The sequence below is a fragment of the Crassostrea angulata genome, chromosome 1, assembly GCF_025612915.1.
Source record: "Crassostrea angulata isolate pt1a10 chromosome 1, ASM2561291v2, whole genome shotgun sequence".
NCBI lineage: Eukaryota > Metazoa > Mollusca > Bivalvia > Ostreida > Ostreidae > Magallana > Magallana angulata.
In genome coordinates, this window is record NC_069111.1 from 1,880,544 (window position 1) to 1,952,632 (window position 72,089).

Below are 72,089 nucleotides of genomic sequence, written 5' to 3' on the forward strand. Positions count from 1 at the left end.
TGTAAGGAGTCCACGGTGGATGTAAGGGAGAAATAAAGTCTACCTCATCACATCAGCGAGGAATTCAGATAGTGAGTGAAGTAATTATCGAATTGTTGCAACCATATTTTGAACTTAAAGAAAACTATATATACCGGTTCATCTGTTTGTCAAACGGTTTTTTTATATTCATAGTATTTTTTTTATAAGTTTGTTAAAGTAGGGTTATTAATTACTGCAAATTGAATGAGTATGGGGTGTGAGCGAGTATGGGTGTGAAAGTGTTATTGTACATATATTTCATTTGTTCTTTTGTTAATAAATTTATTAACCTGAAGTTGTCTTAACTGTTATTTGGAGAACGCCTGGCTCATCCACGTTACAACATAACATGTTTAGATTAACGATGAATTAAAAATCCACTTGCAAACAGTTCAACCTCAAATTGTACATAAAGGGAAATATGTGTATTATGTGATCTCATTCTTTATGAAAATTATTAATTCTTAAAAAGTATCGGAAATTGCATGTGGCCTTGACAAAAACTGTTACAAGAGAGTGTTTTTAGGGACAAACACTTGGTGTAAATATTTCCGTGTAATGATAGCATATAGTTTACTTTTGTTATCATGATATCGTACGTAGTATTTGATATGCATGTTGTGCGATAAAATAACTCTCAGTGACAAGTGGATCACTGTTAAATGATCATATGCTTAATGCTATAAATAAATTAGATCGCAAAGGGAAGCCATGTTTAAAGTACGAAAAACGCCTTGTGCGTTAAATAAAACTGTATATGACGAAGATAAAGAATCCTTTAATTGTCAGAAGTCGGTCAGCAAGGTTTATCATTGTATCCAAGATGATGGAAAGAGATTGGGTGAGATATGTATACAGTACGTCTGGGTCCAACCAAGTATGTATTAATCAATATCACTATCAGCCATTTTACATTAATAAGTGTAATTGTATTTTGAAAATAAAACACAGTCAAACGTATATGTCTTGTGTTTTGTATTCAGAGCATGTTTTAAAACTCTAAATGCATGCTTTTAAATATTGTATTGCATTGTATTTTCTGGATACAACCAATATACATTAATCAAACGAGTGTACATGTACAAGCTATTATTTCCAGTTGTTGTAAAAAATACATTAGTCATTTTTTAGTCACCTGGCCTACCTATTGCAATAGGTTGTTCTCCGTCGTCGTGCGTCGTCGTCCGTCTTGTGTTATCAATTTAACATTTTTAACTTTTTAAAACTTACACAGCCATTTCTTCCAAAAGTGTAATGCATAGGGGCCTTAGGGGCAGGACAAAATTGTCAATTTTTCGAAAATCTTCTACTCTGCTCACACACATCTGTAAGAAAAACTGAATTCAGAATTAAGTAGACCAGAGAGTCCTCTACCAAAATTTTAATGTGCCCGGGGTAGAGGTTAAGGCTCTAGGGCGGGGCCAAAACGGTAATATAGTGTTAATGCATTTGATGTTTTAAAACCTCTAGTGTTTCTGGCTTAAGTGGAGACTGTTGTATATTATATAAAAATATCTTATTATTTTATTCTGCAATTGAATCTTAATGAAAGAAATAAGTAAATACTTAAAAAGAGAATAAATGAATCTGTAAATCAAATTTAAGGTATTATGAAAGCCTCTGGTGGGGATTGTTGGTGTTGTATAAGTTGATTAAGGAAACGCGTCCCTTTGTTTCTTTATAATCGATAATTAATAATTGTAAATTATGTAGTTAAAAAGTTGAATGATTAAAAGAATTTAACAATCATTTATATTATATACAACAAAACAGCAAAAAACCCAGAACAGTTTCTAAATAAACAGATAGACTTGTAAATAGTAAAGTAATAATTAGCTAGCCAAAATACTGACGTGTGGTAAATTGACATAGAGGAGAGTTTATGACCCCTGGGATTGAGAGGTGGGGTTGTTAAAAAAAATATGCGATCTTTATATGATCTATGATAACATATACACATAAAAGCTATCTTAAGTTAATAAATATAGGAAAATTATTTCCTATTAGAGTCTTGCACCTTTTCAAATCAGGTCATGCACTCTATTATGATCTAGTAAAGTCTGTTATAAAAATTACAGGTTTCATAGTCCTTTTTACATGTAATAATGTAGGGGAGGTGTCAGGCCAATACCATATTTTAATTATTATTTTTTCTCCGGAATGAAAATTAGTTCAATGCATATATGAGATTTCTCGACAGGCTCTGGTACTCAAGTGACTGTTAAGGCATGTTGGCATCCTGATTCATTACAAAACAATGATAGTATGCAGTATCGTAGGGTCAGAAATTGTTTTGATAAAAATGAACTTGACGTTTGAAGGACGTGTTGTTTATTAGTTTAATTGCTTTTATTTACTTATCACAATTTTTTAGATAATGACTAAACTTTACTTTAAAACAAATTTTGTTGACGTATGGCAGTTATTAACAATTAATTTAACATTTTTAGTTTACACCAGGGTTTAAATCTTGTTTATAGACTACTGTCCGGAATACAACACCGAGGCCAACGCTCTTAATGTAGTTCCTTGTAATGTATCCACGGGGTCATGTCCAAAGAAACAGTTTCAATCTAACGAGGTCTACAAGTGTAAGACCTTTTAGTATATATAGTTCTTGATTTTCATTAAATGTTTCAGATATGTAATAATGTTTCAAAAGTTGACAGGGATCTTGAAGTTTCTTTTAAATAAATAAATATGATAACAAACAAACAACCTATAACCTATTAAAATAACCTATTACCCGTTATTATGTAATGTTTCAAGATTTTACAAACCCTGTTTTTTGCATAAATCTATCAGGTAGAGGCAATATGTTATAAGGAAATAATTTACACTTTTTAATTAATAATCTATAGACTGAAAAGTTATATTTATCAGTTTTTTTTTACTTTCATTTAAGTTGTTCAAATCGTCGTAATTTCTAGCAAGTTTTTGTCTCACCTGAGCTGAAAGCTCAAGTGAGCTATTCTGATCACATTTTGTCCGTCGTCCGTCCGTCAGTCTGTCCGTCTGTAAACTTTTTTTTTACATCTAAAACCGTTTGGCCAATTTTAACCAAATTTGACACAAAGCATCTTTATGGTAAGGCGAATATAAATTGCAGAAATGAAAGACCGATCTTTATTAAAAGCGGAGAAAACCTCAAACTGTAGAAAAAGGGAGGTACATTTTTAAAAATATTCTTCTCAAGAACTACTGAGTCAAATTCTACGCAATTTTACATAAATAATCCTTATGGAAAGGAAATAATAAATTGCAAAAATTAAGGGCCAATCGATCTTTTTCCGAATTTGAGTTATTACGAAAATAATAATTGGAAGGGGTAGGCTTCGATCAGTTTATAACTTCGGGTTCGGGATTCCATATCTCAAAAACCTCTTTGAAGCGGCCATTTTGAACGATAAATGCGTCCATCTGACAAAGATGGATTAAGTTGTTGTGGAACAGTTCGCGTGCGAAAGGAATCTTTGAAACATGCAAGATACATTAATGCCGATTTTGTGAAGTAAATTGAAATTAAATATTCCAATGCGTTGACATTTTCACCTTTGACGGTGGTTTTTAGCTTGTTTTGATTTTCGTTTCGCTTTCATGAATTAAGGTTTGTAACTTGGGGGAACTATCGCCTGTATTTTGTAATTGTTACGTATTAATCAAACATATACATCGGTAACTAAGACAGCTGACTATTTACTTGCGGAAAATAAGAATCATTAACGGGTACGGTACATTAACAACTAATATACAAATTCTAATGGTAATACGGTATGATCTTTGCGTAATAGTTGAGTAAAGTGTTTAAGGCTAGTTGTCAGTATTTTCTCTAGTCTATTCAGTCTAAACGGAAATTAATTTTGCTGATGGAAATACCAAATGTATGCACATTTAGCAGAGACATAAATAATTGTTAGCTCACCTGGGGTGAAATATGCAGAGAAAAATCTTTAAAAATATTCCTCTCAAAAACCAATTGGCCAAAAAAGCTGTAACTTGTGTGGAAGCATACTCAGGTATATTATATTATATCGTATTACAAATATGCAAACATATATTGATATTTGTTGATTCTCAGTTGTTTAGACTGTGGTCCTGGATAATTCTTGGGCCACACAAGGAGTTCAAAGTTTGATGTAGGTTTATATTCATATGAACAGTTGTTTAACTAAAGATTTTTTTGAGAATGGTAATGCTCAATATGTGATATAACTATGAAATCATCTAGTTACAAAAGGGGCTCAACATAAGAGCATGGGTAGAAAATTTTGAAAGTCTTTTAATACAGGATCTGTTTTAATCATTCATTGTCCCAATATTTTGAATATGACTTCATGAAGCTTATCTTATTATGTATAATGTTGCTCAGGGGAGCGATGTGGCCCATGGGCCTCTTGTTATTATTTATATTCAGACATCCATTACAAATTTTCCTTAAGAGTTAAGGATTTTAGTAACAGAGTTTTAAATTGTCCCATTGTTTAAAAAAGTCCTGCAATTTAAAAAAAAAATGTATCATTGTTTCATGTCCTAAAAATATGGTTATTCGTTGAACTATAAATACCTGTACGTTAGTAGATCATTTTTAAATTACAGAACGTATTCTTACAATGCTTTTTCAATTCATATTCCAGATCCTGCGTGTCTAAACTCATCAATAGCAGGTGATGTAAAGTGAGTATTTCTGTCAACTTTAATCTTTCAAATATATATAACACGTATCCTAATAAATCAACAAAATTACAGAAAACTAGGCACTTATTTTAAAGGAATTAAATAATAAAAATTAGTTTTTAAAAACCCCATGAAATTTGTGAACTGCATGCTTACTTCATATACTGTTCAGGTTACAGTCACTCATAATATATTGTGTAATATTATTAGGCAAGATATCTTTTGGCATTGACAGTGTGATTGTTGATTGTGTTTTAAAAGATAAATTTCGACTCTTTAGTTAGATATTATATCGTTATCTTTATTGTGTTTATTCCGTCTAATCGTGTAATGTTTACTTTTTTCTGATTGGTATTACTTGTTCGTTACTAATTCTAGCTAATCATGACACGTAGAATATTGAAAACATTGTTATTTTCATTTTCAGTTCATTTTTATGTGCATGTTATACTTCATTGATAAGTGTAATGCCAAATACTATTCCGATGTATTATAATGTTATATATTGTTAGATTGACTCATCAGAATTCTACAGTATGTTACTAACAATTCATTGAAAAGTTGAAATTTTCTGAAGAAGTAACATAAAATATGAACAAAAGACTTTGCATCATAATACTTCGCAACAATAACATATAATGCTATGTTTTAATATCTTAATTACACTTTCTGAAATCAAATACTTGTTTTTGCGGGGTAATAATTTTTACTAATGTTTCATTAAAGATACAATTGAAAAGCAATATCTTGATGCAATTCTAATATTTAGAGAATAATTGAAGTGAGAGTTAAGAGTAATGTTTGTAATCAACATTCAAACAACCTACTTTAATGATTTTTGTGCGTTTTATTTAGTGTTTCTAAAGAAAATATAACCCCACTATCATGGATCTTTGTCGTAGCAGGAGCATCAGTTCTGATAAGTCTTCTCTTAGTGAGCTGTGTTTTGTATAAAATTTGGCCAAAAAGTAAGTCATTATTTGTCGTATGAATGATATTTTATAAACTTATCGCTATGCTACCCAAGTTTTTTTTGGTAAACTTTATTATTTATGATTTGGAAATGTGAAACTCTATATTTTTCTCATTTAATTATTACTAGTTAACACTGGTTCATTGTTGTTTAATAATTTAATTCACTACATGTTTTAGCTTTTAATCTGCTTGTTTTAGATTTGCAAACCCTTATTTTCTTAACAATATTATTTAGAACGAAATCAGAAGGAAGAGGAGGAGAGTTTACGACCACTGCTTCTACTAAATGGTATGAACATTCTTAAAATAAAAGAAACACTATTATGAAACGATTGTTTAGAAAACTTCTAATGTCGTAATAAATTATCTCGATTATTTCTATCAACCAGGTTTAAAGGAGCCTTTTTACGAATCTGCAGCATTTGACGAAGGAGTGAAGTTCATAAAAAGCGGTGGAAAACTACTTTGTTTGACAGGACTGTGGGGATCTGGAAAAACGGCAACAGCTAAACAAATATACAAGTCTGTCACCAATACACATCCAATCATTATGCAAATTCCTTTAAAATTCGATGTTGGTAATGAACCCATTATCTTTGATGGAGCGATTTTAAAGGAAATAACGAACGGTGAAAAGGATCAGTTAAGGGAAAAAATAAATACTTTATTTGAAAATATGTTACGCTCAGGGAAAAAACCGTTCATAATTATTACACTAGAGGAGAATATGGAACATTTGTATGGTTTTGTCAAATCTCTTATTCCATGCGAAGATGATGTCAGATTCATAAATCTTACAAAGAAATTAACAAAGGGAGATAGAATTCAAATTCTGGACTCACAATTTGAAGTTTTCAGTCCAAATGAAAATTTTAGTAAAGTTGAACAGCTAGCTTTAAAAGGTACAGGTCATTCATTGGGATACCCGGAAACATGTGCTTTGTTTTTAAGATGTAGTGCATTCCAAAAAATTGGTCCAGTGGTATTTTGTAATCGTCCTTTACGATATTTAAAGAGGCAATTAGAAGATATGCATTATTCCGAAGATAGTAAAAAGTTTCTGATGTTGGTTTATATGAGTCTGAATCAAATGGAGATAGATTTTGACACCACAAACGATATGCTTAATGAAATACTCAAGTCATGCCAATGTGGTATCAATAAAAATGACAAGAGCAAAACAACACAAATGAAATCTCTCGGTATTAAATTGAGAAATGTAGGCGATGAGCTGAATGACTCAATTTTCAAAAGCACGCTTGAAGAAAAGGATAGACACAAAAATTATTTGACATCCTTACTGTCGAAAGAGTTTGTGGTCAAGAACGCAGATACGTCAAACTACAGATTGCAACATGCCGTTATAAAAAGAATGGCTCTAATAGTTTTTGGAACCTATCATTTTGATAAACTGCTTGAATTTTCCAAACAAGAAGATTTAAAAGGGTGGGTTAAAGAAAAAAAAATTAATTGCAATCCATGTGAACGTTTACGAGATGTGAAACCTGTTTTGGAGATCAAACAAGACCAATGGAGGCAATTTCAAAAAAAATTAGGAAAAGCGTCGATTTAGGAATAAAAAATTCAAGCGTTTTGTTTTCCACTCATTAAACGTTACTGGCATAAACTACATGTTTGATTCATACGGAATAACGATAATATTAATTCATTTCGCAGAGATTAAATCAATTTTAATTAATTAAAAGGAACAAGCTTGGTTTTCCAGTGAGTAGTGCACCATAAAGTACTTACTGGTGGCGACGGGGGATAAACATAATGAAGAAGGATAGCACAACAGAAATTGTAATGGTTAACATATGTACAATGGACACCACTAATAATTCAAAAGGAGAGAAATGTGATATAATAAATACCAAGATAAGGGAAATACCGGATAAGTCAGTTTTTAAAGATGTTCATAGGCAACACATTTATAACTTTACAAAAGAGATGGGATCTAAAATAAATTAAAAAAAAGGTCTTAAAAACGAAACGGAGAAACGATACAATGTATATGATAACAGGTACTCAAGGATAGGTACAAAAATACGTGAATAGCGGGAGATTTTCGTTTCGTGGATACATAATCGATTTAGAATACTGTGTCAACATGCAGTTAAACTGAAAAAGAGATTTAAAATGAAGATCAATGGAAAATATTGTCATTCTCTGATATACATGTAGTAGAGAAAATGACAGAGAAAAGGGATCCTTAAAACTGTTGCTATGAGAAGCGACGACACCATACTTTTTCAATTCTTACCTCAAACGCAATTCAGCCATTCGATTGTTGACAATGATCACCATAGTTACAGGTACATAACCAACGCAATCCAAAACGTTCACTTGGTACGATGTCTAATCTTTGAATGTCCTATCTAAATACGCGCAACTGCGAATTTAGTCGACAATGGAGATGGAGGCTGTCTTGCTGCCACGGTGGTGAAATTAGTTCCCGCATATTAATTTACTTCTATAGAAAATGTAATTGATACGTGAGTACCATGATAAGCTTGTCTTGATATAAATAAAGGTCATTTTCATTGATATATTTTTGAAAAATATTTTTAAAAAATGGTATACAGTAGTCATTTTAGCATTGAGAGATAGTTTTCATTTCATTGTGGTCTGTAACGCCGATATTACAATTATATTATTGTCATTTAATAATTTACATATAGACGTTAATCTATAATAGTAATATAATGGTTAATCTGTTTATAAATGTTTTAATATTGAACTGTTGATCGCCGATGTCTTTTGTGAATGTAATTTAATGTAACTCTTTTGCTGCACTTGTTGATTTATGTACACCTAATTTTATATTCATAAGTTAGTTTTATCGCTTATTCGGTTACAATTTAAAATCTCCCAGCAATTACTTAATAAAATTATTTTATGATATGTAGCTTGTTTCAGAAATCGTTCGACAAACATTAAATGTTAAATGGAAAATTTTGAAGTAAAAAATCATTGTTTCATTGTATTTTGTTTTTAAGTTTCTCAAATTTCTCTTCCATTAGTAATCATGTCTTTTTACTTCATTTAAGGTATTCGATGTATAACGATCACATTGCACCTAATAAATAAATGGTCTGATATTCTTAATAATTATATCATTTGTGTAGAAATATTCCACCACAGGAATTTTCTATAAATTTGATTATTGTCTAATTAAATGCACCTTGAATTTTAAATTTAAGTCTTTGGACAACGCTTGTTCATTCAGATTGTAAAAGAGTAACTCGAAATTCACACAAATCTCTTGGTTTATATGTTACAAGGTTTATCACTGGAAACTTGTAGACTTCATAAGAGATTTATTGCAACTGCAGAAGAAAGATAATATATATCATAGCTCTAAAACACACAGATATACTTACACATACACATCAGTAGACAACACACTCATCTATTAAGTACAATAACTCCATTTCATAATTCAATCACATTTACTACTTTAATGAAATGGAAAATAGATAATAAAAATCTAATCAATTGTTCATATTTCACCCTTATAATTAAGAACTGTCGATATATAAATTTATCACACATATGAATAATTATGGCCTTTATATATTAATGTAAAACAATATTCAAAACACAAATAAGGCATTTTGAACCACATACGTTGATACGATTGTCGCACAAAACATAGATGTTACCAATTCTATTGTATCAGAACCTTATATGTAATTGACATCAGGTACAGTGCATACTAAGTCACTGAAGGATTGTAGGAATGACTTTACAAATCAACCGAATAAATAGTTAATTACTGATAGAATAATAATTTTGATAAACAGCATTATTACACTCTCCTACTTTAGGTGTAACTCCAAGACCTCAGTATAGAATCATACAAGTTTCCAAAAAGTTTCCAAAAAAAACAGAAAAAAAATTACTTTCCAAAATCCTGAAAATCTTAATCCGTGGAGGGGGGGGGGGGTTACCTTTAACTTCAATTTCACTGATTATTTCCTTATTTTTAATTCAGTTTCTTACATGGTCCCATAAAAGTGGGGGGGGGGATCTCCATGTTAATTCAATTATTTGTATGTAAATTTAAGAAAAGTCATTGCAGGCCCCCTGGCTCCCCTGATGCTACGTACCTGTCCTGCTTTTAACCACTAATTTGTACGTTGTATTACGCATATGTATAGCCCTGACTTTTTATCTCAGAATTTATAGGGTTCATACCTCTAAAACAATAATGATCTATATTTATGAAGATTGCATGCATAGTATCAGGCATTCGGCGAATTATACTATTTGCGCACACATTACACTTTGCACTACTTTGTTAACTTTGCAGTGACAGCTTTGTGTAAATAAATTTCATATTTTGATGCGTTTTTCTTGAGATTTAAACTTTTATACAGTGACATAATTATTCAATCTCCTCTTATATACAGTCACATAATTATTCAATCATACTTAAATGCTTGACAATTTTTAAACGGGAAGTACTCTTCCTCGCCTACTATAAAAGTAAAAATAAGCTACATGTGTATACGGAAAACAACAAAACATTGAAAATTATGCTAATTGACGCATGTTGCAGTTTTGGCATAATATTAACTTATTTCATAATACTGACAGTTCATATCACATGTCCATCATTTCTTTAAAAGGAATACTTTGTTTCTGCACTGATTACCGACAACTTTACAATTACAATGCCTTTGAACTTATATGTGCATATGCAATCCCGATCCCGATTCAGATAAACGTGTGCTAGTCTGGTTCCCTGAGCTACTGATTACACACAGAAACCAGGCTAGCTCAGCGCAGGCTGAATTTTCCCCATAACATCCGGTTTAACCTCGCTTATATATTTTCTGCGTGGACCTCATGATACATGACATAGAAAGTCCTTATCAGTAGTTACCGTATAATTGAATCAAACTCCCCAAATCACTCTACCTTCAAAAACTTTAACCTTTCACCTTCAAACCAACTAATCAGAATTTAGAATCACCAGACCATGAACAACACTCTGAATACTCTATGTGTATGGAAACCCATTATAGAGACTTTGCTAGATAAATAACTTAATAAACATGTACAGTATGGAAAATGGAAACATATTAGGAGCATTGATGAATTTATTCAAACAACCAAATTTAAGGTGGTATGTGACACCTTTATGTCGTGACGTACTATTTATCAAAATAAACACAATAAAATCAAGCGTTATCTTATAAATAGTTTCTTTCCCGTAATTGTCACAGCGCAGTGAGTTAAGGCCAAGATCTAGTTAATGATCCCAGAGTGGGTTTTTGGTGCTAGAACCATTCTGACGTTATAATTGATTTGTTAAATCTTTTCCCCGTACTGGTCACATACCACTATTTTTACCCCGTGCTCATTGACCACGCAATTAGTTCCATTCTAAAAATGTATGTATTATTTAAAAAATTCCTAGGGGTACTAAATGGTCGAATTTGGTTTCTTTTATGGCATGGATGGAAAGAAGAAGGTTTGAAAAAAATACAGGCAGGAAAAATGTTTGAAAAATTATCTTTACAGGCGCAGTAGAAAGGGTGTAAAGAGGCCAATGTTTACACAAATTCCAAAGTGAAAGTGAAATTTTAATGGTAGGGGTTATTTTAGGGGCCATATCTCAGTCCCCTCTCGATTGATTTTTCTGTAGTTTGGATATGTTGTTGGACTAGTTGTGTCATTCTATAGGTATGCTGTATTTGAACTCATTTGAGCCGGTGGAATTTTTTATATGATTTATAATAAAAATATAATTAAATTTTATGTACTAGTTCAGTACATGAACAGTACGTGTTTGATGTTTTAGGCCAGATAATTTTGGATGAAATTTGGCTCTCTCTCTCTCTCTCTCTCTCTCTCTCTCTCTCTCTCTCTCTCTCTCTCTCTCTCTCTCTCTCTCTCTCTCTCTCTCTCTCTCTCTCTCTGGTTATACCTCGATAACAAAGGTGAATGAATTATAATTATATTTTGTGTTATAACAAAATGCTCTCACGACTGGTTTTCATTTTTAGCATTTCTAAAACATTTGGATCCATTTACATGGACTATTATCTTATCAAATTTAAAAACAGAAAACCTTTTTGATAAATAAGAAACTGTGGCAATTTATCATATACTGTATGTAAAACATGTATGTAAAACCTTCAATAGTCTATGATAAAGAAAGATTACTCTTGCTTATTCAAGCAATTTTTGTTACAAACCTATACAACAAAGTGCTATTCTGAACTAAAAAGCAGCGCTTCATTATGTTTTGTAATATGAATTGGCAATGTATATAACTATACATTATTTTCATATACAGTTAATATTTTTAATTTTATGCTGCGATGGTAAAATTTTGCTTTTTCTATTCACTATGTCTAGTTTTCTTCATATCATGATTAGACACATTATCAATTTTTGAAAAATCTAGCAGCGCTTCATTACTTCAAATTTGTTTCATTTGAATCTATTGATATTGACTTTCATGAAAATCAATATGAATTTTTTTTAAAAATATATGGTAAAATTAATAGCAGAGGGATATTACACCCTAAAGGAGTTATGTAGAAATTACCTGACATTCTATATTGAATCATGGGAAAAGTAATAACGATACCTATATTTAATTTGACATCATTTTAAAGGGAAGGTTAAGAGCTTGTTTGGTGCCGTTTTTAGGGGACTATAGGCATTCTAAATTTATTTCATTAGTTAAACGTGGACCAAACTCCGATACTTTTTTTTACTTATATTCTTTATATTGCATAGAAATTAACGGTTACAAACATGATTTTTCATTGTGTTTACCAGAATATTAAGCCCTGGTAATCCTTTCAAGCAAAGCTATTGTTATGAAGCATCGTTGAAAGAATTTATATCCTTAATTTCATAAACCTGCAGGCATCTTACTGTTGACCTTAAAGGTTTCACTACAAATAAAAGATAAAAAAGAATGTTTCACTACGAATCTGTAAGCCCTGGGTTCGAATCCTGCTGAGGAGTTTAAAATTGTTACCTTTCAAAGATGTTTAAAACACATTTTGGTAAAATATTGTAAAATTTTAAAATTCTAAATTAGTGAAAGTATTTCAATGTACTTTAATCCTCATAAGTATTAACGGATGTCTTAACCACATTAGAATAACTTGCAACCTATTTCATTACATATATATGCATAAATGACTAGATTTGAGAGATCAAATAAATGTCACAAAGGATGACTGCACTTAAGGACATGCGATATTTGCGAAAAAATAAACTTTGAAAAGAAGAATTTTTCTTTCAATTCTAGAAATGGTCAACATCTAAACTGCAACTTTACGTAATTGCGTTAAATAAAAGTATGTCGTTTCCAAGTACGAATTTGTTTTCGTAGGCCGGGGTCATCACGATTTCTTAAATCTCCATGCGATAATGAGGACGCCACCTTTTATACTGACTTCATATATAGTCAGCGTATGTTTGTCTATTGTTCTCTGTTTAACAGTAGTTGTATTGGAATTTATCCCGAAGCAACCTTATCTCTAGTCGTCATCCTAATAAGGATCAGGTTAGCTTTAGCTTAACCATTGGGTATGGTGGCCGCAATTGATATCGGGTTCGGCATCCTTTTTTCAGCAACTTCTTCCATGATGCCGGATCATCAGACAAAATTACAGGTTGTAATTCCATTCTATCTGACAAATAGAGTAACCATCGATTGAAAATACATTGGTTAAGTATACGCTCAGTTACTGTAAGTATTGCCTTTTAACCCAATTTATTCCCACGTGCTTTTAAAATCCCTCAACATCAGTTGTGCAGTATATTCTTCGCTATTTAAGAATTAAATAAAAATTAAAAGTTATCATAATTTCCTCATGCTATTATACAAATATTTAATGTATGTATACTTCAATTACATACTGATCCTACAATTACTTATGTTATTATGTTACACTTGTAGCACAATCACAAAGATGGCGATGAGAACTAGTTTATTTTGGAACACGTGCAGCATCGTTACGACAAAGAAAGACAACTCTATTCAGTATCATAACAATTATTTGTAGCACAATCACAATGAAGACGGCGATGAGAATTTAATTTGGTAACGTGCAGCATCATCATGACAAAGAAAGACAACTCTATTAAGTATCATAACAATTTTTAAGAGTTATTGTTGTGAATATATGACAACACTTTTGTTCAAACTTATTATTTTCCATTTTAGAGCTATGCCATTCTGAAGATTTTGCAGCAAATGTGTTTTCTAACACCTTGACGTCTGTGTTAAATATATGATCAACTACTGTAAGTATTGACTTGCATCAATTTAATTAATAATCCAGTATTGACCACTTAAAAAATGATTATCAGGTAATGTCACACATTGATGCGGGTGACACTAAACCAAAATTTAAACAGTAATTTTTGTGATCAGACATATTTAGATTTAATATTTAAATTTTCATGATTCTAATCGTACACATTTGCTATAGAATTAACAATCAAGCTTTCATTAACACTTGGCTAAAACTTGTTATACAATATTGTAGAGTATTGCCACGGGTAAATGCTTCAGCATACATGCCGACGTTAACCATTAGAAGACTTGAAAGAATCGCTGATGTGATTGATTTATATTTATTGATTGAACAAATGATTGTTGATGTAATGATTGATTAATTTATTGTGCAGCCATATACCTGCTCACTAACTGAATGGCAGGTCGGTTGTTAAAATGCATATTCAATTTCAATAAATAAGCCACGACCAAAAACGCCAGTTGGTGTTCAGCTGTTGACTTTTATAAATTTGCATTATCAAAGTTATGTCAAAGGCAGCTTAATAGACAAGCATACGCTCATGGTTTAAATGAGAAAAAAAACTGCATTTTACTTTCGCTTTCCCTGTTGTAACCAAGGGTCGATGCATGTTGAATATTATAATCCACCACGTGATTTCTCACCTCGGGTTACTTTGTAATTATTAATTTCTATCACGTGACGTGTAAGGTAGCATGTTATGTACTGACTAGGACAATGTTTTCGAACATGTTAAGTTGTCATGCATTGATTTAAAGTCTTCTGTACTTACATGGACGTGGTATAATTGCTAAAACCATAGTAAATAGTATACATGTACCATGTAGAATAGATAGGGTTATGGTGAAAGAGTGATCACATAAATTGTTATACTTGGCATTGTTATTAATGCTAGTCTAATTTTAGTACCATTCTGATAATGTCAATTCCACCTCTCATGCATATCAATCGAAAGCAGATAAGCGGAACTTCTTTTTTCGAAAATTGTATAGAAAAAAAAACATAGAAGTCTAAAATTTTAATTCATGTTGGAAATTGATTAGACTCTTTAAAAAATTTAACAAAAGTGATATTAGGTTAAGAAATAAACGCAACAGAAACGACCGAAAAGGACCCAAAACCCGGCGCTAAGTGGAGTCATCCTTTTAACTAATATCTATATAATATTGCATCAAAATGAAATCTTTATAAAACATTATACAAAGAATGCCTTTCACTTCATTCTTGTTAGTAGTCCATTAGCTATTTTTCTATGACGTCATCTAAATGAGCATTTTTGAGCAAGATTCGTTGAAACTGCTTTTAATGTGAATCAGATACATGTATATGCAACTGGCCGTCACCATGCAAGAAGACGCGCTCGTGGACGAAAATAGTTGATATGCCGACAAATAATAGTATGTATGTGTGATTTTTGTAAATTGTATGGTAACTAGATTGAGAGTGAGGTATGATAATCTGCCACTTGAAATACGCTTGAGGAATTGATGCAATTCTAATAGCTTTGCTTTACAATGCTTATTCTGATGACCATGTACGTGTGTTTACTTAAAACTCATCGTTACTAAAATTAAACAGCAGTGTTACTGTGAAAGTGCATAGGATTTTATGTTCTTTATAATTATTCCTCGAGTTGAAACCGCTAGCCTCGCCGTAAATGTTGATCGTTGATTTCAAGCAGTCGAAATCCTAAAAGACGCTTGATTTTCTATTTAGTGAATTAAATAATGTGTACTGTTTATTTCTGAAGGTTAAATTTTAAATTTTTTTTCTTATATTTATAAAGTTGTATTTTGTTTGCTGACAATTAAACAGACACACCCTAACATTTTGTTGACAGTGTTTATTTTTAAATTTTTCTTTCTCTTTAATTCTGTTAAATCGGAACAGTTGAAAAAAGTAGATCAGGCAAAAATTTTATTCATGCAGGTATCAAAGAAATTTTTCGACCAATTAGAAGTGCCATAATCTTATCAAACTAACAAATATTAAATGATATGTCGATCAACAGAACATCATTAAATTCATCTCTTAAATCAAAGCATTCTTAAAGATTTTTGTTTTACATTACGTCACTGTGATTGACAACCTTTTACACACATTTTCAATATCATTTCAAACCATCTTCCACCGTTGTTTAAATAAACAACTCTTTATAAAACTTCAATGTTAGAAAAGAGGGATGCAAAATACCTCATTAGTCCCTTACACATAGTCCTTTTCTCTATTAAACCATGAAATAAAATTAATCGTGTACCGCAGATATCTTGACAAAACGTAAAATTTTCTTCTTTTTATTAAGAAAAGATAACTCTTCGAATTGTTTAAGATGCAAAATTACCAGCTTCTTTAACGCTTTCCGTCCTGTAAATTTGATTCATTTTATTGTAACTTTTATCTAGCAAAACACATTTAACTAATATACAATGATTCAATATGAGTTATATATGAAATCAATGGAAACGCCTGTACAATACTATTTATCACAATTTTATTCACAAGGTAATAATAAAATATCATGTTATTCTAACTACTGTCAAAGGGTCCACTGAGAATGTGAAGTGTTCCTTTCCTGATTATAAGTCAAGTATTGCGTGTGCACTGTGCAGAAGGACTTCCTTCTCCGACTGTGATTATTTTGACGACTGTTTTCACTTAGCTGTGAATTTGTAGAATTAAGAATTGAAACTGGGTACGTAATCTAAATTTTATTCAAATTTGAAATGTTTTTTTGTATCAGTCAAGTGATTTTGATTCCCTTTTCACTATATAAAAAGTTTTTTTTTAAAGTTCAAATAGTTAGCACCTTCACATATCAAATTTTGAGATAAAAAATTAGTATTTTTATTAAAGATATAAAATAATGCTGACGATATGAACTCGACGTTGTTTTAACATTGTAGAGTCACCCACTGGTTTTGAGATCGGCAAGCACTGACAGTCAAAATCTTTAAGCTCATCTAATTTTCGTTGTTGTCAACTTTTATTGCCTACAATGCGAAGCAATATTATAAAGTTGATCTTTATAATGTTATTAACAAGTTTATTTATGACAATTTTGTTATTTATTTTAGCTATGTTTAATTTACATTGTATAATACTTTTCAATTCTTGAAAACTAAATTCTTCGACAACAGTAAAATTGGTTTTATTTCATAACGTTTAATTTGGTAAATTGTTATAAAAAAAACCTTTCTCTTCACAAGGTAAAACAATGAGAGTCCCGTACCTGTCTGTGTGTCTGTTCATTGTGAATCAAGTGGTTCCAACGAGTGCCCAGGATATCAACGCAGGCATTCTTTCCGATGAATTAAATAAAGTGGCAGATTCAGTGGGGTGGTCATTTCTACAGGTAGAAATCACTATAGACTTCACTGCACACTAAATTGTACATAGCTGACGTAGTATTTAGAAAGATATTGTATAAAATCCAGAATTACTCTCATAGCGCCAAGTCTTGATATCTTTAACTTGATGCTTCATGATTTATCTGTAATAAGAAAATTTAATGATAAAACAAAGATTTACCTTTTTATAAAAATGATCTTTTTTGTTTCCTGTAGGGGGAGTACAACAAACTGCAATACAAAGAGAAAAATATCGATGGAAATACGTTAGTTCAAGAGGTAAAGACAGTTCACTCAAAAACCTAGAGTCCGCTGTATCACTCTTTCCTTATCCTTTACAATTAATGATAAGTTTAATGACCGAAATAAAAAAAAAATGATTGATACACTTTGAAATGATAAACGAAGTATGTAGTGATTCTACAAAAAAATCTATTAGAGGGAAATATTGTGACATGAAATGATATATTCAATTTGTATTTTGTTCCCAACGATTTACAAGATTGCAGGTAAAATCGGGGGACGAATGATTGAAGTGGACAGTGCTCTGAAGAAGCTGAAGGAAGCTGTAGAGGAGGACCAGCTGTCGTCTATTGAGGCCCCACAGGACTGCTGTATGGACGGGGAGTACAAGGGAAATCTCCGTTTCAGAACTGACGTAAGAAATTCTTTTACATTTACACGATGAGTACAAATGAAAAAAACGACAATAACAAACTGTCAACCATCTCAAAAATCCATAAAACAAAATACAAATTCAGAACAGAGCAACACGGTCCTCTAAAATGATAGAGGTACGATCAGGTGCCATGGAGAAATGAGCATCTTCTGCTGACCGGTCACACCCGCCGTGTGCTCTTATAGAACTTACGAAAAGATGACTTCAAACGAGACTGATAGTCCTGTTTTATCAACTTGCTTGTCAGTAGCTTTCCTCGCCTTAGAAACAGTTCATACGAAGAGCATGCCCTTGTATATCGAATTAACTGAGAATCAAAAACACCATATGAAGGTGATGAAGGTATATTGCTACATAAGTAAAGAAAGTTGACTATAGAAAAATTGAAGTCATCGCGTTTATCATTAAGTTTTGTTTTTTAGTTACCATCAATGTCCATTTCCAGTAAAATATCCAAATATGAAACAGATGACGCAGACTCTGTGGTATCTTTTATTTCAAGTTCACTGGGATATATTGAGTCGGCATAAGTATGGAAATAACAATTGTTAATTGATAATATGTCATCGATATACCTGAACGTTAAGTGAAAGGCCACAGCGAGTGATTTTTTTCACTACACGTTTTTGAATAAATCATGCTTCATAAGAATACGAAACTTCTTAAAGATTACGTATGTTGACAAATATATCTTGTGTGCCTAATATTTGGGATGTGAAGACATTAATGATAAAAGACATATGTGATAAATGTTACACTAAAAATAAATAAAACGCATACTGAACACATTCAGTATTAACGAATTTTCTCTCTTTTGTGGATCAGTGGCATTCACCTCAAATTGAGTTTTCCATTTAGGTGTCTGAAGACAAATTTTGCTACAGCAAGCCATCTTATGTGAACGAAGAGAACCTCCGATTTCCGTCTCCTAACCTTCTTACAGTCTTGAAAACGAATTTAGATGTAAAGCATCTACAATTCCAGTATATTGCAATGAAGTCTGGTCTTTACATCAATTACCCAGCTACCAAACTGACGGATTGTGATACATACGATCCTAGATTCAGGTAAATATACTGCAAAGCAAACACATTTGACAACTCACCGGCACATTATACCCTTTTACTTCTCTAATTGAGGATAAAAGCTAATACATTGACCAGGAATTTGAAAACCACAGGATTCAAGACCGTCAAAACATTGAAATTGAGGTCGAAACGGGCTTGGCTTCTGTGCTTCATACTGATTGCCCCTGGAGTATTACATATTCTGTATACTTCCTGATTCATGATGGGTAGTATATATGGTTGCTTTAAAACCACTAGAAATACAAAATCTTGTTCAGCAAAAAGCTAGACGTCAAGTAGGTCCTGCATCTCTAAGGAAAAATAATTAAATTTAATAATAATAAAAGGCAAAGATTCATAAGTTCGATAACAAGACTTTCAGTATTGTTATTTTCATGCAGTCGTAGATGTACCTTTCTCCTTTATTGTGTGTGTGGTTTAAAAATCAACATTATCTAAAAGGTTTATGAGTTGTAAAGTTCTGTATTTATTGCCCTAAACAGGCAAAATACTAAAATAGTACTTAATTACTCTTTAGTTTTAAATGGGCATTTATTTTTTAATAGAGAATTTGTTGTCATTAAAATTAAAAAAAAACCATTCAATGTCATTTATTTTCGTTATAAATCAATTGTTCAAATTGAATATACCCAAAATTGAAAGAAATTGGGCACTGAAAATCATAACTTTGAGTTAAAAACTGGAACAAACCAGGAGGTCACGATTTGTCATTTGGAGACTTTTTACAATAGGTTTGAAAAATTTAAAAAGATAATCTCTTAGGCAGAAATGCAAAAATATGGTAAAATTTTTAAAAATTTGCGCATTTACAACAACTATGCACATATCAATAAAGATATTGATAACTGGACGTATCCTAGGAAATCGGGATGATAAATAAAGTATGTTTTATCTAAATATAGAAATTGGCAAATTTCCAATGCAATCCCATATAGCTCAATAGTAAAGTTGTTAAGTTTTAAGACGATCCCCTCGGAAATCAGGATGCTGAATAATGTGTTTTCCTCTAAAAATTAAAAGAGGGAATTTCCAAAACAAACATTCCCACAGAGTTCAAAAGAAAAAGTAAAAACTTGCAATACAATTGCCTAGAAAATCAGAATGGAAAATAAGTTCTGTTTAATCTAGAAATAATTGAAATAGAAGTAAAAATTCAGGCAAGAATTTTTTTAAAAAATATCCAGGGAAGAAATGATTAGAACCAAGGTATCTGACCTTATACTGGTATTCAAGTATCTTTTCCAAACTAATAGGTAATGGGCAAAACGATTGATTTGATATTGCTCAAACATCAAGATAACTGTGACACAACTTTGTCACAGAGATTATACTAGTTCCTATTTCATTTATTTATATTGATTGGTAATAATGCTTCAATGGTGTATATCAAATAACCAAGCACGTTTGAGTGTATACCGTGAAGTTCTAAACAATATACAGAGCTCCTAAGTCTTTGTTATGAAAACAAAGCTTATAAAAAGTTGTTGTTTACATTTTAATTTCTGAATAGAAAACAACAGATTTAAAGTAAAATTGACCGTGATAAATCTTAGAAACTTTTGAATTTTTTTTTCATAAGAAAGAAAAACCAAAATCAGTTTACCTTCTTAAACAAAATATTGAATCGGCCTTGTTAACATTGGAAATTATTTTGAGCTCTCTTTATTGTCATAACTCGACAAGTAATGCTGAGATTTTGACAGAGCATTGGAAATATTTTTCTAAATTATTGTAAACAATTAAATTAAAAAAATCGAAAATTGAAAATTTCCTTAGAAGTATTAATAAACGTTTGATGTATCTTTAGTAATACAAAAAGTGTTTTAGGTGCCTTTATTTATCATACATTATATTTTGATCAATTAATTCAGAAATTAAATTGAATCTCGAATTAACTTTTGAAGTTATACATAAAATCAATGAACAAAGTAAATTCAAAATATCTTAACTTCTTCAGTCTATCTGTTTTTATATTTTAGACCATTCTTTGTGTCAACAACCACTTCCTCTCCTCGTGACGTCGTCGTTATCATGGAAACGTCCTCTTCGATGCGGGGAGATATTCTTTTTGAAGCTAGACATGCCGTTCTTACAGTAATGGAAACTTTGGACGTTGAGGATAAGGTGAGTTTTTTTTATTTTGTCCACTTTTGAAAAAGCGATTATAAGCAGACAGATATTTCAAAAATGTGGTGTTAAAGCGTAGTTTTTTAAACCTTGTATTAATGAATATTTTCAGCGTTTTTTTTTGCATTAAGATCTTTACCGCAGATAAGATGTGATGATTGAAAAATTAACTACTAGAATTACCAAAACTGTGAAGAAAAAGAAAAAAGTTTTCCTTTTAAATTTTGGTATTTTTGTATATTTTTATATAGCGCTGTTCTTCGAAAGGAGATCTATTTAGTCCAAAATTGGACACAACCATCGAGCTGTCCTAAAGCCTTTTTTCACGTTTATTTATTAATGTAATTGTTAACCCAGCCGCGATAGTTGTTGTATCTTTTGATAGTTTGGTCTGGTGGTTTTCAATGACATTGCAAAAACCTTAGGAGGATGCTACGAAAATCAACTTGTTCCAGTGACCAGTGCCACCAAGAAGAGTTTCAGAAATTTTCTGTCATCTCAAACAGGAGAAGGTGGAGCAAACTATGTCAATGCCCTCCGTAAAGCATTCTTGTTATTAAAGACAAATTATACAGAAATCCGAGGTGAGTGAAAGTCAAATTAAACCTTTTTCAGGAGAACTCGGGGTTAAAATATTAAAAGATTTTGATAACAAATTCAACGCAAGGCAAACAAGCAAGAAGACATTTGAATTGACATTGTCAAGATAAATATGTTTTATTCCTTTCTTTATAGGTTTTATTGATCTTTGTTTTTTCAAACTTGTATGATATATATTAAGTACATATTTCACGTCGATACCATTACAAATGTTTCTTCTTGCAGATCAAATTCTTTTATTTGTTAGCGCCGGGAAAAATACAGAAGGAAATCCTCTTGAAGTAATACGAGATGAAAACGAGGCCCTGCAAAACAGGGTCATAATCAACACGTACGGTATAGGCACTGGTAGGTGCATTGAGGCAGAACTCAAACACATTCATGTAAGAGTATATATGTGCATGGTAAAGGTAAAATGGGATAAGAATGAAACCGAGATCAATAGAGGCTAATTAATAGAATTTAAAAAGGAGTATCTAAATAAAGCTAAAAATAAAACCAAAGAAAAATGGATAAACCCCTTGAAAATACGGCAAAAAAATTACACTGGCTTTAATAAGTAAAAAATTCTTTCAGTGAAAAACGTTTCACCTCATATTCTTATTCTTCATTTATTGGGGAGTTAATATGTGAAAATTAAATACCCATTTCATTCCTGGATATCAAACTTGTTACTTGTCCCTTAAATTTGTTTTACAGGTCTGAGTACTAGTGATCAAGAATTATTAAAAAATATGGCCGAGCAGACACTAAACAACAACATATACGGTTATGTGACGGTAAGTCATGATAGGAGAAATTCCTCAGAGCAATACGCTAACATAAGTAAAAAGTAACTAACTTGAAATCATATCATCGATGTAAAATATAAATATATTTTTGAATACAATTCCTTTACACAATCACAAAAGCTTTAAAACACACGTTTTTAAATCTCATTTCACTAAAATTAAAACCTTAAAAAAAATGAGTAAACAAAAAGAAACAACAATGACAAATAAGCTCGCCTTAATATAACTCTTCTTTTAAGTTACGAAATAAAAATCATGCTTTTAGTGAGGACTAATTATTCATTTTAGATCTTGATATTAGTACAGTCAATGTTGAAAGTTATACAGTGATACAGTGATAATTGGTCAATTTTAGCGCGGGAAATTAAAGATCATCACAGATATTATGACGTCGTCCTTACGTGAGATCATGGGAACCTATTACGTAGACTTGAGCGTGCCCATAGCAACGTTCCCAACCTATACACAGCCTTACATCGATTTCTTTATCAATGGTGAGGTTGTCTTCAATAAATTTAAATAAAGAGTTAAAGACAGTGTGAAGATTATATGATTTATACGTAAAATTTCCTGTTAGACCAACTTAACCTATATGATAGCTAACTTTTGCATACATGATATACATGACATACATCATAGTAAATAACTGAGTGGAGTATGAATGTACAGTTGATGTAGATACAAAATACAAGATTTTGAATGTTGTAAGTATTGTCATTGCATAGAATCAATCATCACTGGTTGTCTACCTGTTGCGTTTAACGGGGCTTTTTCTGGAGTTGTGTGCGCGGACATTTTGATCAGTGAACTGGTTGCAGAGATTTTGTATCTTTAAAAAGAAGAATTTTCCTATGCATTTATCATTGATGGGGAGGAGAGGACAATGCTACACCCATTGCTGACGGACCCTCGTGGCATCATAATGCAAGAACAGCACATCAACAACATATACAATTTTGAGACTTCCGGTGATGTGTCAAAAGTTATCGACTCCATGAAAAAGTAAGTGTACTTTTAAAAATGTATATACCTTTGAGAAAAGTATAATGATTTAAAAATACAGATACATATTTCTAACAACTACCCCATACGTTAAAAACTTTTTTGTCAATAAAAATATGACTTTTGATAAATCATTTTGAAAGTCCCTGTGATATTGTCAGTTATCCATGGTTCAATCTAGGATGTATGGGTATTTACCTCAGGTTTTATAACAATCATGGAATACGTCCTGCGGTAAATCCTGGAACATCCTTGATTGGATCTAGATTACAAATTTGTTTCCCGTGTAAACCATATACATATGTTCCTTGTCCAATTATTGGAGTAATACACTATCAAACTATACCATAATGTATTGTGACTTCACATTTAATCCATTTTGATATCACGTTATTTACCCCCGGCTCAAGTAGGATGTACGGAAATTTACACCCGGCTCACTAGCAAATAAAATCTCGTGTCATAAGCTACATAGGAAATAAATGAAAAGAGATGCAGGTATTCAATTTCCTTAATTTATTTTGTGTTTTCGTTATTTCTGTGTAGCCTGTCATTCTTTATCTATATTTATGAGATAACCACGTGGGTATTGTGCATTACAGAGAGAACCGTTTGTTTTTTCCTCTTTTACATCACTTTTATTGTACACACTATCATTTAGTTTTGGCTAGAATGATGAAAAAGATCACTGCTTGAAATATCTGTTTTCTAAACTATTTTTTGACTCCTTTTCTTCGCAGTTAGCACATTCGATTATGGATTATAGATATTCAAAGTACTAATTCATTTTATAGGGGTTTGGATTCACAGACGTCTGTAAAAACAACACTTATAGAGGCTAGAGGAGAGAAACTCTTTGAGGGTGACTCCAAAGTTTATCTAGATGCTGTTTACTATTGGACCCCGGTAACAAATACAACCCATTTATTCTCTCATACATTCACTTATCTTAAATGTGAAAAACACGTTTTCGTAGTAAATGAGGCTTTGTATTATCAGATTGTGGCTCCAGGTAGTAACCTCTCTCTGTGTATCGTGATGAAGCAAAACAACACTGTTTCCAACAAAGATGGTTTAACCAGGCCCTCTGACGGCGACTTCCTTTACCATCGATGGGATTTGAACCAATGGCCCGCCCCCTTCTGCAGGCATTTTAGTAGATATGCTACAGAAGGTTTGTGAACATTTTAAAAAAGATATACTTTTGATCGAGATATCTCTTACAAATAGTGTGTCGTTTGTCATTCAGCCTTTATCTTTTGTCGTTCATTCTGTATCTTTGTCTTTTTCAATATCCAGCAAAATCGACAGTAAAACTAACGCCAGACGCTTTCATAGAGGCGTATTCATACACTGGAGTCAAGGAAACAGAAGTCAGAGTAAAGCAGTATAAGGACTACTTGTCTGGAGCCATCACCACTAATCCAGGACTAAAAGTAAGAAAATGTAAATGCAAATCAATTATTTGATAATTAATACAAAGAAAAGTACATGTAATTAAGTCGATTAAACAATCGATACAAAGAAACAGGAATTTCATATATGTATGGCAGTTCGTAGTATACAAAGATACAAGGAATTTAGAGTGGAGTAATAACACTTAATTAAAACATCAGTACGTAATAAATTTTCATTTTATCAGGTGTATTATTGTATAACATTAAGAAAAACAATCCCAGCAATTTATTTGTGACCCCATACACCAACCCTTACAATGGGAGTCTCTGAAAAAAAAAATGTTTGAAGATTTTAATTTGTTTGATCAATTGAAGCAATTAAAATAACAAAGATCTATTTTGCAATATTCAGGCATCAGCAGTTAATTCCATACGGTTTACTTACCAACTGGAAAAGTTTTGGACAACGACCTCAAAGAAAGAGGCCCCGTATCTAGCGTGGCGTTACGTCATGACAGAAGACGGTGTGATTAGAATGTACCCAGGGATACGGCTAAAGGATGACTACAATCACAAACTCAGAACTTGGTAAGTGCCTCATAAAATTCTTAATGAGCAGGTCAAAGCCAAATTCAGTAAATTTGGTATCTTTTATGCCGTTCATACATTTTGGGGTTATTCGTTTTGAATTTGAAAAGATCAATTAATTTAAGTTTATTTTAGTTTGGTCACGATTATTTGGTTAAAGTGGCAATGTCACGATTTTGGTCAAATTCTGTTTTTCTATTTCTATTACTCACGATGCTTTAGGAATGTATTTCTAATTATATGTAGTTTTTAAGTTATAAGCAAGATACAGAACTCACTATTCTTTGACATGAAAACAAGGCTCGTGCCCCTGATAATGTTAACATAGGTTCAATTTACCCAAAAATACTATTTTACCTGATTTGTCTATCTTCTTATTCATTTTTTGCATGAAAAAACAGTTCCTTACGTTTAACTCATTTTAGGAATTTTTACTTCAACATTCAAAATGTAAACAACAGCTTCTTTTTTTTTTTACATAGCAATGAATTGCAAGCTCTGTAACTCGCTTATACCTCAAAAAATGATACTCAAATTTTGGATGTCTATTAAAAATGCCTCAATGAGGCTTTGTAAACATTAGAATAATTTTTGACCAAAATCGTGACCATGCCCCTTTAAGCCGGTGTGGGGATTACAAGTGTAAATATGGATCCCAATAGAGTAAAAACGGTAACAATATAAAGAATTTGTTTTAAGGTCATAAAAGTCTTATGTTGTATACTGAACTTATCCGATATATCAATATGTACTAAATCGTCTCTCATTTTTTGTGAGTCCAAAAAAGAACAGTTCTTAAGGAAATATTCATAGTTAACTATAATGTATCCCTCCGAAAGGTATCGTCGGACCGCTGCCCAGAAGTCGCTAAATGTCTTGTCTGCTCCATATGAAGATTCTTGGGGATCAGGAAGGATTATTTCTCTCACAAAGACCATATTACAAGGGTAAGTTAATTCTTGTGAATATGCTGTCGTCATTATTATAAAGTATTTGTGTCAGAAATGTCCAAATATGGATAACAATTCATATCGAAACTGTTCGTTGTCCATGAGCTATATTAATGATTAGTATCAATGGAATATCTACTGGAATATTTCTCTTATTTAATCATAATCATAACGATTTGTCTATTAGTTTGATATTTTTAAGTGGGCTGTCTTCGAAGATGATATCCATTATCAGAGGGTGCTACAAAAAGGTAGTGCAATATGTCCGAAGGATTGAAAACAAAAAAGAAATTACAGTCAAAGATTCCTGTGTTTTTTTCCAAGGGATTTTAAATACAGGTTTTAATGGCTTCTTCAAATAAACGAAACAGTATTTTAATCTTAATAACCCTCTTTTGGGTGCATTCAATATAGTCGATTAGCTATTTTGGCAGGTAATAGACCACACAAGACATACATACTCACAGCTTGGCCCCGCTAGTCTTTAAAAACATTTTCAAAACATCCAAGAATATATCGCCTTTTTACTATAAGGCAACCCCCCTGCCAAAAGACCTTGACATTTCTAATCAGTGTAAGCCGAAATTTCCCGCAATTAAATATTGGTTGATATTATTTTGCTAGTAAAACGTTTGCAAAGGGTGTGGGTGTGTTTAATACGAAAAAGTTTATTTACCGTGAAACATCATTCACTTAAGGAGAATTTGTCAGCCATTTTTTTTACTAAGCTACCACATGTCTTGCTTGCCTATGCACAGTATCAAAATTCATTAAACACTTTTCGTTTGCATTTCGTTCCCGTATTCCCCATTACATAATCCCTAAATATAGAAATCGTTGCTAAAAAAATTCCTCACCTTTTTTGAAAAAAAATCCTCTTTACAGCTACATTATCATAGTATTTATTAATTCAACATTATTTTCTTTGTCAGTTTACAACTAACGAAGAATTGTTTATTTGCATCACATAAAGATTACTCAATAACTCTTTGAAGGATTCTCTTGTTCTCTTCATCATTCAAGTCACGCCCGATTTTGTCTTAACTTCCCATATTACGATCTGATTGGACAAGTCAGTCAAAACTTTACGTTAATCTTTCTGAGTTAACGCCGTTCGAGAGACTCTGCGTTCACTTTACTATTTTTTGCAGAGGAAGCAACCCAGATAGAAAACTAGAAGCAGTGATAGGTACAGACTTCTCAGTATTCTACTTTAAGCAGATGCTGGAAGATAAATATCCAATCTGTGCAAACAAAACTAATTACATGTAAGTCGATTGGCAAATCGTTTTAGTAACGTTAGTAACATTATATTATTTTGATTTGTAAAGTATTATGCCATTTACTAGCCATCAAGTATACGTTTCTTTTTAACTTTCTTTTTAGTTTTTATTAGCTCACCTGAGCTGAAAGCTCAAGTGAGCTTTTCTGATCACATTTTGTCTGTCGTCCGTTCGTCCGTCCGTCTGTCCGTCTGTCCGTAAACTTTTCACATTTTCAACATCTTCTCAAGAACTACTGGGCCAATTTCATCCAAACTTGGCACAAATCATCCTTAGGCAAATGGGATTCAAAGTTGTGAAAATTAAGGGCCACACTCGTTTTCAAATGGAGATAATTAGAAATTAATGAAAAATTTCGAGAATTTTTCAAAAATCTTCTTCTCAAGAACCAGAAAGCCAGGAAAGCTGAAACTTGTGTGGAAGCATCCTCAGGTAGTGTAGATTCAAAGTTGTGAAATTCATGACCCCGGGGGTAGGGTGGGGCCACAATGGGGGGGGGGCAAAGTTTTACATAGGAATATATTGAGTAAATCTTTAAAAATCTTCTTCTCAAAAACTGATCAGCCAGGAAAGCTGAAACTTGTCTGGAAGCATCCTCAGGTAGTGTAGATTCAAAGTTGTGAAATTCATGATCCCTAGGGGTAGGGTGGGGACACAATGGGGGGGGGGTCGAAGTTTTACATAGGAATATATAGAGTAAATCTTTAAAAATCTTCTTCTCAGAAACTAATCAGCCAGGAAAGCTGAAACTTGTGTGGAAGCATCCTCAGGTAGTGTAAATTCAAAGTTGTGAAAATCATGACCCCCAGGGGTAGGGCGAGGCCACAATGGGGGGTTGAAGTTTTACATAGGAATATATAGAGTAAATCTTTAAAAATCTTCTTCTCAAAAACTAATCAGCCAGGAAAGCTGAAACTTGCGTGGAAGAATCCTCAGGTAGTGTAGATTCAAAGTTGTGAAAATCATGACCCCTAGGGGTAGTGTGGGGCCACAATGGGGGTCGAAGTTTTACATAGGAATATATAGAGTAAATCTTTAAAAATCTTCTTCTCAGAATCTAATCAGCCAGGAAAGCTGAAACTTATTTGGAAGCATCCTCAGGTAGTGCAGATTCAAAGTTGTGAAAATCATGATCCCTGGGGGTAGGGTGGGGCACAATGGAGGGTCGAAGTTTTACATAGGAATATATAGAGTAAATCTTTAAAATTCTTCTTCTCAGAAACTAATCAGCCAGGAAAGCTGAAACTTGTGTGGAAGAATCCTCAGGCAGTGTAGATTCAAAGTTGTGAAAATCATGACCCCCAGGGGTAGGGTGGGGCCACAAAGGGGGGGTCGAAGTTTTACATAGGAATATATAGACTAAATCTTTGAAAATCTTCTTCTCAGAAACTAATCAGCCAGGAAAGCTGAAACTCGTGTGGAAGCATCCTCAGGCAGTGTAGATTCAAAGTTGTGAAAATCATGATCCCTGGGGGTAGGTTGCGGCACAATGGGGGGTCGAAGTTTTACATTGGAATTTATGGAGTAAATATTTAAACATCTTCTCAGAAACAAATCTGCCAGGAAATCTGAAACTTGTGTGGAAGTATCCTCAGGTAGTGTAGATTAAATCAAATTAATTGTAGATCAAAGTTGTGAAATCATGATCCCTGGGGGTAGGGTGAGGCCACATTTGGGGGGGTGTTAAAGTTTTACCTAGGAATATATAGAGTAAATCTTTTAAAATCTTCTTATCAGAAACTAATCAGCCAGATGATTCTTTATAATTGTTAAGACTTTGGCTCCAGGACAATTCTTCGGCCTCACAAGAAGGTTCAGAGTTTGATGTAGCTTAATATCCCATATATAAACAATTGTAAAGGATCTTTTTGAGGACTGCAATACTCAACATGTGATATGACTATAAAATCATCCTGTTAGAAAAGGGACTAATGATTATAAGCATAAGAATATCCAGCGGGAAAAATGGATTTTATTTATACAGGATCTACATGTATTATTGTGCATTGTGCAGATTGTTTGTATTATGACTCCATTAAGCTGATTTTATCATTCCTATTGTTCCTCAGGTGAGCGATGTGACCCATGGGCCTCTTGTTTCATATTTAATCATCATTTCATATTTAAGGTCTTCCGTTTCCAACGGAAGACCTTATTGTTATTGCTTTGTTTCTTTTTCCCTTTTATTATTTTTTTTTTTCTTACGCTTTTTTGTACAAGCGATTTCTCGAAAACGCCTTGACCGATTTTCGTGAAAATTTTAGATCTTGTAGATATTGATAAAAACCTTATATATAATTTTTTATTTTAATGACGTCATTTCCGTTCGGGAGATATTGACGTTTTAGTGATTTTTAGAGGGTCATTTTGTCCTGCTATCTCCTCCTAAACGAAAAAAGATATTGAATCTAAATTTTCAGGGATTGTAGACAAAAGATTGTAGATGTGTTTAAAGGCATTTATGGTTGTCTGGCTTCAAAGGCGTCGAAGCTCGCCTTGACCCGAAAATCGAGTTTGAAAAAACGATGTAATTTTTAATGGTTTTCGTTCTTTATCTCCTTTCCTGAAAATATTTTACCATAACATATAGAGCAAATAAAATTTATATTTTCAAGAGCTTTCGTTTGATAACAATAAAAAGGGGCTGGTCCCTCAAATTAGGGGCCAAAGGGGCTCTAAAGTCTTTCTTCCATAGCACTTTACTGAGAAATATTTTTTAATATGTTTAAGAAGCAATAATGTTTATCTTTATTTAATAAAACTATTCATTATAAAATTTTTATTATGCGTTACGTAATTAGGGGTTTTAAGGGGCCAGAAGTCCAAAACTTCGATCGAATATATCTCAAAAAGGACAAATATTTTGAAAAGCAATATAGAATAAAAGATGCTTAGAATGATGTTTTAAACAATATTCAATCATAAAAGTTTCGTTATCTGGCCCCAATAAGGAGATTAGGGGTCAGCCCCTAAAATGTCCTATCCCAGATAGCTCAAAAACGGCAAAGAATTTCTAAACATTTGTTGAACAAAAAATGTTTAATATTAAATGAACTTTCGTATGATGCCAAGAAAAAGGGGCTGGCCCTTCAATTTAGGGGCCAAAAGGGCTCTGAAGTCTTTCTTTCATAGCACTTTTCTGAGAAATATTTTGTAATATGTTTAAGAAGCAAAAATGTTCATCTTTTACTAATAAAACTACACATTATAAAATTTTTATTATGCGTTACGTAATTAGGGGTTTCAAGGGGCCAGAAGTCCAAAACTTCGATCGAATATATCTCAAAAAGGACAAATATTTTGAAAAGCAATATAGAATAAAAGATGCCAAGATTGATGTTTTAAACAATATTCAATCATAAAAGTTTCGTTATCTGGCCCCAATAAGGAGATTAGGGGTCAGCCCCTAAAATGTCCTATCCCAGATAGCTCTAAAACGGCAAAGAATTTCTGAACACTTGTTGAACAAAATATGTTTAATATCAAAAGAACTTTCGTATGATGCCAAGAAAAAGGGGCTGGCCCTTCAATTTAGGGGCCAATAGGGCTCTAAAGTCTTTCTTTCATAGCACTTTACTGAAAATTATTTTGTTATATGTTTAGGAAGCAATAATGTTCATCTCACATTTATTTAACAATATATTATAATTATTTTATCATGAGCTCCGTATTAAGGGGTTTTTAATGGGTTTTAAGGGGCCAGAAGTACAAAATGTTGATAACATACCTCAAACAGAACAAATATTTTAAAAAGCATCATTTTGAAAATCAATATAGAATAAAACGCTGAGAATGATGTTCCTAACAAAATTCAACCATCAATTTTTTTTATTGTTGCCCCGATAAGGAGATAAAGGGTCAAATATCAAAGTCAAGGTCATATAACCTTCAAAAAATCGCACGGAAGACCTCCTCGTTGCTCGCAACGAGATCGTGTCTAGTTTACGTTTATAATCGAATTACGTTGTTTTCAATCGTATTTTTATGCAACATAATTTTTAAATCAATATTCTACCAGTTATATCTAAACAAACATTTTTATTAAAATTTACGTTGGTTTCTTGTATTTTATGGTATTTCCTGTATTTAGTTGTATTGTGATCGACAACAGCGGGTTTCTTGTTATGCACCCTTTTTACACAGAAACAACGACCCCAATAAAAGCACCGGTTCATATAACTTATAAGGTAAGTAATTAGTAAAGGTTTTTAAAAACGTGATTATGATATTTTCATTAAGGCAATTTGTTTTTGCATTTTATCGTAAGTGGGGATTGTAAAGTAAATGAATAAAATACACTAGTTTACCGATTTTCTCGTTCCCTGATAAGCAGAACAGTTATGTATCAACAACCCTGCAGAGATACAGGAAATAAAAAGGAACAAATCACATTTAGGGTAAAAATAATATATTTAAAACGATATCAGACAACTATAAAGAGACAAGATTGGATAGTAAACCAATAGTACCCCCCCCCCCCCTAAATTTTCAACTATGTATAACCCAAAATTAATAGATTTTGCCAATTATGTTTATTTTTTGGCCATGGATAGGAAAAAACAACCTTACTAAATTGATTTTGCAATGTAAACTAGGAACTGTTATTAGATTAGCTGAGTGATAAAATACGTAAATGATTCACTAAATGCTTATAAAAAACCCCTAAAATCAACAAAAGAATTCCGTATAATTAAAAAAAACCCAACCCAAAACAATGCCATATACTTTTACAGATAAATCTGCCAAAGTATGTTTCAAGTGGATTTTTAGACTCAGATGAAGGATATGAAATGCGTCCTGTAGCTGGCTCAAACGTGTACCTTATTCTTAAGCATAGACGCCTGGAGGACGAAGAAACGTGTTGCACGTCAGGGGTACGTCAGACATTTTCGTTAATGTGCACTGAGATTTTTATTTTTAGGAAAAATAATAGTCATATATATCAATTTGCAAAGTGCTAAACATAATGGTCTTCACCAATTGTATATTTTACTAGAAATATACAAATTGTTTCTCTATATGCCTCTTCTCTTCAACATCTTCCTTACTTAAACTTTAATAAGAGTTTAGTACTATATAAACTACTACTTTTCGCTATAAATATGTCACATACCATTGCTCCTTATTTTTCACTATTTTTGATAATGAATACATTGTTCAACTTTTTTCAGTCTTTCAGTTTCTATATCTGTATTTGATTCGATACATTATCACACAATATAAAGGTTTGATACTGCACGATAAATACTTTTGCATGTTTTTACCTTGTTATCCATTTACAGCCCTATGCGTCACCTAGCTCAATACAGTGTACAGGAGTATGTAATTGCCTCTGTTACAATGAACTGTTCTTCAACGAATGCAAGAATAAATACGACACCATGTAAGAACCTTGTTTAAACTCTCTGTTTTTGGATTACGATATTAAAATTAAAGGTGCTAAATTTTTTTTTGAATGGAATTATCATTTGATCTGCTTCCATCGTACGAAACTTTGTTTAAGTACCAATGATAGAAATACCAATATGCATTTATAAAATGTAATCAATAATCACGTGGTTGAAGTCTATTACAAATTGAAGAGTTGTCGCCGTCGGATTGGTAAATCAGGTATTGAAATCAATTTTGGTAGCATTTTGTTGGGAAAGTATCTGTTAGCTCTTCTTTTTAAATACTTCAATAACTCTAAAAAAATCTTTCTTTGATCAAATTAATAAATATGGCATAGAAACTAGTTCCTTCTATTAAGAAATAGTTAAAAAATAATGAACATCAAACGATTATATACTAAGAACAAGTGTGTTATATTAATTTCTATCGTCTTTCATAGGGACGGTTTCATTCCATGTAGTCCCCAGTTACCAGCCCTGAGGTCAGTAAGTACAGCGGAAGAAGATAAAACTAGGAATCTACAAACGTGTTTTTCTACTAATTGTGAATGTAGAAAAACAGAAAGGCAAGCATTTGATTCTTATTTATATAGGTAAAAAGCAATAAGTGCAGTTTTATTGCAGAATTTTAGTTTAAATATTCTTTTTTTTTTAAATTATGCTTCTTTTAAGAAAAGTGAGCATTTTTGACCCTTTTTTACACTGTTCGTTTGACTTTCAGTCTATCTGTCCGTCAAACTTTTTCCCATTTTTGACATCTTTGATTTATTTGCTTGATCATTCCAACTAAACTTCTTTTGCCCAAAAATTCATAAAAATTTTAAAGGCAAGAAATAAAATGAAATTATACATGAATGGATTGTAGGCACTTATTTGTATCAATGTGTCTGTTTTAATCTTTTCCATTTCAAGTATAATAATTGGTTTTTTTTTCGTTTGTCAGTGAATGTTTCCGCATATCAAGTTGTTCTTGGTGTACTAGCGATAAAAAGGGATACCTCCTGAAAGGATTTTGCGGCCTGAAGGAAATATGTCCATCCCAACAATGTCTAAAAGATGGTTTGTCATCAATATTCGTTTTTGTTGTTGAGGAATGAATTTCATTTCAATAGTTTTACTGTCCACAAAATAGTGCATCCTTAAAATTATAAATTAAGATAGATTTATGATTTGATGCACGTAGCATTTATAAAGACTATACAAAACGATGACTTTCTTTTTGTTGAAAACTATTTATTTATATATTCAATATCATGCATTTAAGAATTATCAAATATAATTGCTATACCAAAAATTGTCTTCATAGATTGCAATGAAAAGTGCTGTGGATCCGAGTGCCAGCTGCCGTCGTCCTCAAACGGGAATCAATCGCTATATGTCGGTGTAACGTTTGGTACATTTGTCTTTGTCATCTTAATAGTCGTCGTCGTGATTTTCGTCGTTCGCAGATTAAAACCTGACGTGGTGGACAATACCTATCTTGAGCCAATTCATACCTACAACACGATACACAAAACACTACGGGAGAGTGATCATTACGACACGATCCAAGATTTCCATTACGAAGAGTGTAAATATAATTGCGAAAATGAACACAACAGAGATAAATTTGTGTTATATGTAATAAGGTTAATATTGTCAGTATAGATATTAATGCTTTTATATGGAAAATAAATATGTTCAATATCATTTCAGAGTTAGTTTTGTTGAATTAAACAGAATTCGGAATACCACAAATGAAAAATACCCAGGAGTTTTAGCTATCAAGCAAAATGTTGAAATATGAAACAAAGGAAATATTTAATAATGTTTATTATTCTAAGAAGCAATAGTTATATGTTTTGATACACGTATTTTAGCAATCCTCAGATTTCGAATATATATTTATATGAGTGTCGATGAATAGATTAAGCAACCTTATTAAGCAGTCCTCTCTACTTTTAAGCAGAAATTTATGATTCACTTATTCTGCATGGTTTGTTAATTCTGATGTATAAAACGTTTATAAGGAAAGTATATCGTAAAAAAGTTGACATTAAAAAGATGCTTGAGTTTCTGATAAACAACATCTATGTAGTTTTTGGAAATCAAGTCTTCCAACAATCTGTTCGAATTCCCATGGGTACCAATTGTGCCCCATTCTTAGTCGATCTATTTTTGTATTCTTATTAAATAAGAATTTATTCAAACAAAAACTTGTACGTGAAAAAATAACTCTCTCGCTTTGGCTTTCAACTCAACATTCAGGTATATCGACGACGTAATATCATTTAACAATTGTTATTTCAATATTTTAGTTAATCTGTTTTTAAATTTTTGTATATTAAACCGTCAACCACTTGTGTCTTTTGTAAATGTTAATTAGTGTAACTCTTTTGTTGCACTTGTAAATTTATGTATACCTAATTATATATTGATAAGTAAGTCTGATCGCTTATTTGGTTATATAACTTATTATACTTTTTTGTTTAACATTTTTGTTGCATTCTATCTTAAGTGGGGATTTTATAGTAAAAAAATAAAATAAACTTATTTACTGATTAAGATAGTGATATTCTAGCAAAATTCATTTTGTTTTCAATTATTGAAACAAGATATTTGTATTACAGGGAGAAACCATTTCTCGTTCCCTGATATGCAAAACAGTTATGTATAAACAACCGTGTAGAGATACAGGAAATAAAAAGGAACAATTCACATTTAGGATAAAAAAAACCCATGCATTTCAATTTGCCATGTGTAGTAAAAGTATTGCTTGCTATGTTTTTAAAAAATCTTAATACTTAGGCCGCTGAATATCAAATTGATACATTTTTTTCAGTTTCGCAAATCAGTTTTATTTTTTATCCTACTTTTTCCCGAAAGAAGTGACATGTCATTCTTGATATCTTTATATTTACAATTAATGCATATTTCCCCTTATGTTTGTATTGGAAATCTGCGACATTCAATTTTCTATGAATACACTTTGCTAATTCATGCGCCGTGAACACAAATATAACCGTATTTACGTGTTTTGAGTATATTTATTTTTGAAATATTAAATGAAACTTTTAATCTTCGGTAACTAAATTGATTTGTACTTTTGACAAACAATCATTAACATATATTAACTCCTTAATAAAGAAGATTTTTCTCACAATGTTTCTGGCACTATATTTTTTGTCGCGGAAGCTAACTAAATAACATTTTAACATGGCTGTTCCATATATATTTTATATCCCTGACTAAGAGCGTAATTAATGGCTTTTTAGCGGCGAAATAACATATTTAATGCAAATAGACAACAGTATGAAAATATAAATATAAGCATTGAATGCTTATTTTGGGATGTCGTCGGTCCTATGACACACCATGCGGTGCAGACAAATGGAATACCGCGCGTTATGATAATTTGTCTGCACAGCTTGGTGTGTCATAGAATCGACGGCATCCAAAAATAAGCATTCAATGCTTAAATGAAATATAATTGGTTTACAAAGGACATTATTAGCAAATTCTTCAAAGAATGACTTAATTTTTTTTTACAAAACGTTTCTGATCTAATAGGGTTTGTCAGTCAATGCTTCAACAAGATTTTATGGTAAGTAATGCAGTAAAACTTTGCGACATGTCGACCCGTTAGTAGAACTATAGATTTTTGTCCTTAAATAGTAAATTAGTTTTAATTTTAAAGCAATTTTCCAGTCCAAACTAAGGAAGTGAAATATCATTGAACAAGCGTTGAAATACAAACAATTAACCAATCACTGCATTCCATTTTCTTATTGTCTTAGCAAATAATATCTCTATAACCCTTAAATGGATATTATAGACATGTATTATTTTACATCCATTATTTTCATGTAAATCAATATCATGCAATTTTCAACATAAGCAGTTATATGATGTATACCGTGCGAGAAAAAGAAAAAAAATGACACTAAAATCGATAAAATGTAAACATGTCACATGTCTAATGCTATAAATAAATCAAAAGCTCTAATAGAAGCCATGTTTGAGGTACGCAAAACTCCTTGTGCTTATGACAAAGCATCGTATGAAGAGGATAAAGCTTTATTTAACTGCCAGAGTTCCACAAATGTTTATCATTGTGTAAAAAATGATAGGAAAAGAATAGGTGAGATATGTATACAACCTATCTGGGTCCAACCAAGTAAGTATTTTTAAACCTATATAACCGTGTTCATAGTAACCGATTTTACATTGATTTAAAATGATAAAACATAAAACTGCGATCTACTTGGACGCAGTTGATTTTCTTTTAAACATAAGCATCAAATTAAGAATTCTAAATTCACTATTGTTCAATATAAAGACATTGTTGTTTCTTGTAACTTCACAAACATTATTCAGTATGTCACCAAAGTGTGAACACACTCTGGTTTTGTTTTTCAAAGGGAGTACAAATACCTTTTTTAAGTTATAATTTAAGCACTGGTACTGAACTACTTTGTAAAATCAATACAATGTTTGAATGAGGACGAATTTCTTGAACTTAAACAAAGTGTTGTATAACTGAAATACATTTATTTCCTTCTTGTCTTGTGATCGTGACTTAACTTTACTTAAGGACAAGTTTTGTTTATCTTTGGCGATTATCTAACATGACTGTTTCACTGTATTTTTTAAACATTTTGATTTATTACTTTTCATAGACTTCTGTCCTGAATACAACACTGGTTCTTACAATCTCGATGTAGTTCCATGTAATGTGTCCTCTGGATCGTGCCCAGAGGAACAGTTTCAGTCAAATGAGGTCTACAAATGTAAGAGGCTTAATTTTATAATTTCTCAATTTTGTAAACATATAATGATATACCCTAGAAACTTGAAAAAACCGCGGCTTATTCTAACTTTGGGTAAACAAAAGAGTTGGGACTTTTTTCTAAACCGTCTTTTTTCAAATCGCGGCTTATTATCAATGCAAAAATTCCGTAACGATGAGATCATAGTCACGGTTTATTAACAAAACAATATTAATCGTAATTGATCGATTGTTAACTATTGACTGTTCCAAATATGGTAAACAACTCTTGGATAAATATGGAAAGTAATAAAGTATTTTTGATTGAATTTCATTCCATGTATTAGAATACTAACTCTCTCTGACCACTGTTCTTTGTATCTAAGAAGTTCTAGCCAATGTATTCGCCATTACGAAACCATCCACCTGATGACTCGTTGCGTGGTCAATGTTTTTTTAACAATTTACGGTGTTTGAAGCATGTACTGTCCTGTCGGACTTCACAGTTTATATATGTATAGGAAGATAAGCAATCATTATGATTTGATTAAAAATTAATAACTTCATGTCCCGTGATGCCAGAATTGTTTTGCATACTGATGGACACCGATCATTTGTATGATTTGATAATGACGATTTTTTCACAAAGATCATTTTACGATAATCAAATAATTGGATTATTTATCAGTTTAATAATAACCGTTGTTGGTTGCTTTGGTTCAGATTCACAAACGTACGTTATCACTTTTAACCAAATTGAATACACTATGTATAATGCATAGATACAGCAGATTTTTTCACGGAATGATATACACAGGTGCATGCTACACATGAGACTTTATTGTAGTCTAAAATCTTTTAGGCTTATTTTTTTCAGTAATTTTAGTGCAAGAAATAAGTGGCTTATATACAAAATCGGCTTATTTTTAAATCCGGTTAATTTTCAAGGTTTACGGGTACTTCAGAACTTGAAATGGTACTAAGAGTTGAAATAAAAAAAACGTGGAATAGTATTACGAACACAACTGTATTAGGTTTGCACTGTTCAAAAAGCTTCACAGATCTCGGATAGGTTATGTTTATATAATGAACTTTATGAAGAAGGCTTAAGTAAACATTTCCTACTGCCTAATGCATTTATTTAAATGTATATTTGCATAATAAAATATGTTGAAATCAAATCAATAAAATGAAATCACATGCTGAACGAAAGACATTTTTACATGCAGAAAATCTAATTTCACGGAACTAAAAGTTTTGTTTATCAGAATTTCAAATGCATGTGACAGTATATTTAATCAATGACAAAGAATTTTTTAAATATGCAAAATTTCTGAAAAATATATGGAGCGTTTTTTGTTTGTGAGAAATTTCGTGTAATAACAGATCTTATTGCACTATCATTTCCTTTTAAAAAGCGTTCTTGTTTTTATACATGTCTCGTTTGAATCATCTTTTCGTAAGTTCTATGGTCGATGCAACGACTTTGTCAGCAAATACACTTCCATTTGGTCGCATGCTGACTGACGTTTTTCATACTAATTGTTAAACCATAATTAAACACCAAATTGCCTACAGCTGATTACGATAAAGAGCACACGGCGGGTGGGACTGGTCAGCAGAGGATGCTCAATCCTCCACGCCACCTGATCTACCTCTATCTTTTTAGAGGTCCGTGTTCCTCTGCTTTGAATTTGTATTTCGTTTGATGGATTTTGAGATGGTTGACAGTTTTTTATTGTCATTTTTTTCATTGTTATAGTCAAACATCAAGTTTAATTCTTTTATTAAGAAAAAAGGATACTTCTTGGAGTTTCTAATTATTTATTGATTTATGAAGTGTTCTTAACATGTTAACCAAATGCTCCATTCCTAATTGTTATATTATGAATTTTGAATATACTGTATATATATAACTACATTATTTCACTTATATGATACAATACGTACTATTGAAAGTTTTTAAAAAAATCTCCTTGCAGATCCTGTATGTATAAATACAACATTTATTCCGTATCGGGAGATGACAGGGGATGAGCAGTAAGAACAACATATACTTTCAGCTTTTTCTTTCAAAATAAATATCTCAAATCCGATGTATATCAACAAAGTTACATTCTAGAAAACAAAACTATGTGTTTTGAGAGGGGATATAGGGAATTATAGATCAAGAAAAAATTAACATAATTTAAGAAGATTTAATGAACATTATGCACACTTGAATGACTTTTAAACTTAGAATATAATTCGCTGATTTGCTTTTAATAGATGATGATATTTTATAGTATGTCTTGTAAAAAGTGGTTTGTAAAAATATTGTTTTATGTAGAAGTCATGATTTGAGAATATTTATAACGAACATTGCGACGAATTTGACTATTGTTGTATACCCAACACACACCTTCGGCAAACTCTGCACTATAATTGGCCTGTAATCATGCTAACTGTTCGACTGAGAGATAAAAGACTGACACATTTTCAATTTAGTATATGATTTAACCCTAAGAAATTCACTGTTCAAAAGGAAATTAAACAGCGACAAAAAGTCCGAGAAAACACATGGTTTTCACAAAAGACCACGAAAGGTACTATATCTGTAAGAACCCGTTAAGTAGTTTTTGTACTTCTTTTATTCTAGAACTACATGCGTTTTGTAATGTATATATATTTAACTACAAACGATAGTTTGCTAATAACATAAAGTAAACAGTCAAAAGAAGTACAAATATATATCTATTCATAAACACTGTTGATAGGAGAATCCGCCCTGTCTATTAACCAAATGCAATTAAATTAGCCAAAAACAGTTACTTTAAAACAATTTAAAATTATTTTATACTAGGTTTAGTTTTATTTTATTCTTTATATAAACGTTGTGTTTGTTTTATGTAGAAATAAAAAGGAGGCAAATGTAACTGTGCACTAGCAAGTCAAAGGTGTTGCCAAAGAATGCCTCCTCGTAGAGGATAAAAACTTTTAAAAGTTAATGACGTTGTCACGAAATGTGAACAATAGAGACACACAAATGAATCAGCGTTCAACACTTTAAACTGTGTCATTTTCTAGATTGACTGAATTTCTACTTATTTGCACAAGCAATAGGCGTGCTTCTTCATAACATAATTGACCAAGTAATTAGCCTCCATATTGTACATAAATGTTTTTACTTGACGCTTGCTTGACACTATTATTCGTAAGACTTAAGTATAAAGAAATTAAGCCAATTTATGTTTAACATTAGGCCAGCTTAACTGACGAACATTTCAAAATTCAAAATTGCAGACATTGTGCAATATAAATGCAGGCAAAACTAAAGCAAGCAACAGCATAATGTGTTTTCTCAATGCAGACATACTTATAACACAAAATAACATGCTTCTGTAGTGTGCTGTGACCTCATCAGACCAAATATTTCTACCAGTAAAATACTGTGAGCACATATACATGAATTGAAGTGGGCTAACATACATGTAACTACTTTTAGGATCGGATCCGGATTATTTTCGTCATTAAACAAAACAGTAATGCTCATTACTTGTTAGGTAAAAAAATACTATTAATTAAATGCTAATATCTTAACCTCATGGTAGTTTTGATAATAAAAAAAGTAAAAAGGGAAATATTTGGTACACAAATGGTCTAATTTTTTTCTGTGTTTATTTTAGAGTTTCTAAAGATAATGTCCTACCGCTTCCATGGATCCTTGTTGGAGTAGTATTATTATTATTCATCTGTCTTTTCATTGCATGCTGTGTTGTGTGGTGCCGAAATCGGCGAAATTTTAAGAGAAGTAAGTCATTATTTGTGGTTTTTATCAAGTTGTAGCAATTATTTTACCTTTATTAACACATGTTTTGGAAAACTACGTCTAATTAAATATCTTTTATTGCATTTCACTGAAGTTATTGTTTCAAAAGTTTAATGCCGTCCATTTATAACAATAGCAATTCATACCTAATAGCTGCTTAGTACAACTGATAAAATTTTAGTTGATATTACCTCACCTAAGCCAAAGGCTTGTCCGTTGTCTGTCGTCGTCCTCGTTGATGTTGTTGTCGTAAAATGTTCACATTGTCATCTTCTTCTTAAGAACCGCTGGCAAATTTCAGCCAAACTTGGCACACAACGTCCTTGGGGGAAAGGCTTTCAAGGTTGTTCAAATAAAGAGCCACGTCTCCTTTAAAGGGGACATGATTAAGAATTATTGAATTGTTTGTGTTTTTCAATAAACTTATTCTTATAAACCAATTGGCAAGAAAAACAAGTGGTGACACATTCTCAAGTAGTGTAGATTCAAGTTTATTCAATTCATGATCCCCTTGGGTAGTGTAAGGCTAAAATGAGGGTCAAAATTTTACATTAGAATATATGGAGAAAATCTTTAAAAGTCGTCTTAAAAAACAAATTGCAATTTTTTTTTACTTTTTCGAAAGCATCCTCAGGTAGTGTACAATCAATTTTGTTTAAATAATGATCCCCATGGGTAGGGTTGGGTTACACAGATAGTCAGAATTTCACATAAAGGAATAAAAGAGATTTTTAAAAAAAATCTCCTTCTAAATATCCATTTGACCATAAAAGCAGTGACTTGTGTTAAAACATACTTAATCATTGTCGTTTCAAGTTGGTTAAATCATGATCCTGGGGGTATGATGGGATCACAAAGTGGTTGGAAGAGTGAGGCCACAATGGTTTGGGGAGTGGGTGTGTGGAATATTTACATTGAAATAAATAGAGAAAAAAAATTATAAATCATATTTGAAAACCTTAAGATCAAAAGGAATTTAATTTTCTATTTAAAAAAATGGAGCAAAATTGTTAATCTTTAAAAACAAGATATACGCTACTACGTTGTCTAAAAATTTTGTATTTGATACTATAAAGATAAGTTATTGCTATTGTTGTTCAGGTGAGCAATGTGGCCCTGAACCTCTTTTTAAAAAATATCGTTTAGTACGACTCTCTTTCGTGCAAATCTTTTAGTAAAATTTTTTGGAAGATTTTCCTTTCTTAAAAAATATTAAAATATTGAAATATTCATATTTTATGGTGTCATAACAGTATTAAACTGATGGTTCACATGGCTGGGGCAAACTATTTCCCGAATTACACTTTGAATTTTGGGCGTTTTCGCACGTAACAGGAGCTAATTTTTTTTATGATATGAAAAACAGTAAATCAGTGTGTAAGAGGTCTAACTATCCGAGTTTTTTAATAATGCAAGGTCCTTTGAATTTTTGATGCGTGTTGTTTCCGAAGGGGCTGAAAAGGTCCTGGCTTAATTTCCAAGCAGATGTGTAACTTCAAGTAAAACAAAGCCTCACGCCTTGCTGGATGCACGTGTGTATACTAGAAAATTGTAAATAAAGCGTTGTTTAAAAAGATGTCAAGAGAATTTTTTCCAGAAGGTCGTTTTGAATTTTTAATCTTTATCTAAAGTTGCACAATTTTGTTAGAATATATAGTAAAATTTAATACGTACTGTAGTGAACCTATGAATTTTTAATGAAGGGTAGACAAGTCTTTTGAAAAGTGCACAAAGGTAATCAAATTGACAATATGTATTTAATGCAGTTTAGGCGAATCAATATAATTAAATTCACCTTTATGCTTAGGTTAATTGCTATCCCCATGAATTGTGGGCCACTTTTATAGATGTAATTAACTATTTTCTAATTTACGTTCTTTTTCACATATATTAATTGTATGTTATCGAATAATTGAGAATAGATATGATACATTAAAATTTATTTTCTTTTTAAAAATAAATCAGATTTTTATAGCAATGAACAAACCTAACTGTACTATAAAAAATACTGGGAAATTTCATTCCTCGTATACATTGTGACGTCATACTTTTTTTCTCATTGCGTCACATTCTACAACGGTTGTAAACAGATCAGCTGGGTAGACTGAGTGAAGGAAAATTGTTTGAAATGCAGCCCCGTCAGGCTTCCCATTCAAAGGATGTTCGGCAGACCGATAAAATGAAATTGGCCGGGAAAGCTCGCCTACCGGGTAGGACTAAGAGGTCGAAACTTCAAAACGTACCGGGCCAAACAGACCCGACGAATAGCGGAGTCAGCATCGAGGAAGTAGCTGCATCTGTATCTCAAATGATCCTCCCAGAATTACGAAAGCCGAGAAGGATCATTCGAGATTCGAGATTCGAAATACGAGATTCGAGATTCGAAATTCGAGATTCAATATCTAAATTAACCAATCAAATCAAGGATCTGAAAATATGTATCCTAGCGACATCAAACTGTTCTAAATAAAAATCATACGTACATGCTCTTATATACAAATAAATGCTATGTTCACTTCTCCCTACCTTACTAAATAATTATTTTTGTTATATTCAGTAGTATATTCTCACTATATAACTCTATATAGACGAATAGTCAATAATTGTAATATCAGCTCGTCCGAAAAATATTGACCGGTCAATATTTTTTAGATATTGACCGGCTAGGAATAATATCTAGAGAACATTCCCTCTATTTCAAATAATCGCCTCTGATTTGTTGATTCGTAAACGGTGACGTAAATAATTCTTCGCGACTCCAAAACAAGGTGACGTCATAATAGACAGTCAGTCAAGGCAAGTAAACAACGAACGCGCAATGCAACGGTTTGCTATCATAACGGATATAAGGATTTGCGAATTACTGTGAAGTAAAATCAGATAGAACACCTGTCTGATAATTCGTACGGTCGGCGGAATATCACAAGTGACCGTTTGATGCTGAGGATATTTTGGAAATGAACTTTGCACAAAATTGAATTCGTGAATTCTTTGTTGAGCTGAGATAATTACGGCGATCTGTTTTCAATTAATTTCTTAAATTTTGGTTTGTTTCTTCATATAACAAAACAAATGTTGACTGTGTTTTCGGGCAACATTGATTATATTAGCCCCCTTGGGACGAAAATATTGCCCTCCGCTTCGCGTCGGGCAATATTTCGTCCCTCGGGGGCTAATATAATCAATGTTGCCCTCAACCCCAGTCAATATTTGTATAGTATTTACTTTTACACAGAATATCTAAGTAGACTAGTTCGTTTTTATGTATGCATACAGTGATACACTAGTACTATGATTATAAACAAATCATTGAGATATTATCACATCATACGGAATTATTAATAAGTACAATTTTTTTTCCTTTTCCTCAGTAAACAACTTATTATGAGTCTTACTTTTGGAATTGTTTTCAATATAGAAGGATACCTACTCTCTACAATTAAAGGTAGGGATGATAGGGTGCCAATTTGTTCACATTGCCGATTTCTTGTGCAGAGAACAGTAAAACCTTTTATTTGATTGTGCATGAATATTTCAAAATTAATTGTAGTACATATATTTTGTTATAATTCATTCATTGATATATCAACAAGAAAGAATAAAAGCATATGTTTCACAGCCAAGTTAAGTTTCTCTGTAGTGTCCTACCCCCCTACCCCCCCCCCCCCCCCCGCACCAAAATTGACAATAATTACATATAAGTCATACAAATGTTTACTTTTTTTGTAAGTAAATCTCTAAAGATGTAAATAAGCACTGCAAACAAAGATGTGTGTATTTAATATACTACTACATTACACTTAGCCAGATAAAAGGTAATCAGGATGAAGCTACAAGGGGTGAGTGGTGCAAATTTACCAATTTGTCGCCATACACACAGAACACCAAATAAAGAAACTGTGAGTGGTGTGTGGAATGCATAAAAGATGGCGGCAAATTATCTCAAATAATCAGTGCAAAAACCCACAAATAGGCTGTTATTTGTTACATATCCTGCAAAAACATTGATAAAAAATGTTATCGTCCCATAACATAGCCGATTAAGTTAATGTGTACATTTGGTCAACGTACATGTAATTCTAATATACAAGAAGGCGGACGTATCTGGCGGGGATCCATCAAATTAAATTTCAAAAATGATCGGTTAAATTACATTAAATGCTTTGAAAATTGTTTTAAACTATCGCACGGGTCAAAATGCGTGATAAAAGCTATGTACAGTGTAATTGGAAACTTTCATTTTATATCAATATGTAGTATTACCTATTATAACAAATGAGAGTATAGCACAACTGCCACAAGCAATACATGTCCTTTACCGGCACCACCTCCCTCCCCATAAAAAATGAAAAATGCTTAAATGTGTGTGGTTCAAGATTTTTCTAAAGGACATACCCGATTAGAATTGAAAAAGAGTCGGACGTTTAAAACTAATTTTGTCAAAATTTTTAGATTCATTTGGTTATATTTTGGTCCATTTGGGTAAATATATGCACTCTTTCCTACCCTATAATTATTGGAATATTAAATCCGATTATAAGAGTCAAATTAAAAATCAAGTACGGATATGTACCTGTTTATCAAAAGTAAAACTACTCATAATTTATCTACAGTGCATCGTTATGGAGCTACACAGAAAGTTTTATATTAATTTGCCGAGCCAAATAAAAAAAACCTGGAAAACGAAGAGAAAACAAAGTGGTGACAGAATAACTGACAAATTAATTAAGACTATATAGCCCCCCCCCCCCCTCTTGAAATGTATATACTGAAAACAGATTATTGGCGTACAACATCCGCACACAATTTAAAGAAAATTTCATGTTTTTTTTTATCATTTTCGCTAGCTAATGTAAGACATCACAAATACCCCAAACCCCCTCACGGAAAAGGAAATGCTAGGTGATGAGAAAGAGAGAGAGAGAGAGAGAGAGAGAGAGAGAGAGAGAGAGAGAGAGAGAGAGAGAGAGAGAGAGAGAGAGAGAGAGAGTCGATGTAAATCACAGGTAACACCGTTAAAATTAAAGCTTGCTACATGTAGTTGGTCTGCCCTACCCTAGCTACCTCCTCTCTTTTCTCGTTTTAGAGGCTTAATTATTGTCTATATATAATTGTAACAAATCAAATCAATTTCAAATTCTAAATCAAAACTGAATTTGACACTACAAAACTCTCTGTCTGTCTGTCTGTCTGTCTGTCTCTCTCTCTCTGTCTCTCTCTCTCTCTCTGTGTGTCTCTCTCTCTGTCTCTCTCTGTCTCTCTGTCTCTCTCTCTCTCTCTCATATCGACAATGGCATTGCCATACACTACAATACACTATTCTTATCTGGATTTTTGTCTTTGAGGTTGTACATCATTATATCTTCTATGGTTTAAAACTTTATCATAATCTATATTTTGACATGTCGATTATTTCATTGAGTTTCGTTTCATAGCTAAAACATTTAGATTAAACAGATCTTTCTTCGCTAGCCGATTTTTACACAGTTGGGGCGAATACACTTCGGGTTAAAATTATTCGGGGGGAAATACATACAGGGCAAACAAAACCACTTAGATTCGCAAAGCCAACAGTGTTATTTCTAATGTAATTGTTTATACTGTGTGGGGTTAATTCATCAATGTTAATTTAACCACTTTATAACCACTATATAAGAGCTATTAAGACATTTATTTGTAGGAAAGAGCATGTACGAATGATCTTTTTTTAGAACAGTTTGATGTTGCTAGGATACAGGTTTCAGATCCATGATTTGATTGGTTAATTTAGATATTGAATCTCGAATTTCGAATCTCGAATCCCGTATTTCGAATCTCGTATTTCGAATCTCGAATGATCCTTCTCGGCTTTCGTACAGAATTGACACAGACAATCCAGACATTAATATCCCAGAGGGAAGATAATGGCGTGGTTTCAAGAAACCAACAACCGGTTGAAAAATCTCCACCAGCAATCAACTTGGAATCCCTGGCAGGCCCGAGTACGGACTCTGAGCAAAAAATTGAAACAATCATCAACCCACATGAGCCAGATTCATATGAAGGTACCAGTTTTGATTGCATTAATGTTCGTTCAAACAATGCAGATTTAGATTTAGAAGTTAACAATGCTATAATTAGCGTTAATGATGAACTCGGCATGCACGTAGCTCATGCTACAAAACAAAAAATTATGAAGGGGGAATTCGTGGAATTGTACAGTTTATTAGATAGACATCAAGTTAATGACCAGGAAAACAAAATTGTTATGAATAACGGTCAATTGTCTTTCAAACCAGTGAATCAAAACAAAATTTTTGATATCCAAACATGGCTAGATGCTTTTTTTATTTACATGAGCATATACTTAGTAGCCCATCCCGATCAAGCACAAAAGATGCTAAAATATATGGCAAATGTAAAAACTGCTGCTAGTCGATCACATTGATTTGGTTGGAGGGAATATGATAGACAATTTCGCATCAAGAAAGCAAGAAATGATTGTATTCCCTGGAACCAAATCGATCAAGAATTATGGCTTTTGTTTATTAATTCACCATCAAGCGCGCCTGGGCAACAATCGCCTCAGCGAAATGCATGCTTTGATTTTAACAATAAGGGGTTTTGTATGCGACAATATTGTCATTATAGTCATACATGTTTGAAATGTTCTGGTAAACACTCGGCAACTAAATGTCATGAAAAATATCAAAACAACAAAACAGTTATGTCGCAACCAAGCTCTGACAAGCCCGTTCCTCACTTTTTACGTGGCTCATGGAAAAAGTCCCATACAACAAACTATCAAAAAACCAGGAACAACACCTATTAAATTGTGTAATATGCACCTTTACCTTTCTTTGTATCCTAAACCTCTGGATGCAAGTGAGTTGAGGGATGGCTTTAAATATGGTTTTAAAATCAACTATTTTGGTCCCCTTTTTTGATCAATATGTGAAAACTTAATTTCAACCAAACAGCACCCAGAGGAAGTAAGACAAAAAATATACAAAGAAATTGAATTAGGTCGTGTTGCAGGTCCATTCGATCAAGTACCTATGCATAATTTTAGATTATCACCTATAGGCATTGTTGCTAAGAAATATGGGGGTTGGCGTTAATACATCATTTATCATTCCCTGAAGGAAGTAGTGTGAATGATTTCATTGACCCAGATTATTCAATATTGCACGGTTCATTACACACCATTTGATGCGGTTCTAGAAATGATTGCTAACTTAGGTACAGACTCTTTTCTTGCAAAAATGGACGTGAAGTCAGCTTTTCGTTTATTACCCGTACATCCAGCTGACCAAGAGTTGTTAGGTTTTAAATTCAACAATCAGTTTTAGTATGATATGTGCCTCTCTATGGGCTGTTCGATAAGTTGTGCTCTATGGGAAAAATTTGCTAGTTTTCTAGAATGGGTGACAATAACAAAAACAGGTAAAGATACATTAAGGCATTACCTTGATGATTTCATTTTTGCAGCCAAAGATATTGAAGGATGCAAATTGTTAATGTCAAGTTTTAAGAATACTTATAGAGATTTTGGAATTCCGCTAGCAGAGGAAAAAACAGTTGGTCCTAAAAAGTCATTGGTTTTTCTACGCATTGAAATCGATACAGAAAAAATGGTTATAAGTATACCTGAGGATAAAACAATTGCTTTGAAGCATAGTATATTACAGATTTTGGGCAAATCCAAAATAACACTAAAAATTTTACAGTCCCTGGTAGGTACTTTGAATTTTTGCGCCAAGGCAATTCCTGCAGCTCGTGCTTTTAACCGTCGTTTCTGTGACGCTATGTGTGGTATTAAGCACCCATCATAAGGGTCAATGAAGGTATGAAGAGTGACCTTCGTGTTTGGCTTAGCTTTCTTGAACAATTTAACGGAAGCTTAAATGTTTTAGAAATAAATTGGCTTTCCGATTTTGACCTTCACCTATACACGGATAGTGCAGGTAATCCACAACTTGGCTGCGGCGTTTATTTACAGGGTCAGTGGGCTTATTTCCAATGGCCTCATGAATGGCAGAACACATATATTATATCTGATATTACTTTTTTAGAACTTATTCCAATAGTTTCGGCAGTTATGCTATTCAAAAGCCATTTCCACAATAAGAAAATTATGTTTCATACAGACAATATTGCTTTAGTGGCAATTCTCAACAAGAAGACATCAAAATCGAAAAGAGTAATGCAATTGGTTCGCCCTTTAGTTCTTTATGCTATGATTAATTATACTTATTTCAAATCAAGGCATATAAGTGGCTATAATAACTCAATCGCCGATTCTATTTCTCGTAAACAGTGGACAAGGTTCAGATCGTTCGCACCGGAAGCGGACGTTCATCCTTTGCCCATTCCAGAAGATTTCACAAGGATGATATCAGAGCTGAAATAGAACTGCTAACACTAACCTCTGTAGCCGCAAACATAAAAATTTTATACAATAATAGTTTAAGAATTTTTTCAAGTTTTCGAAAAGACTATGGTTTTTCCGACATTTGGGGTCCGCCAGTTTCCCACTTATGTGTTTTCATTGCTCATATGTCCCTGAAAGGCTTAGCATATAGTACAATATCATCATATTTAGCTGGAATAAGTTTCAAATGCAAACTTTTATGCACCAACGATTATACAAAATACTTCCTAGTTAGAAAACTTTGAGAAGGTGTTAAACGTTCACGCAAATCAATTGACCAACGTTTGCCTATAACTTAAGATATTTTAAAAATGCTCAAATCAAGTTCAAGCTATGTTTGCTCATCTAATTTTGAAACCTTCCTATTTTGTGCTGCATTTTCTTTGGCATATCATGCCTTTTTGAGAGTAGGTGAATTTACAAGGAACAATACCAATAACATTCACCATATTATAGGCATTAAGGACATACAGATAATCAACGACCAATCAATTAATAGGAAACTATTAAAGTTTACTGTTCCGTTTTCGAAAACCGACCAATCAGGAAAAGGTTCATCAATTCTGTTGGTTGAATCCGATACTCAAGCTATTTGCCCTATTTTGCTTTTACTAAGATATCTGTCGGTCAGGCCAAATATTGGTGGACAACTCTTTATTCACATGGATGGCAGTCCACTTACGCGCTATCAGTTTACGTCAGTACTGAATAAATCAATAGATATCATAGGTCTTTCAAACTCACTCTACACTTCCCACTCTTTTCGAATAGGGGCTGCTTCTGATAGTTTTTTAAAAGGTCATTCTGAATCAGAAATTATGAAAAAAGGTAGATGGTCATCAAATGCGTACAAAAGCTACTATAGAATTTAAAAAATTCTAATCAGTAAGAATTTTTGTTTTTTTTCCTTATATACATATTTGTTATCATAAATTATATAGGTCAAGAAAGGAACATTTGGATAATAGGTTCATCTATTATCAAGTGGGCTTTCCAACGCGCTTGCCTTTCTGAAGAAAAAGCTCATCTAGGACTTCAACGACAAAATTATCGCATCCTTTGGCAGGGCAAGGGCGGTTTAACGTTGAATTAGTTGTTCCCTCGAATTCAGTTGCTGTTGAGGTACGAACCTTCTCCTGATATTTTAATTATTCACTGTTGGGGAAATGATATTGGTAATGTTCCTCTTCTTGACTTACGTACAAAAATGAAAGAAATATTTCATAGAATTCAGACCAGGCTTCCAAACACCATTCTTGGTTGGTCTCATATTCTTCCTAGATCTTCGTGGCGTTATAGCAATAATGTAAAATCTCAAAATTTTGCTGCCAAAAGAATTAACAGCTTTATGAGCAAATTGTTTGTACAAAATGGTTGTTTTTACATCAGCTATCCAGAAATCGCATGGAGTTCATCTAAATGAACTTGGAAATGACATACTACTCTACAATTTACAAAGTACATTGCAACAAATCTGCTCTTTTAATGGCGAACGTGGAACACGGCCAGTGTACTAAGCGTCGCTAATCCTCCAATGTTATTGGCGGTGGCTGTTCTCTCCAGGGATGGGGTAAATGAAAAAAGTATTTGTAATTGAGTGTAATTAATAACATTTTTCAAAGTAATTGAAGGTAATTTGTAATTAAGTCTGTCTTCAATTACAAGTAATTAAATGTATTTAAATACGTTCCAAAAATATTGTGTATTTTCAATTACTTTTCAATTACATCTCAATTACTTTTTTTTTCAAGTTTAAAATCTAAAAAAGGTGTCTTATAATGATCAATAGAATTTATACATGTTTGGCATGGACTTTTGTTTATACAATAATTACATGTCCCATAATGTTTCATATGTTTATACAGTTAACACACTGCCCAGGGCAATAGGTAAAGATCTAATTTTGTGGAGGTGTGAACTCCTCCAATACCCAAGAACCCCCATTGATTTTAGACTTAACGGAGTCAAAATATCTCATTCTTGTGAATTATAGCAATTATTATTTATATACTGATATGTTGTACTGCCGAAAGTTGTACTTTCTGAATAAACATAGTTTTAATATGTGATTAAAAATTAATTCACTATAGAGAAAATATTATTCAGAACCAAAAATGAACTCAACGGTACTCAATGAATTTAATGTTACAGAAATTTTTTCTAGAAATTTTCAAGAAATCTGATCTGAACTGAACTTTACAACCTTTAAAAACATAACCGTACATAAAGCTCTGTATATCTTAATGCTGTGAATATATATGTATATGTTCTCAAGATTTAAAAAAATAAAACTAAAGTATTTGAAATGTAATTAAATACATTTATCAAAGTAATTGAGAGCAATTAATTACATTTTAAAAAATCAATGTAATTGTAATTGTAAGTAATTGATAAAATTGTCAATGTATTTGAAAGTAATTAATTACTTTTCAAAGTAATTGACCCCAACTCTGGTTCTCTCATAACTCAAACAACCATGTGGCGATTTTTCGCGACGCTTTTGGTTTTTATAGATTTGATAGCAAAATAATACTGAGTATCTGTTCCCAGTACCAGTATTGTTTTGTCTATCTTTCAAAATCATTTAGCCAATAATGTAATGTATAATGTCATAATGTATAATGAGCATGATGCTTTAATGTATAATGTTGACTAATTGTCTTAATGTTGCATAATTAGTGATGGATGATATAATGGTCATCAATGGTTGACATTCATAATGTAATGTATAATGTAACACATAATGTAATGTATAATGTAATGCATACTGTAATCTATAATGTAATGCATAATGTAATGTTTTAATGATAGGGCTAGCCATTTTACATACGGCAGTCCGAAGGTGGTGGCCACGTTCGCCAACAAAATAAAACATATAGATTAACATTTTACATTTGCCTTCATAGTCTATAATAATGCGTTCATATTGAAATATTTATTGATAATTTTTATGTTTAAGTGCATTTAATACTTTGTACTATTGATGACTGCTTAACTCTCCGATTTCTATATCAATGCAATTGTGTAGTATTTTTGATCAATATAACGCTTAGTGTAATCCTGGCAAAGATACAAAATGTCTACTTGTAAGAACAATTGCTATCATTGTAGCATGGTTTTTATGCAAGACAACATTATCAGCATTGTACTGAAGTAATTGATACAGTCAAACTTGAATGTAAGATAGTACCGGTAGTACAAACTTAAAACGCCAAAGAGGACCAACAGGTTAAAATGTCAGATCTTAAGTGAAAACAATTAAATGTTTCAATAGCGATACTTTGTTTAAGCTACATAGAGCCTATTTACAACATAACGATGACGTAGACATGTGCTGTCAATAGTTTTTTTAAAAATTTCAAAGTATGCATTTATTTTTACAAAAAATATCAGCCCATGTTTCAAGTATCATATTAAAAGTAAAATAAGTTTAAGAGAAATAAATGGTTTATTTTATTGTTTAGAAGAAAATCAGTGGCGATGTGAAGAAAGTAATCCACTGCTTCTACAATTCGGTATGAATACATTTAAATAAAAAAAAACATAAAAAAATGATTATGAGTCAAATATTTCAAATATCCCCTTAATAGTCATAATGTTCTACCTTTTTTTTATTAACCAGCTTCAAATGAGCCTTTCTACAGATCAGCAGCGTTTCGTGAAGGAGTGAATTTTATAGAAAATGGTGGAAAATTACTTTGTTTGGTAGGACAGTGGGGGTCTGGAAAAACGTCCACAGCTAAGGAAGTGTACGTGTCTGTCACCAATACACATCCAGTTATTATACCAAATTCTTCAACACTCGATGTTGGTAATCAACCCGTTATTTTTGATGAAGCGATCCTGAAGGAAATAACGAACGTTGAAAAGAATCAGTTAAGGGAAAAAATAAAGATTTTATTTAAAAAAATGTCACTTTATTGGACAAACCCGTTCATAATCATTACACTAGATGGAAATATTAAACATTTATATGATTTCGTCAAGTCTCTTTCACCATGCAAGGAGGACGTCAAGTTTATAGATCTTTCAAAAACGTTAACAAAAGGGGATCGTACTCAAATATTGACCTCACAACTTGAATTTTTCAGTCCAAATGAAGATTTTAGTAAAGTTGAAAAGCTAGATTTAAAAGGTACAGGTCATTCATTGGGATACCCGGAAGCATGTGCTTTGTTTTCTAGATGTAGTGCATTCCAAAAAATTTGTCCAGTGGTATTTTGTAATCGTCCTTTACGATATCTAAAGAAGCAATTAGAAGATATGCATTATTCCGAAGATAGTGAAAAGTTTCTGATGTTGGTTTATATGAGTCTGAATCAAATGGAGATAGATGTTGACACCACAAACGATATGCTTAATGAAATACTCAAGTCATGCCAATGTGGTATCCATAAGAATGACAACAGCAAAACAACACAAATGAAGTCTCTCGGAACTAAATTGAGAAATATAGGCGATGAACTGAATGACTCAATTTTCAAAAGCACACTTGAAGAAAAGGATAGACACAAAGATTATATGACATCCTTACTGTCGAATGAGTTTGTGGTCAAGGATGCAGATACGTCAAACTACAGATTACAACATGCTGTCGTAAAGAGAATGGCTCTTATAGTGTTTGGAACCTATCATTTTGATAAACTGCTTGAATTTTCAAAACCAGAAGATTTAAAAGGATGGGTTAAAGAAAAAAAAATTAATTGCAATCTATGTGAACATTTTAGAGATATGAAACCTGTTTTGGAGATCAAACAAGACCAATGGTGGCAATTTCAAGAAAAATTAGGAAAAGCGTCGAGTTAGGAATAAAAACTTTAAGCGTTTTGTTTTCCACTCATTAAACATTACTGGCATAAACTACATGTTTGATTCATACGGAATAACGATAATATTAGTTCATTTCGCAGAGATTAAATCAATTTTAATTAATTAAAAGGAACAAGCTTGGTTTTTAACAGATTTATTTCCAGTGAGTAGTGCACCATAAAGTACTTTCTGGTGGCGACGGGGGATAAACATAATGAAGAAGGATAGCACAACAGAAATTGTAATGGTTAACATAAGTACAATGGACACCACTAATAATTCAAAAGGAGAGAAATGTGATATAATAAAAACCAAGATAAGGGAAATACCGGTTGAGTCAGTTTTTAAAGATGTTCATAGGCAACACATTTATAACTTTACAAAAGAGATGAGATCTAAAATGAATTAAAAAAAGGTCTTAAAAACGAAACGGGGAAACGATACAATGTATATGATAACAGGTACTCTAGTATAGGTACAAAAATAAGTGAATAGCGAGAGATTTTCGTCTCGTGGTTACATTATCGATTTAGAATACTGTGTCAACATGCAGTTAAACAGGAAAAGAGATTTTAAATGAAGATCAATGGAAAACATTGTCAATCTCTGATATAGTAGAGAAAATGACCCAGAAAAGGGATCCTTAAAACTGTTGCTATGAAAAGAGACGACACCATACTTTTTTAATTCTTACCTCAAACGCAATTCAGCCATTCGATTGACAATGATCACCATAGTTATAGGTACATAATCAACGCAATCCAAAACGTTCACTTGGTACGATGTCTAATCTTTGAATGTCCTATCTAAATACGCACAACTGCGCAACTACTTCCATAGAAAATGTAATTGAAACGTGAGTACCATGATAAGCCTGTCTTGATCTAAATAAAGGTCATTTTTGTTGACATATTTTTGAAAAATATTTTTAAAAAATACGGTAGTCATTTTAGCATTGAGAGATAGTTTTCGTTTCATTGTGGTCTGTAACGCTTATATTACAATTATATTATTGTCATTTAAAAATTTACATATAATAGTTGTTCTATGATAATAAAATAATAGTTAATCTGTTTATAAATGTTTGTATATTGAACTGTTGATCGCCGATGTCTTTTGTGAATGTAATTTAATGTAACTCTATTGCTGCACTTGTTGATTTATGTACACCTTATTTTATATTCATAAGTTAGTTTTATCGCTTATTCGGTTACAATTTAAAATCTCCCAGCGATTACTTAATACAATTATTTTATGATATGTAGCTTGTTTTAGAAATCGTTCGACAAACATTAAAAGTTAAATGGAAATTTTTCAACTCAAAAAGCATTGTTTCATTGTATTTTGTTTTTTAGTTTCTCAAATTTCTCTTCCATTAGTAATCATGTCTTTTTACTTCAATTAAGGTATTCGGTGTATAACCATCACATTGCACCTAATAAATAAATGGTCTGATATTCTTAATCGTTATATCATTTGGTGCTGTTTACAAACACATGTAGAAATATTCCACCACAGGAATTTTTGATTATTGTCTAACTAAATGCACCTTGAATTTTAAATTTAAGTCTTTGGACAACGTTTGTTCATATAGATTGTAAAAAAGTAACTCGAAATTCGCACAAATCTCTTGGTTTATATGTTACAAGGTTTATCACTGGAAACATGAAGACTTCGTAACAGATTTATTGCAACTGCAGAAGAAAGATAATATATATCATAGCTCTGAAACACATCGGTATACTTACACATACACATCAGTAGACAACACACTCATCTATTAAGTACAATAACTCCATTTCATAATTCAATCACATTTACTACTTTAATGAAATGGAAAATAGATAATAAAAATCTAATCAATTGTTCATATTAAGAACTGTCAATATATAAATTTATCACACATATGAATAATTATGGCCTTTATATATTAATGTAAAACAATATTCAAAACACATATAAGGCATTTTGAACCACATACGTTGATACGATTGTCGCACAAAACATAGATGTTACCAATTCTATTGTATCAGAACCTTATATGTAATTGACATCAGGTACAGTGCATACTAAGTCACTGAAGGATTGTAGGAATGACTTTACAAATCAACCGAATAAATAGTTAATTACTGATAGAATAATAATTTTGATAAACATCATTATTACACTCTCCTACTTTAGGTGTAACTCCAAGTCCTCAGTATAGAATCATACAAGTTTCCAAAAAAAAAAAAAAAAACAGAAAAAAACTAGAGCAGAGCTCGTGGCAAAGCCACGAGTAGGTCTTCCGTTGTTGCTGTGAGTTGAAAATATATGTGATATGGTGTCAAACGATTATAATTACTTAACTTTCAGTTCTGCTTTTGTTATAAAAACGTGTTGTGATTGAAAGCCTGCATATAAAACGTGTTTTGAAAAAGAAAATGTTTTAGGAAAACTATTTGTCGCACACAGTTTATGTAATCGTAACAAACATTATTTAAAAAATGAGATATTTAATGGCGAGTTACATTTTCAGAGGATAGCAAACATTGTTATAAACAGTATGTACTCATGTGTCATGTCAGGAATTGTGGTTTTTTTTTAAACCGAGCCCGTTTACAAAACACGTAACCTTTACTCTAAGATAACTTCTTTATTTAAATATTTCTAAATTTATGAAGACAATGTGCAATTTAGAATTGTTGCGTGCTGACGAAATTTACAGACCCTGAAACGTACTACTACACCAAAAAAGCGTGCGACTTACGTGCGAGAAACGTTTCGTGTTAACCGTTTAGCGTTTCGTGTGAATCGTGAAGCGTTTCGTGTAAACCGTTTAGCGTTTCGGACAAAGCGTGCAGAGTTTCGGTCAAAGCGTGTAAATCGTTTCGAGCAAAGCGTGCGAGAACAATATGAAACGTTCATCAGATTTTATTCGGAACTCTCTGACAATTTGTTTCAAAATGGCGCCCGTGTTTTACATTACATGTACTTTAAACTGTTTGTGATTGGCAAAACTCTTTTGTAGGTATTTTCATGAAAAAAAATCTAGAAGAAATGATATACTTATCATTTTACAAAATTTAATTTATTTTTTACAAACAAAAGAAAGGTATATGTATTAAAAGACGACTAGTTACAGAGTACATGTATATATAACGTTTTTATACGATGTTTCAGTACTGGTACATGTACAGTCGTTTTACCGGTAACGAATATTTGCCAATATCGAATAATTTTTAGAAAAATTATTGGTTGAAGACGAAGTTGAGGTTTTAAAAAATCCTAGCTAGGTAATTATAAAACAGAAATAAATATTCTATCAGTGCGTGAAGTTGTTTGCCATTTGTACGATTATTTACCGAATTGTTTACAAATTAAAAATGTGACCCACATATGAGCTGCCGGAAGTTCAAAGCAGAAAAAACGAAAGTGTGAAAACAATTAAGCCTTACTATGAAAATAAGTTTGTTATTGATCCCTATTTAGTGGATAATTAGTAAATATAATTCATTTAAAAAGATAATGCATCATATCAAATTATAATGGAGCTTTGAATGAAATTACGACTTCAAATAGAACCACGTGTAGTTTTCCTATATAGTTTCGGTTCTTTGCGACAGAAGTATTATTTGGCTGCATATATTGATAGATATACGGGAAAAACAAAGGAAAATGGCAACTACTTATCATCAATTACTATTATAAAGTGTTTTTATGAAAATTCAATATTATAAAGTAACGCAAATGAAAACTGTTCAAGTCCGATTTCAATTTGACGGGAAAACGGTATGATGAAAATAACGATCATGTTATTTGTTTAAATGACATATTCCCACAATTGTTTTCCTTCTTCATTTATAAGTCCATTAACATGTACCTCTAGTATATTTTGGAAATTAATTTGCCTCAAAATATTCGGCCAGAAGTGATAAAGGGCGCTTAATTCGATACTGGGAAACGAATTCGAAACTAGGAAAATGGAGGGGGTGTTGAAATTACTGTCTCCGTAATTCATCCTTTATATTTTCGGAAGTTTTATACTACAATTTAGAAGGACAAAGAAACGCGATTTAAACAAAAAATAAAAACATTTGTAATTCCGATAATAATAGTTGCATGCACGACGAAACCGCATGCTGATTCGTTACCGGTAAAATGACTGTACAATATTAAAATTCGCTATATTAAAAAATATTAAATACGGTTAGCAAAACATGATTTCTGTTGGAACAAGCCGTAATCAACTTTAACTTACACGAGCATGGTTTGATAAGCATGTATTTTTTTTTATTTATTGACATCGATAACTCTTACTGAGACCATTCGGCTTTGCGCAAGCGGCACACATAGCCTCGGACATCGGGTGAGACCTGCACCTGGCTGAACCTGTCAATCAAACTCTGTGTATTTGTTTTCATTGGATGGTCAAGCGTCTCTTTTTTTGTCAATAGCCAATGGAAAATTTATGACTTCCAGGTATTCGGAATCAGCATTTGATGAAGCACACAATTTAAATGATAGTAAATTTATTAATTATTTGAACAAAATTAAACGTAAACATAGAATTAACATATTGATCATTTCTATGAATTGCGGGAAGTAAGTTCTTTGGAATCCCGATTATAGATATTTTTACAAGTAATCATTTTAATTATTTAAACCACTGTTGACGGAAAACAAGAGGTCTTAAAAGTAATTAACGCACAGGGATTTGCCTACAATGTACACAGTCATGCAATTAATTATTATGGGAATCTTTACGTATGGTACTTAATTCAAATAGATCATGATAATCTATACACTGTACGCCGTTATACATGTAAGGAGCGCCGGTAATATATACGAAGATTGAGTCAAAAATTTAAATCATTTTTATTTCTTGTTCTTTTCAATACAATGTTAAATTACTTTGAAAAAAAATCCGAAATAGTAATTACAACTTTCTTTTTTGTTTAATCATTTGAATTTTTTCTGAGGTACATGAGTATGTAAAGGACATATTTATTTACGCGAATGATACGACATAGAAAAAAAATTATCGGATGTTTGTATAACATTGTTTCCTAACGAATGTGACTAATTTAATTTTAAATATTTTTCAACATTATGAATGTTAATAATATCAGATTTATTTACTGTTTGTATTTTTACATCGTTACCTCTAAAACCAATAAAAATACTAATGTTAGAAGAAAAATCAAATCCCGCCGAATACTGAAAAACCGATTTCAGTTTGTAATCATACGGATTTTATTTTTGGTATTGACTATTGAGTTACGGTAACATTTTTTGTGGATGATTTTTTTTATTTATTATTTTATGTAGTAAAAGCACCATTCCAACTGTTACACAATTACATAAGAATTGATGACCCGGGGCTATATATGTTCTGAGCTGTAGCGACACAAGATTCTCGGTCGCACGTGGCGATTCAATTTTAAACACAGACTGACCGAATGAACAAACGGGTGGGAAAGTGAAACAAAATGTTACACATACGAAGAAGCCACTAAAAATGATTTTCGACAGATCTTGATATCGTTTCGCCAATCAAAAAAAAAATAAAAATACCAGCGCGAGCTCCTGTCAGCGGGCCGGGAGGAGGGGGGGGGGGGGGGGGGCAGCAATGAGTTCGCTTCCACAATGAAACGTATACATGTAGAAAAACTACAGAAGTGATTAATATGTGACCGATAGAATCTAATCCAAAGTTGTTTAAAACTCATGTGAATATTCTTTTAAATATTCATCGAATGCCTCAACTCTGGACATTCTTTTATCGTGCTAGCACATACCACAAACATGTAATATGGAACTTTGATTATAATTTGATTTGATTTTTAAACCACCTTGTACGCTCTCGTATACATCAATGCTTAATCAACTGTACAAGTAAAATAAATTTATCTTTTCATCTTAAACCAATATAATAGTTGAAAACATAATAATCCGTGCAAAATATGAAACATGAATGCGTGATAAGGTACATGTAGAAGATCACGAACCGACCGCGGATCACTTGTCCACTCGCGCCGGATCTCCTCAGCCATGTGCGATGGATGATCATCATTTAAATGTTTAATATTGGGGGGGGGGGGGTTGTTGTTGTTGTTGTTGATTTAAAACATTATTTGAACAGTTTATAAAATATTTTACATAAACAAACCAACCATTAATTTATGTCTGATGATGTTTCCGATTTGGAGTAATATCGTTCATTAATATTCATTTACACTCAAATTTAATTAAATACAAAATGGACAAACTTTTATAACATAAAATTAAAACAGTTCTTGTATTTACGGCTATATTTACTCAAACACGTTCATATGCATGGAAGTGTGCGTCTCGGTGTGCGAATCTTGTGTATTAAATAACCGCTATGTAGTGCAGCCGTGGCTGAGATCCTCGGCCGTGGGCGAACGATAGATTACGTAAAGGTACAACGCACAGACCCGCACAGCTCATAACCCAGGAAGCTTTGAAAAGATTGCAGTATAATGACCTTACTCTATCAAATAGAAGTTATTTATTTTAAACTTAAAACCCACAATTGATATATGTCTATTATTGCTTTAGATTGAGAATGCCATTGCTTTTATTAATTAACTGAACGATTTCTTAATTGACACCCAATCGTTTAATCCATAAATATGTGTAATCAAAACGAAAACAATTCTTGAGTTTGCGGATATATAAACACATATATGAGAGACGCAACTCTCGTGTATTAGATAACCGCTGACCGCTAGGTAGTCCAGCCGCGACCATGGTGACCGATTTTCTCGACCGCTAGCGAGGGAGAGCTTACGTAATGGTACACACACACACAGCTCTGATTCAAGGTAGATTTTAAATGCATGGAGTTTATAACTAAAATGTAATGCATATATAGATGTTTTTAATTCCATATTTTGTGGTTTACTAGAAAAGAAAAAGTTAACAATGATTTGTTTTCCAAATCCCATTTTTAAGCATTGTGCATTATAAAAACTTAACAACAATGACTTAAACTCCTAAAAAAAAAGCACGTATTCTAAAAAAAAAATTCTTATGAATTAATGCCGTTTGTATAAACCAGCATACTTTCTGCAGTAACTTTATGCCAGTTGTACGCGCAAAGACTTTCGTTAACTTGTCAAATGAAAACAGGTACATGTTAACATGTAAAGCTTGTTACACTCATACTACACAAATCACTTACAAAATAACATTGTAACGACCTTTATGAGATCCCAACAAACAACTTTTCCAGCGACAGCCATATCAAAATCCTAACCGTTTTTGAGTTATTAAGCAAAAACTTTTAGGGGCCATTGGTCCTTAATTTAAGGGGCCAGCCCTTTTTTATTGGTGTCAAATGAGAGCCCTTGATATTCTGCACAACTTTTATTCTACATGTTTTAACAAATTATTTTTTGTTTAAAAGATACAAAGGAAAATATGACTAAATTTTCGCACTCTTCCGAATCCTGTTTTTTAACCCCCTACCTTTTCCTAAATAAGGAACGTAATCCAAAAACAAAAACCGATGTATACAACTTCAATGTCTTTGTTATTCAAATTCGTTGGATTCCCATTCCCTGCTATCATAGTCTCGGAGCCTTTGTCTGGAAACCAAAGGCCCCAAAAAATTTTAAAAGGGGAATAACTCGTTAACGGAAAGGGAATTCTAACTTTTATGAACTGATGAAGATAGTGTTTTGTAAAGTACATTAGCCCTGAAAATTTGAGCAAAAACCGTTCAGAAATGAGCACGATATGAAGCCTCAAAGTTCGCGTCTAGGAAGAAAAAAAAAAAAGAAAAGAAAAACTAGAGCAAAGCTCGTTGCAAAGCAACGAGTGGGTCTTCCGTTAATGTCGGGAGTAAAGCTGGAAGTTCCTGTAAGAAGCAGAGCTCATAAACCGATAACAAGAGTAACTAAAATAAAAAGATGAAAAAAATCGAATATTCCTGGTACGACTTAACAAAATCCGAATGATTTTAAGTACGACTTAACAAAACCCTTCCTGATTTCAAGAACGACTTAACAAAAAAAATCCGAATGTCTTCAAGTACGACTTAACAATTATTTTTGGTACGAGTTAACTTTAATTCGAACATTACGCTATTTTTTAAACCAAGGACGCGGAAACAAAATTTCCGGAAAAATCAATTTTTAAACCCCGATATCTCTGTAATGCATTGTCCGATTTTAAAACGGATTTCAGTGTTAGATTCAGCTTGATAAGCTCTATTAAACACATATTCATTTTTGATTTGATCAGAAAATTCATTTTTTCGAAAAATTTGTTTCACTTCCGATTTCGACCGGAAGTGACGGATTTTTATTCCCAGCCTTATTGCACATGTAAATTGCCAAATTCATAACCACAGAGAATTTCAAGACTCTATCTTAAAGCGTTTTTGAGAAATGTCGCGGACAAAATGACTTTTTTTAAAGTTTAAAAATGACGTAACGTCAAAACGGAATTGACGTTGTTATGGAAACTTTAACATCTTTGAGGCATCATAATTGCACATAATCCTTGAAAGTTTCCTTCAAATAATTTGAAAACTTTTTGAGTTATGAAGCCGAAAAGGAGTCAGAAAAAAAAGAAAAAGAAACTAGAGCAAAGCTCGTTGCAAAGCAACGAGTGGGTCTTCCGTTAATGTCGGAAGTAAAGCTGGAAGTTCCTGTAAGAAGCAGAGCTCTTAAACCAATAACAAGAGAACTAAAATAAAAAGATGAAAACAATCGAATTATTCCTGGTACGACTTAACAAAACCCGAATGATTTTAAGTACGAATAAACAAAAACCTTTTTTATTCCAAGAACGACTTAACTAAAAGAATCCGAATGTGTTTAAGCATGACTTAACAATTATTTTTGGTACGAGTTAATTTTACTATAAACATTACGCTATTTTTTAAACCAAGGACGCGGAAACAAAATTTCTGGAAAAATTTAATTTTTAGACCCCGATATCTCTGTAATGCATCGTCTGATTTTCTAACGGATTTCAGTTTTTAATTAAGCTTAATAAAAGCTGCTTTGTTGCTTTATAATAAATATCAAATTATTGGTCAGAAAAGAGTTATCATAGAAAGACTTAGTAGCCCTTGTACCCCCTAATTCGTGGAGCCAGCCCCCTTTTTTTATATCAAATAAAAGGTCTCGCTAATATAAACATATTTTGTTCTACAAGTGTTCATGAATTGTAAACCGTTCTCGAGATATCTGTACAAATGTGTTTTAGGGGCCGACCCTTTAATCCCTTACCGGGGCTACTAACAACAACATTTTTGGTTTAATATTGTTCAGAAAATTATTTTGAACAACTTTTGTTCTACGTTGCTTATTAAAATATTTCTCCTTTTTCAGATATTAATGATCATAGTTTTGAGTTCTGGCCCCTTGAAACCCCTAATTACGTAATATATTACTTAGGTTTGGTACTGTATAGATGAACACCTGTACACTGAAAATTTTTGCTTCTATAATTAATAACAAAATATTGTTCAGTAAAGAGTTATTGTAAAAAGACATTAGAGCCCTTTTGGCCCCTAATTTGTGGAGCCAGCCCCTTTTTCTTGATATCAAATAAAAGGTCTCGCTAATTTAAACATATTTTGTTCAACAAATGTTCATGAAATGTCAACCGTTCTTGAGATATCTGTACGAATGTGTTTTAGGGGCCGACCCTTTAACTCCTAAATGGGGTCATAAACAAAAACATTTAAGGTAGCATATTGACAAGAACACCATTTTAAGCAACTTTTGTTCTACATTGTTTTTAAAAATATTTCTCCTTTTTCAGATATTAATGATCAAAGTTTTGAACTTCTGGCCCCTTTAAACCCCTTATTACGTAACATATGACTTAAGTATGATACTGTATAGATAAACAGCTGTACAATGAACATTTTTGCTTATATAATTATTAACAAATTATGGTTCAGTAAAGAGTTATTGTAAGAAGACTTTAGAGCCCTCTTGGCCCCTAATTTGAGGGGTCAGCCCCTTTTTCTTGATATCAAAGGAAAGCTCATGAAAATTGAAACAACTTTTGCATTACATGTTTTAACAAATTATGTGCACATCGAAAGGTATTTCAGAAAATGTGCAAACATTTCGTGGAAAAGTTTGGTGCTAATTTTCAGGTTCAGGCGAGCTTCGAGGCCTTGAGCAATTTTCATAATTGGAAGCATGGGGGTACATCTACAGACATTCATCTACAACCCCTGAAAATTTCAAGCTTCTATCTTGATTAGTTTCGGAGGAGATGCGTGGACAAAATGACCCTTAAAAATTTACAAAATCGTCTATATCTGAAACCGGAAGTGACGTCATCATGCGAAAATTTAATAATATGTAGCGACGATGATGTTCTATCACTCCTAAAAATTTCGTGCAAATCGGTTGGGTAGTTTTTGAGAAATAACGCTCCAAAAAAGTCAGAAAAAGAAAAAAAAGAATAATAAGAATAAAGAAAAAGAAACCGTAGAATAACAAGAGGGTCTTCCGTTGGAAACGGAAGACCCTAAAAAATAATAATAACTAGAGCAAAGCTCGTTGCAAAGCAACGAGTGGGTCTTCCGGTGGTGTCGAGAGTAAAGATAGAAGTTACTGTAATAAGCAGAGTTCTAAAACCAACTACAAAGAAAATAAACAAAATATTTTTAAAAAATCGAATAATTCTTAGTACGGCTTAACAATGTCTGAATGATTTCAAGAACGAATTAACAAAAACCTTTACAAATTCTAGAACGACTTAATAAAAAAAAGTCCCGAATGTCTTCAAGTACGAATTAACACTTTCCGAATTATTTTAGGTACGAGTTAATTTAACTTTTAACATAATACTATTTTCTTAACCAAAAACGTGGAATCAAAATTTCCGGAAAACTCAATTCTTAAATCCCAATATTTTTGTCATGCATCGTCCGATTTTAAAACGGATTTTAGATTTAAATTAAGCTTAATAAAAGCTCCTTTGTTGTTTTATGATTTATATCAAATTATTGCTCAGAAAAGAGTTAATATAAAAAGACTTCATAGCCCTTCTGGCCCTTAATTTGAGGGGTCAGCCCCTTTTTCTTGATATCAAATAAAAGGCTTCGCTAATATAAACATATTTTGTTCTACAAATGTTCACGAATGGTTAACCGTTATCAAGATATCTAAACAACTGTATTTTAGGGGCCGACCCTTTAACTCTTTACCGGGGCCACAAACAACAAAATTTATGGTATCATATTGTTCAGAACATTATTTTGAACAACTTTTGTTCTACATTGCCTTTAAAAATATTTCTCCTTTTTCAGATATTAATGATCAAAGTTTTAAATTCTGGCCCATTGAAACCCCTAATTACGTAATATATGACTTAGGTATGATACTGTATAGATAAACAGCTGTACAATTGACATTTTTGCTTCTATAATTAATAACAAATTATTGTTCAGTAAAGAGTTCTTGTAAGAAGATTTAAGACCCCTCTTGACCCCTAATTGGAGGGGCCAGCCCCTTTTTCTTGATATCAAATGAAAGGTCTTGCAAATATAAACATATTTTGTTCAACATAGCTTCACGAAATGTTAACTGTTCTTAGGATATCTTTACAAATGTGTTTTAGGGGCCGACCCTTTATCTCCAAAATGGGGTCATGAACAAAAAAATTAAAGGTGGCATATTGTACAGAACATTATTTCAAGCAACTTTTGTTCTACAATGCTTTTAAAAATATTTCTCCTTTTTCATATATTAATGATCGAAATTTTAAATTCTGGCCCCTTGAAACCCCTTATTACGTAACATATGACTTAAGTATGGTTCTGTATAGATAAACAGCCCAACAATGAACATTTTTGCTTCTATAATTAATAACAAATTATTACTCAGTAAAGAGTTATTGTAAGAAGACTTTACAGCCCTCTTGGCCCCTAATTTGAGGGGCAAGTCCCTTTTTCTTGATATTAAACGAAAGCCCGTGTAATTTGAAACAACTTTTGCGTTACAAGTTTTAACAAAATATTTATACATTAAAAGATATCACAGAAAATGTGCAAAAATTTCGTGAAAAAATTTGGTGCCAATTTTCAGGTTCAGGCGAGCTTTGAGGCCTTTAGCAATTTCCATCATTGGAAGCATGGGGGTACATCTACATACAGTCATCTACAATCCCTGAAAATTTCAAGCTTCTATCTTGATTAGTTTCGGAGGAGATGCGTGGACAAAATGACCCTTAAAAATTAACAAAATCGTCAATATCTGAAACCGGAAGTGACGTCATCATTTTAAAATTTTATAATATGCAGCGCCGATCTTGCTCTATCTGTCTTGAAAATTTTGTGCGAATCGGTTGGATAGTTTTTGAGAAATAGCGCTCCAAAAAAGTCAGAAAAAGAAAAAAAAAAGAATAATAAAGAACTAGAGCAAAGCTCGTTGCAAAGCAACGACTGGGTCTTCCGTTAATGTCGGAAGTAAAGCTGGGGAAGTTCCTGTAAGAAGCAGAGCTCTTAAACCAATAACAAGTGTAACTAAAATAAAAAGATAAAAAAAATCGAATTATTCCTGGTACGACCTAACAAAATCCAAATGATTTTAAGTACGACTTAACAAAAACCTTCCTCATTTCAAGAACGACTTAACAAAAAAAATCCGAATGTGTTATAGTACGACTTAACAATTATTTTTGGTACGAGTTAATTTTACTTTAAATATTACGCTATTTTTTAAACCAAGGACACGGAAACAAAATTTCCGGAAAAATCAACTTTTAAACTCCGATATCTCTGTAATGCATCGTCTGATTTAAAAACGGATTTCAGTTTTTAATTAAGCTAAATAAAAGCTGCTTTGTTGCATTATAATAAATATCAAATTATTGGTCAGAAAAGAGTTATCATAAAAAGACTTAGTAGCCCTTGTACACCCTAATTTGTGGGGCCAGCCCCTTTTTCTTGATATCAAATAAAAGGTCTCGCTAATATAAACATATTTTGTTCTACAAGTGTTCATGAATTGTAAACCGTTCTCGAAATATCTGTACTACTGTGTTTTAGGGGCCGACCCTTTAACCACTTACCGGGGCCACTAACAACAAAACTTTTGGTTTAATATTGTTCAGAACATTATTTTGAACAACTTTTGTTCTACATTGCTTTTTAAAATATTTCTACTTTTTCAGATATTAATGATCATAGTTTTGAGTTCTGGCCCCTTGAAACCCCTACTTACGTAATATATGACTTCGGTATGGTATTGTATAGATGAACAGCTGTACAATGAACATTTTTGCTTCTATAATTATTAACAAAATATTGTTCAGTAAAGAGTTATTGTTAAAAGAAATTAGAGCCCTTTTGGCCCCTAATTTAAGAGGCCAGCCCCTTTTTCTTGATATCAAATTTAAGGTTTTGCAAATTTAAACATATTTTGTTCAACAAGTGTTCATGAAATGTTAACCGTTCTTGAGATATCTGTACGAATGTGTTTTAGGGGCCGACCCTTTAACTCCTAAATGGGGTCATAAACAAAAGCATTTAAGGTAGCATATTGACAAGAACACCATTTTAAGCAACTTTTGTTCTACAATGCTTTTAAAAATATTTCTCCTTTTTCAGATATTAATGATCAAAGTTTTGAACTTTTGGCCCTTAAAACCCCTAATTACGTAATATATGACTTAAGTATGATACTGTATAGATAAACAGCTGTACAATAAACATTTTTGCTTATAAAATTAATAACAAATTATTGTTCAGTAAAGAGTTATTGTAAGAAGACTTTAGAGCCCCCTTGGCCCCTAATTTGAGGGGTCAGCCCCTTTTTCTTGATATCAAAGGCAAGCTCGTGAAAATTGAAACAACTTTTGCATTACCTGTTTTAACAAATTATGTGCACATCGAAAGGTATTACAGAAAATGTGCAATAATTTCGTGGAAAAATGTTGTGCTAATTTTCAGGTTCAGGCGAGCTTCGAGGCCTTGAGCAAATTTCATAATTGGAAGCATGGGGGTACATCTACAGACATTCATCTACAACCCCTGAAAATTTCAAGCTTCTATCTTGTTTAGTTTCGGAGGAGATGCGTGGACAAAATGACCCTTAAAAATTTACAAAATCATCTATATCTGGAACCGGAAGTGACGTCATCATGCAAAAATTTAATAATATGTAGCGACGATGATGTTCTATCACTTCTAAAAATTTTGTGCGAATCGGTTGGGTAGTTTTTGAGAAATAACGCTCCAAAAAAGTCAGAAAAAGAAAAAAAAAAGAATAATAAAGAACTAGAGCAAAGCTCGTTGCAAAGCAACGACTGGGTCTTCCGTTAATGTCGGAAGTAAAGCTGGGGAAGTTCCTGTTAGAAGCAGAGCTCTTAAACCAATAACAAGTGTAACTAAAATAAAAAGATAAAAAAAATCGAATTATTCCTGGTACGACCTAACAAAATCCAAATGATTTTAAGTACGACTTAACAAAAACCTTCCTCATTTCAAGAACGACTTAACAAAAAAAATCCGAATGTGTTATAGTACGACTTAACAATTATTTTGGTACGAGTTAATTTTACTATAAATATTACGCTATTTTTTAAACCAAGGACACGGAAACAAAATTTCCGGAAAAATCAACTTTTAAACTCCGATATCTCTGTAATGCATCGTCTGATTTAAAAACGGATTTCAGTTTTTAATTAAGCTAAATAAAAGCTGCTTTGTTGCATTATAATAAATATCAAATTATTGGTCAGAAAAGAGTTATCATAAAAAGACTTAGTAGCCCTTGTACACCCTAATTTGTGGGGCCAGCCCCTTTTTCTTGATATCAAATAAAAGGTCTCGCTAATATAAACATATTTTGTTCTACAAGTGTTCATGAATTGTAAACCGTTCTCGAGATATCTGTACTACTGTGTTTTAGGGGCCGACCCTTTAACCACTTACCGGGGCCACTAACAACAAAACTTTTGGTTTAATATTGTTCAGAACATTATTTTGAACAACTTTTGTTCTACATTGCTTTTTAAAATATTTCTACTTTTTCAGATATTAATGATCATAGTTTTGAGTTCTGGCCCCTTGAAACCCCTACTTACGTAATATATGACTTCGGTATGGTATTGTATAGATGAACAGCTGTACAATGAACATTTTTGCTTCTATAATTATTAACAAAATATTGTTCAGTAAAGAGTTATTGTTAAAAGAAATTAGAGCCCTTTTGGCCCCTAATTTAAGAGGCCAGCCCCTTTTTCTTGATATCAAATTTAAGGTTTTGCAAATTTAAACATATTTTGTTCAACAAGTGTTCATGAAATGTTAACCGTTCTTGAGATATCTGTACGAATGTGTTTTAGGGGCCGACCCTTTAACTCCTAAATGGGGTCATAAACAAAAGCATTTAAGGTAGCATATTGACAAGAACACCATTTTAAGCAACTTTTGTTCTACAATGCTTTTAAAAATATTTCTCCTTTTTCAGATATTAATGATCAAAGTTTTGAACTTTTGGCCCTTAAAACCCCTAATTACGTAATATATGACTTAAGTATGATACTGTATAGATAAACAGCTGTACAATAAACATTTTTGCTTATAAAATTAATAACAAATTATTGTTCAGTAAAGAGTTATTGTAAGAAGACTTTAGAGCCCCCTTGGCCCCTAATTTGAGGGGTCAGCCCCTTTTTCTTGATATCAAAGGCAAGCTCGTGAAAATTGAAACAACTTTTGCATTACCTGTTTTAACAAATTATGTGCACATCGAAAGGTATTACAGAAAATGTGCAATAATTTCGTGGAAAAATGTTGTGCTAATTTTCAGGTTCAGGCGAGCTTCGAGGCCTTGAGCAAATTTCATAATTGGAAGCATGGGGGTACATCTACAGACATTCATCTACAACCCCTGAAAATTTCAAGCTTCTATCTTGTTTAGTTTCGGAGGAGATGCGTGGACAAAATGACCCTTAAAAATTTACAAAATCATCTATATCTGGAACCGGAAGTGACGTCATCATGCAAAAATTTAATAATATGTAGCGACGATGATGTTCTATCACTTCTAAAAATTTCGTGCAAATCGTTTGGGTAGTTTTTGAGAAATAACGCTCCAAAAAAGTCAGAAAAAGAAAAAAAAAAAGAACTAGAGCAAAGCTCGTTGCAAAGCAACGAGTGGGTCTTCCGTTAATGTCGGAAGTAAAGCTGGAACTTCCTGTAAGAAGCAGAGCTCTTAAACCAATAAGAAGAGTAACTAAGATAAAAAGATGAAAAAAATCGAATTATTCCTGGTACGACTTAACAAAACCCAAATGATTTTAAGTACGATTTAACAAAAACCTTTTTGATTTCAAGAACGACTTTAAAAAAATCCGAATGTGTTTGAGTACGACTTTACAATTATTTTTGGTACGAGTTAATTTTTCTATAAACATTACGCTATATTTTAAACCAAGGACGCGGAATTAAAATTTCCGGAAAAATCAATTTTTAAACCCCGATATCTCTGTAATGCATCGTCTGATTTTAAAACGGATTTCAGTTTTAAATTAAGCTTAATAAAAGCTGCTTTGTTGCTTTATAATAAATATCAAATTTTGGTCAGAAAAGAGTTATCATAAAAAGACTTAGTAGCCCTTGTACCCCCTAATTTGTGGAGCCAGCCCCTTTTTCTTGATATCAAATAAAAGGTCTCGCTAATATAAACATATTTTGTTCTACAAGTGTTCATGAATTGTAAACCGTTCTCGAGATATATGTACAAATATGTTTTAGGGGCCGACCCTTTAACCCCTTACCGGGGCCACTAACAACAAAATTTTTGGTTTAATATTGTTCAGAACATTATTTTGAACAACTTTTGTTCTACACTGCTTTTTAAAATATTTCTCCTTTTTCAGATATTAATGATCATAGTTTTGAGTTCTGGCCCCTTGAAACCCCTAATTACGTAATATATGACTTAGGTATGGTATTGTATAGTTGAACAGCTGTACAATGAACATTTTTGCTTCTATAATTAATAACAAAATATTGTTCAGTAAAGAGTTATTGTAAAAAGACATTAGAGCCCTTTTGGCCCTTAATTTGAGAGGCCAGCCCCTTTTTCTTGATATCAAATTTAAGGTCTT

General features: G+C 32.3%; 2 protein-coding genes and 1 pseudogene across 2 annotated transcripts; all 3 read left to right on the forward strand.

The window, feature by feature from the left end:
- Positions 1-653: 653 nt before the first annotated feature.
- LOC128171579 (uncharacterized) lies at positions 654-7,249 on the forward strand. The gene is made up of 6 exons (XM_052837378.1): positions 654-898; positions 2,502-2,612; positions 4,656-4,695; positions 5,551-5,663; positions 5,906-5,959; positions 6,060-7,249. Exons 1-6 carry the CDS (start codon positions 733-735, stop codon positions 7,241-7,243), a joined length of 1,668 nt encoding a protein of 555 aa, XP_052693338.1. The 5' UTR covers positions 654-732; the 3' UTR covers positions 7,244-7,249.
- Positions 7,250-8,091: 842 nt separating this feature from the next.
- LOC128171600 (VWFA and cache domain-containing protein 1-like) lies at positions 8,092-34,885 on the forward strand (annotated as a pseudogene).
- A 2,315-nt stretch (positions 34,886-37,200) lies between these two features.
- On the forward strand, positions 37,201-54,983 carry LOC128176242 (uncharacterized). Its single transcript, XM_052842433.1, has 6 exons — positions 37,201-37,365; positions 37,868-37,978; positions 39,939-39,996; positions 41,622-41,746; positions 47,623-47,964; positions 53,800-54,983. The coding sequence occupies exons 1-6, from the start codon at positions 37,203-37,205 to the stop codon at positions 54,981-54,983; spliced, it is 1,983 nt and encodes a 660-aa protein (XP_052698393.1). The 5' UTR covers positions 37,201-37,202.
- Positions 54,984-72,089: the final 17,106 nt, after the last annotated feature.

Excerpts from the sequence above, each read along its gene's own strand:
- LOC128176242 (XM_052842433.1), top strand. The coding sequence starts at position 37,203 with ATGTTTGAGGTACGCAAAACTCCTTGTGCTTATGACAAAGCATCGTAT. Across the intron at positions 37,366-37,867 it reads ACCTATCTGGGTCCAACCAA|ACTTCTGTCCTGAATACAAC; the intron begins GTAAGTATTTTT and ends TACTTTTCATAG. Across the intron at positions 41,747-47,622 it reads TCGGCGAAATTTTAAGAGAA|AATTGACACAGACAATCCAG; the intron begins GTAAGTCATTAT and ends GCTTTCGTACAG.
- LOC128171579 (XM_052837378.1), top strand. The coding sequence starts at position 733 with ATGTTTAAAGTACGAAAAACGCCTTGTGCGTTAAATAAAACTGTATAT. Across the intron at positions 5,664-5,905 it reads GTATAAAATTTGGCCAAAAA|AACGAAATCAGAAGGAAGAG; the intron begins GTAAGTCATTAT and ends AATATTATTTAG. Across the intron at positions 5,960-6,059 it reads ACCACTGCTTCTACTAAATG|GTTTAAAGGAGCCTTTTTAC; the intron begins GTATGAACATTC and ends TCTATCAACCAG.